At 31.6% G+C, this 72089-nt stretch overlaps 4 protein-coding genes across 4 annotated transcripts in view; 1 reads left to right on the top strand and 3 right to left on the bottom strand.

Moving 5' to 3' along the window:
- Positions 1 to 2162, top strand: part of LOC118042560 (lysM domain receptor-like kinase 3) — a 5353-nt gene extending 3191 nt beyond the window's left edge. The window contains exons 6-11 of the mRNA XM_035050262.2: positions 37 to 142; positions 680 to 831; positions 912 to 1009; positions 1093 to 1240; positions 1481 to 1588; positions 1673 to 2162. Of these exons, the coding sequence (XP_034906153.1) occupies positions 37 to 142; positions 680 to 831; positions 912 to 1009; positions 1093 to 1240; positions 1481 to 1588; positions 1673 to 1837 (777 nt within the window). The 3' untranslated portion in view covers positions 1838 to 2162. The remainder of the gene's footprint in view (positions 1 to 36; positions 143 to 679; positions 832 to 911; positions 1010 to 1092; positions 1241 to 1480; positions 1589 to 1672) is intronic.
- A 1450-nt stretch (positions 2163 to 3612) lies between these two features.
- On the bottom strand, positions 3613 to 5068 carry LOC118042584 (clavaminate synthase-like protein At3g21360). The gene is made up of 3 exons (XM_035050297.2): positions 4575 to 5068; positions 4228 to 4481; positions 3613 to 4129 (listed from the first exon to the last, which is right to left on the bottom strand). The coding sequence occupies exons 1-3, from the start codon at positions 4941 to 4943 to the stop codon at positions 3769 to 3771; spliced, it is 984 nt and encodes a 327-aa protein (XP_034906188.1). The 5' UTR covers positions 4944 to 5068; the 3' UTR covers positions 3613 to 3768.
- Positions 5069 to 15435: 10367 nt separating this feature from the next.
- On the bottom strand, positions 15436 to 22417 carry LOC118042561 (protein PAF1 homolog). Its single transcript, XM_035050263.2, is given in 13 exon segments — positions 15436 to 15880; positions 15971 to 16114; positions 16206 to 16277; positions 16362 to 16430; positions 16561 to 16647; positions 17126 to 17231; positions 17998 to 18117; positions 18222 to 18298; positions 18389 to 18566; positions 18659 to 18766; positions 19906 to 19974; positions 21072 to 21719; positions 21721 to 22417. Coding segments are annotated over 13 exon segments (2019 nt in total). The 5' UTR covers positions 21921 to 22417; the 3' UTR covers positions 15436 to 15739.
- Positions 22418 to 44165: 21748 nt separating this feature from the next.
- LOC118042585 (histidine-containing phosphotransfer protein 4) lies at positions 44166 to 45853 on the bottom strand. Its single transcript, XM_035050298.2, has 6 exons — positions 45751 to 45853; positions 45280 to 45410; positions 45068 to 45136; positions 44830 to 44901; positions 44541 to 44613; positions 44166 to 44424 (listed from the first exon to the last, which is right to left on the bottom strand). The coding sequence occupies exons 1-6, from the start codon at positions 45808 to 45810 to the stop codon at positions 44377 to 44379; spliced, it is 453 nt and encodes a 150-aa protein (XP_034906189.1). The 5' UTR covers positions 45811 to 45853; the 3' UTR covers positions 44166 to 44376.
- Positions 45854 to 72089: the final 26236 nt, after the last annotated feature.

Raw genomic sequence — 72089 nt, 5'->3', positions numbered from 1 at the left:
AAGCTCTGACTCTTATTTTGGTTTAACATTGTCAAGGTAGAATTGATTGGCTACGCAGCTAGTGATGCAGAGCTCTTCCTGATCTATGAATATGCGCAGAAGGGTTCACTTAGAAGTCATTTACATGATCCCCAAAATAAGGGTAAGAAGTTGCAACCTTACAACTTCTGGATGGTTTTAATTTCTTAAGTTTGTAAATTAATTTTCCTGAAAAAGTGTTGAACATTCAAGGAAGTTTGCTAGTAATTACTTCTGACATAGATACATGTAAGGCATCTGCAAGGAACATGCATTTTTTTTTTCCTGTTCTTTTGATATTAAATGTTTTTATTACATATAAACCTCAAGACTACATCTGGAAAAGGAGTGTCCCTATAACTATAGTTTGTGTAAGAGATCTCTGCTATATCTATATAGTCATTTTTATGCCTTGTTTTGTTGTTCATTTGGTTCCCATAAGTTACCTCAATTCAATAACAAGCTCGTAATACTTCATTAAGCATGAATCTAGATCGTTCTTGCTTTGTGCAACTACCTAAAAGGACAAAAAATTCAACTTATATTAAGCTGTCATGTTCATTTCATTCATATTACAGTTAATGGGAGCAATTTGAGTGAGGCATGTTGGTAGGACCCGTTTTATTAGAACTGAAAATTGAAAATTTTGATTGACTTGAAGGTCATACACCACTTTCATGGATCATGCGGGTCCAGATTGCACTTGATGCAGCTAGAGGCCTGGAGTACATCCATGAGCACACTAAAACACACTATGTCCACCGGGATATCAAGACAAGCAACATCTTACTTGATAGTTCCTTCAGGGCCAAGGTTTCAACATATCAGACTTTATTGATTTTATCTCCATCTCAATGAACGTCACTGCATCTCACAAGGTAGTGTGCCTATAGATTTCAGATTTTGGATTGGCAAAACTGGTTGGCAAAACAGGCGAGGGAGAAGCTACAGCAACAAAAGTTGTTGGTACATATGGTTATCTAGCACCAGAGTGAGTAAATACACTATTAGACAACCGCTGTGATCTATTATTATTCCTTCAACTAGTCTAACCTTTCACCATTGGCCTTGCAGATACTTGAGTGATGGCCTTGCCACAACCAAGAGTGATGTTTATGCATTTGGAGTCGTTCTTTTTGAGATCATATCCGGGAAGGAAGCCATAATAAGAACTGAAGGTGCGGTTACAAAAAATCCTGAAAGACGTTCACTGGCATCTACTGTAAGTTTTGCTTCTATCCATCTAATGAAGCATAACTTGATCAATACATGGTACCTGAGCAAAGCAGTGATCTGGATGATTTAAATGTCATTGTTCATTATTGTACCTTTTCTGGCTTTGACATTATTTTTCAATTATTTTGCAATTGTGCATGTATCCTTTTGTGCGGTTGCATCTGCATCACTCGGTAAGCATCCATGTTTGTTGCTATATTTTAAAGCATTCCCGTGAATATTGCAGATGCTAGCAGCTCTTAGGAACTCACCTGACTCCATGAGCATGTCAAGCTTGAAAGACCTCATTGATCCTAATATGATGGATTTGTATCCCCATGATTGTGTATTCAAGGTAAATGCTTTACATCAGATGCTCACCTGTTTATGTTGCTGTGACTTACCTTTCTAACTTCTGTTTCTGTGTTTCAATGCATAGTTGGCCATGCTAGCAAAGCAATGTGTGGATGAGGATCCCATCCTACGGCCTGACATGAAGCAAGTTGTGATTTCCCTGTCACAAATTGTTTTATCCTCCATTGAGTGGGAAGCAACTCTTGCTGGGAACAGCCAAGTTTTCAGTGGTCTTGTCCAAGGAAGGTAGTAACGGAGGAGTCTTCCATCCGACCAGTTCCACATCTTTTTTGGCTGCCTTGAAGCCCCCCTTCCGTCTTTTTTTTGTCTTTATAGTAGCGTGTGCACGACAGCCTCACATTCTACCAAAGCAGTAATATAGTGGTATTAAACTTGCATATCTTTTCATTCTCATTGCCTTCTCTCCTTTACTTATTATTGCTCTTGTATAAATTTTTTACATTTGTGTGCAAATTTTTGATTTAATGTAAAATTTGATGATGCTGTGAGGAAAGGTTTGACTGTTTTGCATGACAAGGAACTAGTTGCGTATATAATAGCATTTCTTTTTTCTCGTTCTCAATTGTCGTAGGTTGGTTTATGATCTCATCTAGCTTCCAATATATTGCGTCCAATAATCATGAAATTTTTATAGTCTACCCGATGATGCTAATAAGATCGTTTTGATTAGATTGTTGAGCTGGAAGCAGTTATGCTCAAGTTTATGAGACTTCTGAAGTAGAATAGGATAAGAATGTTTTTGGCCACAAGAGATGGTGGTCGGTCGTATATATTAATGCAACATTGACTAGAATAGATTTTTTTTTTTTTTTTGTGAAAGCTTTTGTGCTGTGGTTTTAAAAAAAATTATTTTATAAAAAATATTTTTTAATTGAGGTTGATTTAATATTTATATATGTTTGGTTAAAACTGTGGTAGAAATTGAGATTGAATAAAAAATAGTTTAATGTTTTGGTATTTTTCATATAAAATAATTTTAAAAAATATATATTAATATTAATTTAAATATTATAGATTTAATTATTGCTATTATATCATGAAATAAATAATATTTTATATAAAATATTTTTTATTGTTCTATTAAATTATCTATAATTTGATATTGCGATCAAATTTTGTAAATGTTACGTATTCAAGTATTTTTCGTTTAATTTATGTAGTGTTATTAAATAATATTAAACACTAGTTTTTTGAATTAAACAATTAAAAAATAAAAAATAATTTTTTATTTTACTGGTCTGATCTAATTCAATGTATTTTGAGCTTTGAACCAAACTTGATTAAGCTGGAATAGTGGAGCTGTAGCATGGTTTAACGTTTTCATCCACATAAGCAGCAACAAGGAGTTGCTTTCCTTCCCCTACATTCCAAATGTAAAAGCTGGTGGAATTTATAAACAGTAAACTATGTTTTTTTTTTATTATCAAACATGTTATATCTGTATTTTGTTTAAAACACAGGTGCAACTTTTTAAATAAACACTATCTTAATTAACTTGCCAAGAATTGGGATGTTTCCATTTCAATCAATTGAGATTCAACATTTTTTGATGTTGAATTTAAACAGTTCTAATGCCACTTAACTTAAAAAATACATCAGTTAATTCTTGTAAATTTGCAAGTTTTGTTTCTGCTAAACCAAAATTATATTGAACAAGGAATGGAATTCTAGCTCTGATCAGCATGCCTAAACTCAAAAGTGCCCTCCCGAAAACACAGACATGGAATTAGATCAGTGTCATGGCAGCCCTTCATGCAAAATGGCTCACTTAAGGGATTTTTCAGTTCTGCAAGCCATTGAAGCTAGAATATTGCTTGCTATTGAGGTTCCACTCCTTGGGCAATGGGAATTCCAAATGGCTTCTAGGGGGACCGCATACAGGAGCAAGGAGAGGGAGAACCTACAACATGGCTAGAATGTGACAAACTAACCTTGCCAGAGAGTGTTTCCGATAATTGGATTGGACTGGACACTTGTTCTGGTGGTAAAAAAACCTTTTCTAAATACAGTAAACAGTGACATTTATTATTCGAAAAACTAAGCATCGGATTTCAGCAAAATCATTGTGCTGCAAATCATTATTTACTTGTGTTACTTAGAACTGTCTAGCTATTACTTTTCTTTACTTTACTGTAAGCAGGTCAGATAACAGACATTATACTACTTGCAAAGTGAAGCTAGGACTCGACGAGGTGGATTGAATGATCTTCGAGCATGAAGAACAGCCCAATTATCTAGCAATAGAACATCACCTTTCTGCCAAGGAATGGCAAGACTTTCCTCTTCAAGGATTTTCAAACAGTCATGGATGATATCACCTGGCAATGGCTGGCCATCACCAAATGTGACTGCTTTTACAGGATCATTTCGCGCATCTTTCCACCCTGTGTATGCTGCCACCATGCTATTAAACCAGATTTTACGATTTCTTGACTTGTCATATTTGATAGCTGGGATTGGACCCATTATTGTTTTCACTCCATCTTCAAACCATTCCAACGTCATTCCTAGCTTAGCAGCCCTGTCGTTCAAAGTTTAGATCATCTGAATTTAATTTCCATTTCCAAAGTATCAATCAATCAACAGCCTTACGCAAAGTTTTAAAAAACACACACAAACCTTTGCTCTGCCACGCTCTTATCATTAGTCAGAAATGTTGACTTCCATCCACGGCCAATTGGAGAGGAAGGATCATCTTCTTCACCCAAAACTCGAGTATAAATCAAGCCATGCTCCTCTATTTTTTCAACAAAATCTGGGTACCTCTCTTTCATTCTTTCGTACACAACATGGCTAAGAACTATAGGAGTCTCTCCCCCACTTCCTGGCTCCACTTCACAAAAGAAGAACAGCTTCGATGGAAATTCAGGAACCTGAAAAACAAAAAAAGCAAACAAATCAAATACCAACTAATTTGTTGATTAAGGAAAGATTAAAGCTAGATAAAATTGGTGTTTAGGAAGAACCTGAGCCATTTCATGGTGAAAGGGTATCTTTTGGTCAGGTGGGGACTCATTAGCAGTGAAGACACGACCAACAACGTTGGTCCTAGGAGCTGCCCCGCCAACGTAAGGCAATTCCTCGAACCCAAACGCTTCTACGACGTCATTGAAGTCCTTCGCAGTGTTTACATCAAACCCTCTAAAGAGAATGGCTCCAGTTTTCAGAAGCAAAGAGTCCAAGAAGGGTTTTTGGGCTCTAATAGAATCGGTGAAGAAGGAAAGAGTAGAGGAAGAGAAGGGGTTGGGAGATAGAACGGAAGGGAAAAGAAAGGAAGTGATGTTGCTGTAGTGTTTTTGGTGTTGAATTTGGATTTCCTTGAAAGAACTTGACATCGTTACTGTATCGTACGTGTGATGGTGTCTGCAGATCTGGTTCGGTTTCTTGTATGAGGATTGAGGAGGAGGATGGAGTGTGTTTCGACAAGCTAGCCTGCCGTGTCGACTGTCGTCAAGCTTTTGGGAGTTTTGTCAGGATTATTTTCACTTGGACGAAATTGAGTCCAGGTTCATTGTGGCTCTATTATCACTTTTATGCTTTCCTTCCATTGTTAAAGTGAAGCTTTAATGCATTTGTTACTAATATTATATATTTTTTAGAAAATTAAAGTTCAAAAAACAAAAATTAGAACTTTCTATTCAAATATAATATTTCTTCATTCAAAAAGTTCAAAAAATAAAAAAGAAGAAGCTAGTTTTCTAGTTTTTATCTTCTTTTTATTTATACTATGTTTAAAACATACTTTTTAGATGTCTTTTTACAATTTTTTTCTTACAAGTTTTCCACAGTTTTTTCAAATGAAAAAACATAAACATAAATAATATTTTTTTTAGCAATATGAAAAAAATTACTTTTTTCAATTTTTTTCATAATTAGTTAGTATCATAGATTTAATTTTTATTATAAATGTAATATAAAGAATTTTTTGAGGTAATAATATAATTTTTCCTGATAATTTTTAATTTAAATAAAATAAAATAATTATTATACAATTAAATTATCAAAAATACGATGACTATTATAAAATATTCTTTTCATTTTAAAAAAATAGTTGTAATCTTGGAATGTTTCTTATTTGTATTGGTAGAAAAGTTTATCTTTGTTTTTAACAAATAAATATATTTTTTTATTTTTTATTGAAAAATAGAAACTAGAAAAAAAAAAAAAAAAAACCCTCTCATTTAAATCTCAAGCTTGCTATAACCTTACATAAAAATTGATTTTTAATGTGATTTAAAATGTTTGGAATTATTTGGATTCTAAAATTTTGAATTGAGATTTTAATAACGATATTCCTATGCTGGTTTGTTTTTAAAGTTGAAGTGTTAATGTAATTTATTAATATTCAAATTTGGTTTTTTTTTATTGTTGGATATTTAAAAAAAAAAATAAAGTGTAGTTCTCATTTTCCTTTATTTGACATCTGGCATAGAAGGACATAATCACAAAAAGTTTAAAAGAACTGATAGCGGGATGGTAGAAGAATAGAATCCATAAACAAATTTGTACAAGGATGAACTGTATAGAAAATTAAGAGTTCAGGGACGACCATCAAAGCATTTTAATTACAGAAACACTCCGTCCCTCCTATAGTTTTGAAACCCGACCCGGTCATCGACTCGGTTCAGTTATCGGGTCACGGGTCAGATGGGTTGACCTGGGTCAACAAAAAAAAAACACCTATATAAAACACCTAACTAGTTACAATGCAACCAAATTTAAATTTTAAACCAACAATATAAATTTAATTTAATATCCAAAACACAAACCAAATTTAAATTCTAAAATATTTAAAACAAAACATCCAACAACATAAATTTTAAAATATTTAAAATAAGAGAATTGATACATTACCAAAAAAAAAAAAAAAACAAGGCCCAATCAATAACTGCAAATCAATAACAACTTTATGATTTTTTTTTAAAAAAAATAATTATCAAGTTTTTTTTTTTTTAATTTTAGAAACACCCATTTTAGGATGCAAATTTAATAATTTCTTTTAAATACTAACTTTAATATTAAAATAAAAATTAAAAAAGGACAAATCTCTTTAATTACAAAACTTATCTTTGAGTTAAAAATGATTGTGAGTAGGAGAAAATATTTAATACTGGCCACTGGGAGAAGGAGAGAGAAGCCGCTTATATAAAAGAAATAGACGGCTGGAGGCAATTTGCAGTTTAGAGGCAGGAATAAAAGGAGAAATAACAAAGCCATGGAGGGAAAATGGCATTCATCTTCGTCGTTTGACCTCTAAACATATATATATATAAAGAAAAGATCGGGCCTCAGCCAGGTTTACACGGGTTAGCCGGGTCCCGGGTTGACCCACCGGATCGATCAGGTTTCGCTGAGCCAACTCCCAAGCGGGTTTTTGCTTAGACCCTGACCGGTCTCATGTTCGAGTCGGCCGGGTCCCAGGTCAACCTGCTAAGCTGATCCGAGTTTCAAAACTATGGTCCCTCCTTCCAGACCCATCCTAAGCACAATTTTTTTTTTTAATGGATCATTATGATGCTTTTATTTTATAAGAAAAGTTTTTTTGGTTGCTTTTCTTTCAATGTCTATTTTTTTTTATTATATTGTTAAATAAAATAAATTTTTTTAAAAAATAAAACTATTTAACTGGGTTGAGTTCATGATTTGAGTAATTTTTTTGTCAGGTTAACTTGAATTGATCTAAAATATTGTCGTTTCAATATTAAAAAAAAAAAAACAATTTCATCTTGAATTTCTTTGAAGTTAAATCAGGTTTTTATTGGTCATTCGAGTTACCTTTAGACTTGTTAAGTCTCCTGGGTTATATTAAGTCAACCCTATTAAATTTAATTTGAAATTCAAACTGATAAGTAGTCAAGTTGGAAAGTTTCAAGGTTGACTCATTAGGTTGGGTTTAATAAAACTGTCAAAGAGTTCTATGCGACAACACAATAACGTAACAATCACATCAAGCTTATTAGAATGTTATTTTTTTTTAATTAAAACTTGTTTTTGGAATAATAATAGAATTTTTTCTATTATTATTATCAATATTTTCTAAAAAAATGAACAATCATGTAAAAGATTCCCAAAAACAATTAGCAAGTTAATGATAAGAAAAAGAGATTTTATTCAGAAGCAAATCTTTTTTATCCTTATTTTAAATCATTTAGATTTTTTCTTTGGATATGTCTTATGTTTTTTTTTTAAAAAAAAATTCATTGAATAAATAACATACAACAAAATGTTATTTTTTTTATTGAATAATCAATGAAATTTAAATTATTAGACTTCTTATTGCATATGATTAAGTGAAATATATTAAAGGGTTACCCATTATACAAGATAAAATATTTTAATTTGATATTTATTTAGCTTTAAGATTTAGTTTATTTAAGGTGCATATCAAATATTGAATTTACAATTAATATTCTTATTGCTACTTGAAAACAATATTTGTATGTGTGTGTGTATATAAAACAAAGAAGATTTTTATTGTGACCATATTGAGGTTTATGAGAATCAAATATAAATAAAGTGAACCTACACCAAAAGATAAGAGTAGATCTCCCATGATTGATTCCTTTATGTTCTTATTGCTCCCACCTGTTGATTTTAAAACTAATATATGCTTGCTATTTTGTAAGATAAATAACTTTTTAATAAGAAAATTCATCAATTATCTAAGCCTAACTAGAAATATGGTCACAACAAAATATGTATAAAAACATAAACAAAAGAATTAATTGCTCCAGAAATGTCGTGCAAAAGGACAAAAATAGCCAAGAATGTATTGAAGACGATCAAAATGATAATGCATTATGGTTAATGAGGCCATTGATTAATTCTTTCACAATTAATTAAAGCTTTTTATTCATGAGAATTTAACGGATTTCACATGTCAGTTGTAATATTATTATTGTATAGGCAGTTGTCTGATTAATAAAAAATAGTTGTAAATAGTTAGAGATTGTAATTAAAGTATTCGGACTATTTTGACATGATATTAAACTGAAATCCCAAATTTCATGCTTAATTCTCTAGGCTTATGTTTTTTTTTTTTTTTTTTTTTTGAGGTTTGGGATTTCTTTTGGATTTCTCTCTTCAGACTCCTTGGTTTGGTTTGGGACTATTGACAATTTATAGATGTAGAGAGTTTTTGTTCTAAACGGACATTGCAACGACACATTTGTGTATTTTGAGAGTTTTCATTCTTGGTAGTTTGAAGTCCTTTCAACATCAGCATCTAATTTTTTACACTACTTCAGTTCTTTTCTTTTATTATTTATATTATCGAGAGAACTTTTTTTTTTTTTATTTAATGGAAAGAATTACCCCATTTGAGAGTTTCAATTCCAAATGTTTGTGAAGGGAAAATAATTATAAGGTTACTTAAATGAATTATCTAAGGCTCCTACTGATCCCAAAGAGATTGATTATTGGAAGATAAATGATGCTCACATTATCTTTTGGTTATTGGGTTTAATAATAAAGTTTGATTAGAGGGTTCAGGAGTTGCCGTCTAATAATATATTCACTAGAAAACCTAATAGTCTTCGAAACTCTGGGTAAGAGAACTAGTATTATGCCTCATGTCTTTTGATTTGTTCAATTAAGTTCTCAATTTAATTTTGATTCTAAGAATCAATTCAATTCCACCCCTGCCAAGTTTTAAAAAGATGCCCTAAGTTTAGCATTTTTTTCAACTTGATCCTTGATTTTGTGTATTTTCAATTTCATCCCATGTTGACCTTTAGACTTCTGATTTCTTCAATCTTACCCCTGTTTTCAATGGAATTAGGTTCCTGGATTCACGCGCCTTTTGCGAAAAGGTCATTGGTTTCAAGTTTCTACAATTTGGCTCTTATTTAACACCCAAGCCTTGATTTTCTTGTAATTTTGTCTCTGATTTCACCCAATTGAGTTTAGAAAAATTAAATTCGGTCTTCTAAAATTCCAATCTTATTAAATAATCTAAAATTAAGCTTTTAAACCTAATTTTTCACAAATAAAGTCCCTAATAAAATTAATTTGACCCATTGAAAGTATAATTTTTCACAAATTGAGTCCCTGAATGCCAAGTGAGAGTTAATAGACAATAATGTCCAAATTAGTAACCCATTAATGAAAATACTTTATTTAGGTGTTTAAGGACTCAATTGGGATTTTGAAAGGTTTAATCACAATAGAAATCTACTTTTAGGAGTCAATTGAAACAAATAAAGTTTAGGAATTGAAATTGAATTTTAAAAAGTTTAATTGGTCAAATCAAGAGCTTAATTGCATAAAATTCAAAGTTTAATGAGCAAATAGGGACATAATTGAACAATTTATGAACCAAGGACCAACTGGCAAAACACGTGCGACTTTAGGAATTGGAATTAGGTGAAATCAGGGGTCAAATCAAAGAAAATTAAAAGTTTGATGGTCATCTAGGGGTCTAATTGAACAAATCAGAGACCAAAGATCAACTTGTAAAAGGCACTAAAAAATGAGGTTGAGAATTGAATTTGGTAGGGACACAATTGCATGAAATTAGGAAGTTAAGGGGAAACTACAGGTAAAATCAAACAAAATTGAAAGAATAGGGATTGAATTATAAATCTCCATATCCCAAATTTAAAAACCTTAATATATAGGAATTAGCCAAAATGGCGCCGTTCAAAGTATTGTGCATCTTCTTCTTCAGTTTTTAGTTGATCAAGTAAGTACTTTCAGGCGAATGAACGTAATGTTTCCAACCACTCTAAAGGTTGCAACAACCATTACTCAACTAAGAAACACCCCCTCTACAACCTCATGTCTTTAAAATCAATTGCTTATATCCCATATTCTTCATTGATCTCCACAACATCTTATTCTTGGTAAGCCAACACTACAGTTTCAGTCATCATGTTGTTTAAGTGGGCACTTTCAAACGTTTGAATGTGGAACTACAATACTCCAAATCAAGCAAGGATGGATTTAAGTGGTCTTAGACAACATTGTTGTCGGAGTTGCTCTAGCAAAGCCACAAAAATGACCAACCCATGGACACCTATTTACAGAAAACCACCTAACATTTTCATATGCTCCCACTTAGAAACCCTTAGAAGCTTCTAAGGTTCTTAACAAGGTTTTAAAACATTTCTCTTTAGATCTAAAGGCAGGAAACACCTTACCTTGGTCTCTAAGTTTCCTATAAAACCATATAAACCCAAACCATTGGTTCTATGAGAAAACCAAGTAGGTTTTAGTTTATTCAAACCCTAACAAACCCATTTAAAAGACCTAAATTCACCTATCTTCAGACCTAAAGCAGAAAAGAAGGAGAAAAAAGAAGGGGGAAAGGGAGCATAAAAGAGAAGAAAAGAGAAACTTTGGCTAAGGGGCAAGTAATTCGATCCAGAAGAACTTGAAAGCTACAACTCTGTTTGGGGAGGTTTGAAGATAAAGAAGGAGAGCAATATCAAAAAAATAAATTTAGATTTGGAAATTTTTAAGCTAAAAGGTATATACTTTCAAACCTTGAAGATGGATTCCATAAGGCCTGCTCGATTGATCTCTTGTGTTCAATGCAAGTTTTGAATTTTTGGACATGTTATTGATTGGTTTTACATATTGCATTATATGTTTGTTTCGATTTAATTAATGTCAAAAATGGCAGCAAAGAGGATGTTTATTTTTTGTTAATAGAGAGTTAGTTCTGATTTTCTAGGTTGCTTGTTAAGTCTTTAAGGATGACAAAGTTGGATTTTGAAGGTCAAATTGTTCAAGCATGCCTTTTGCTTTGAGTTGTCAGTTTTTAGATTTAAAAATCAATGTATTTTTTAGTTTCTTTTATGTTCTTCTTGTTTTTTTGGTCACAAATATATTCATCATTGATAATGTGGTATGTAGGAATAAGAAAAGCATACTTTAGAAGCTCAAAATGGTTCTGGGTTTGCTTTAGTTTTCTGGGTTTTTTCTGGTTTGTTGGGTTTTTTTTTTTGTTAATTTGTCTGATGAATATTGCCTTAAGCACTAGTTTTAGATCTAATTTTGATTAAATTCTAGTTTACACAAGTTCGTCTATCACTATTAGTAAGTAATGTAGAAGTTTTTTGTACTAATAACAAGTTTTAATGGATTTTAATCTTAGAATTTCAGTTTTGAATTGAAATCTATTTTGGAAAAATCGTGGTGATAAGTTAACCATTGAAGCAAATGAACCCCATATTCTTGTTCTATGTATAATTGTGAACAAAACAATGCCCCTTTTTTGTTCGAAATTTGGTCTGGAGTGAGAGTTGTGTTTTATGAAATGGAGATGAATGTTCTTTATTTTTTTTTTATCTTTTATGCATTTGATCTGTTTTGATTGAAAGATTTTCAAGTTTTTCTGATTTTGTAAAGTTTGATCTATTTTAGTTTTGGTTTCTTTTTTGGTTTGTTTCTGAGTTATCTTAGTCGGGTCAACTACTTTTTGGTCCACCCAGGCAAGTCAATCCACCCAAATCGACTCCGCTAGGTAAAAAAATATATATCTTTAGGCTTTGTTTGGATTTTTTTTTTTTGGGTTTGAGGACGTGTTTGGCAATACCTCTTTAAATTTGTGGAGTATTTTTTTTTGTTATTTTTAAGAAGTCTACAAAATATACAATTTTTTTTAATGTGTTGCATATGGTCAATTCTATCAAAAATATAAAAAATCATATCATTTAGTATCTGTATACACAAATTTCATATTTGCGTTTATTTTGGGATTTAATAACTGGTTTATTGAATCCATAAGAATTTGGTCAATATTTCAATAACCGATAAAATTCTAATTCATGAGAATTAATAATCAATATTATGGTATAAATGTTGGACCTCCAAGGGAGGTTGGTATTTAAATATAAGAAGTTGACCAGAAAATTCTTAAAGTTATTCTAAATAGTCACCAATTTTAATTGAGAGTATTTTCACTGTAATTTACAAATTATGAAAACCTTTTTCATAAGAATTTATTTGGGTATACGAGCTCATAATAAATTCTTGACACAAGATTTATTCACACAAATAAATCGCAATCCTAAGACATAGTTAGACCACCGATCAGAAAACTATCAAAACCTCTAAACTACATCAAACCATATAAAACAACTTACTTTAGATATGATGTGCTAGAAGTGCTAATATATTACCTAGCCACAACTAATCCTATACCCTTGAATCTCTAATAGAACCAGTATACACAGGTTTCTTAGCAATCTTGAACCAAACAATTAAGTGACGACTCCAACAAAACCCCATGACATGCGTCTATGTGCAATAGAGGATGTGGACATGTTTGACTTTGAAGAAGACAACTATACATCTTTCAATGTGTCTAATTGTGGCAACGAAGTGAAAAGAAAACCACTCACCATGGTGTATTAGAGGGAGATAACTTTTCTTTTCTTAGTTGAATAATGCTAATTTTATCATATGATTCTTTCCAAAATCACTTCCTAGATAAATTTCAATCATTAAGCTTATAGGAAATACATATGGATCGATCAATGCATGAGATTTTATTTTCAGGAGGACATTCTGTTATGTTAGGGTTCCTCTGTTAGCTACTTCATATTTTTCTTGTTCTGGGAGAAATCAGGCAGTATATTGTTCCACTATTGGGTTAAGTCATTACTATTAGAAGAAATTAAATCATATTAATGTTGTTTAGATCCATCTGGATTGGTTAAATGCCATAAATATACATTTTTAGGCAATCAATTTGAAGTGGAAAACACGGGACAACAATTTAGTAGTGTATGACGGCAATTGACACTAATTGTTTGAGACTTGGAATCAATTGAGATTTAATTTCTTTTAAGAAAGAGTCCACTACATACAATTGGATTTATTAAGCAATTTCAAGGATTATGTGTTGCTCTTGAAGATAGTTTTCCAGCTATCACATATTAATTAAGTATTACTCTAGAAGGCATGGGTTTTTCACTGTGCAAGGCTCCATTTCTTTCAAGATCTTTCTTTTAGTAAAAGGATTTTAAATGTCGTGAGATCATGCAATTTGAAAAGGACAAGAAAGGTTCTTTACACGAATAATTCATGGCCAAACTTTATTTTTATTGACTTGGGATACTGTGGGGTACAACCCTTATCCTTAATTAGTTTTTTTCTTCTTCTTTTCTCTTTGCTCTATAAAAAATTATAGTTTTGCCCTCTTAGTTATCGGTATTTCAACTTTAGTCCTTAATGGTTCATCATCTCACACATTACTGTGAATGGGTTATACAAAATTTATATATTTTTTTAATTTGGTCTTCAAACTTCTTTTTCTGCTGTAGTTTAGTCTTAATTAAAAACCAATTGATTTTTATTTCTTATGGAAAGGTGAGATTGAAAGAAGAGGGGCCAAAATGAAAACGATGTCAACAATGGGTGGCATGCCATAAGTTTCAGAAAAAGATGCACTTTGGTACTTGAACTTTAAAAATCACGTAAATTATACAATTTTAATACCTCAATATTTTTTTCAATTCAATTTTGATATAAAAAAGTTTATTTTTGTTATTTTTTTGTTCTTGGTTGAGAGAAGAGATAGAGAAACGTCATCAAATTTCAGTAGCAGAGAGAGAAAAGTATCGTTGATACTGATTTAGGCAATTAAAACGAACTATATTTATATCAAATGACTCCATTTGATGAGGAGAGTTCATATTAAGTTTTTTTGTACTTTTAAAATTTGTAAAAAAAAAATAAATTTGAGCTCAGGTTGATTTTTAGGATTCAGGTTGATTTCAATTTTGAGGGCGGCTTTTTTGGGGTTTTGTAGGCCATAAATAAGTTTATAACGATTCCTACAGTGTTTTAAAAGTGTTTTGGGTAAAAAATGAGTTGAAAAATAGGGTTTTAGATTTTAAAAAAAAAAAACTGAAAGTTCTAATTTTTCGATCATCATTGTGATCAAAATCTAGGCAAATCAAACGAGAAGTCGTCTGATTTTTTTTCCTGCAAAAACTTTGGGGTGGTTAATTGCAAAAAAAAAAAAAAATCAAGGGCCTAATTGCATGGGCTTACCAAGGCAGACCTATGTGTGGGCCCTGACAAAATTGGCTAGCACGAGTGGCCTGACAAATCCCAATAACACTTGATTTTTGCTTCTTCTTCTTCTTTTTTTTTTTTTTTTTTTTCTAATTTTTTAAATTAATAATTATTTTTATGGTTTTTTCTCTAAATTTATTTTGAATTTATATTTAAATTAATACCTATTTTTTCTCTTTTAGAGAACGTCTTTTAAATAATAATATATATTTTTTAATTATATATTTAAATTTGAAAAGGTTTTCTGATTTATATATAATTTTTTTTTATCTTTTAGATAGATAAACTTTATTTTTAAAAATAAAAAAATTTATTTTTAGTCTTGCATGATTTCCACCCCTTTATTTTATTTGATCAATTTAATTTATTTCTGTCTATCATTCACTTAAATAACAATATTATTTTAATAAACAAATTTTACAAAATACAAATAGATAAATATTCGATTTTTTAAAATTAAATATTTTAATTTAAACATTTTTTTTTCAAAATTTATTTTTAGATATTTTTAATGATTTTTTATTTATTTATTCACATACATAGTTCAAATTTATTTGATATCTCTCTCTCTCTCTCATATATATATATATATATATATATATATATATATATATATATATATATAATATATATATATATATCCTGCGAAAGGTAAAAGCTTGAATCACTTATGTTGGGAGAAGAACAGTAGAAATACACAAACTAAAATAAAGAATAATGACGGATATAATTATTTTCCATTCCTAGCAACATCTAACCAATCAAAATAGCTTAAAGAATTATTTTTAACAAGGAGGCTAAAGGAAACGAAAATATTTTAATGTTTTGAACACATTACATGAAATGAAACAGGATTTCTATAATGTCCAACCTTTTTTTCATAGCTTCTTTTCTCTAGCCCTCGTGTTATTAGAAAATCTATATCAACTAGAACAAACTACAATCTGAGGGGCAAAAAGTATATTTTGAGTGTTGGCAAGGATTGCGGGAAATATTATCGTTTCTCATCATGAGCATCTGAATACATAAATAATCTCCATCCAGTCACTTGCCAACCCAAATAGGCAAATGCAGAAGTTTCTGTGACATTTGAATCAAAGAATCATTCAGACATCTCATCTTCTGCCTCACTAGACTGTCCAAGGTCCTCATCTTGAGCGACCCTCTGTAGTCTTCCAAGGCCATCATCATCCTCAAACCTTCCTCCCATCCTTGAATCATTACCCCTTGAACTTGAAGCAGCCTGAAAGCATAATTTAATTCAAGTCATCGAGGCATAATATCCAACGCATACTAAAAATGAATATTCATATGGATGGTTCTGTGTCCTTACCCCCAAATCCCTCTGTTCAATTGTAGCAGCAACGGCTCTTTTCCTCACGGTTACTCTTGAGGGTACAGAAAAATGTTCAATCTCGTCACCTGATCTTCCCTCTCTGGCTCTCCTCTTTGTTAAATTAATCTTTGTGGGAAGAGGCTGTGTGATAAAAAATGAAATGTAAAAGTCCAGAGTAACCAACACAAAATGTGTACACTGAGAAAAAATGTGGGAGAGAGAATATTGATACCAAGTAGCGAGCTTCAGCCTCGTCAAATGAAACAAGGAACGTTGTAGGGTCATTCGCATCGTCCCCCCGTATCTGATTGAGGTGTTATGAAGAAAAATTTGTTCAGTGGTCACACAGAAGCTTGCTAAGTAAACATAACCAACTAGAGGTACTTACATCCCAATGATACTCCCGAATCCAAGAATATGAGATATCCTCACTCTCATCATGCATATCCTTTGACATCTGTTACCATAACATAACAGAAAAATAATTACAGCAGTGTAGCATGAAAAAAATCTTTCATTGGAATATTAGCAACAAGGAGAAATCTAAAACTGAAGTGCTGATATGCATGTATAAAGTACAATCTTACCTCATCAGGCAAAGGTACCATGTATGCCAAAAATTTTTCTGGGTTAGTTGGATCTGAACCAGTTGCCACACAAGCTTTCATAATAGCCTGTAATTAAACATTAAGAACCACTCAACTAAATGCATCATTAAGCGTTCACTTTTTAGGACAGGTCATGCCAGATTCTATGGGTTAATGACAGGTTAGAATAAAATTTCTGATTTGTTTCAAGGCATCTACTGTACATTAACCCAAAAAATTTAGTGTCTTGTGTTCACCATATTCTACCATTCACTTTTGATTAGTACTTCAACTTCCTATTTCTCAAATGAAAATTTTATCTGGTCCTTATTTCTCAATTGTTGGTCCTAGTTATTAAATTATAAATAAAAATAAATGTTGCACCTATATTATTTTGCTGCTTCTGGCTATACATTCACTTAACTAAAGTATCTGAATAGGCATCATAAAAACATTCTAATTTACGTAAACACTTAACTAAAGTATCTTAATGGGCATAAAAAACATTCTAAATTAACTCTCATTTGCCTGCTCCAATGCAACACATCCACTTAAACAAATATACCCGTGATTCATAGGCTTCACGGTCAGATGGATTGAACTTGTTGTAATTTTCTGCATCAGCTGTAGGAGCACCATCAAATGTTGCCGTGACAAATTTATCTTCATACCTAGTACAAATAAAGCTGTAAAGTTAAAGATTTAAAAGTGATGTCGAGCCAAGAACAAGATCACCAAATCAAGAGAGATACAGACCTTGAGGTAAAAAAGCAAGAGAGAGACACTCAATCTTGGAGAAAACTCACAGCTTTTAATTTCAATAAATAATATGTTAAAGCTGAACATCTGCCTAGGGTGTTAGTAGTCCAAAAAATCTACGGTGCAGGTTGCATCAAAAAGTGAAAAATGCAATATGATCATCCACTATTTTACAAGTTCCAAAGTTTGGTCAGCCATCAGCAAATTCTAATTCTTCATTTCATAGATGATACCTCCTACATCCCAGAGAGTGTCATTGTTACTATATTGATAGTTCAAAATGTATATATAGTAAAAAAATTAATTCATTAATGTTACTAAGCCCTTTCTTAATAAATAATTTTCGAACATAATTGTTAATTAAATAGCTAACAGTTATGGAATGGAGAGTGTAACATAATATTTGAAGCAAAAGAAAGCAATCTATGCAAAAATATCATTTCAGTGCATATATGTCTTCATGTGAACAACAAATGTTTCTTGAAAAAGAAGCATTGCGTGCCTTTTTTTTCCTACCTGAGAATGAGAAGAAAGGAATCTAACATCTGAACTAGCTAGCATTAAAGACCTTTACTTCACTGCTACATGATAAATTAGATAGGAAGAGAGAGGCAGCAGGGAGCGATTCTATTTTCATTCTATGCAGCACAATATAAAAAGCAATAAATAACACCATACCGCTCAAAATCAGGTAGCAGAGGCAGAACCTCGATTGGATGTAAGTTTTTATTAGTTGCGTGCACAGGAGGTAACTTGTTTGCCTCAAACGATGCTTGAATTTCCTTGATCTGTCTCTCCCTGAAAACATTACTAATTCTTTAATAATGTAAAATAAAGGGTCATATAATTTCTACTTGTCTTCCAACATTTTCTTCACATAGGCAAGGTAGAAAAATATAAACCTGTTATTGAGATTGTCCAAAAGATTCCGACCTGACTTCATTTCTCTCAGTTCTTTAGCTTGGTTTTTGTTCAGAGACTGCAAATTCAAATGTAATTGATTATGAAACGACTTTCAGCATTTTGTGAAGTAAATAACATGCAATGAAGTGCATGAAAAGAATCCCACTTTGGTTGACTCCATGCTCAGAGGAGATATATACTGTGTCTTAACCAGCCAAGAAACACCTTTATCTGTTGGCCGTTCTTTTCTTCTTATGCCATCTCTTTTTACAGGGGCGACTGTCTCATCATCACGCAACAATTCCTCATCTTCAGGAGCAAGAGGTGGTCTAACACTAGGAGGGCTAACAAAACCAGTAGAGAAAAGGGTGATCAGGACTGTCATGTTGTACAGATTACTAAGACCCCAAAAAATTAGGCTTTTGAGAGATTATACTTGTATACACTGAGATCAAGCAGGTCCAGAGGTATTCCAAGATCTGGCTCAACGTATAGTTGAGGTTTATACATTTTCTCCAAAGATGTGATTGTGTATTTTGTAAATCTGCAAATAAGAATACTGATATAAACTACAATAGTTCCATAGTAGAAGTATAGCATGATATCCAAGCATATCAACAGAAATTAGGCAACTAGAAATTCTGGAGAATTTTTTACCCTTAGCTTGAAATTGTTCTGTATAAAAAATCTACAGAGAGCTTCATAAAAATCAATCAATGCCAGTGTAAGATGGGATAGGAGATAAATTCAATCCTAATAAAATCTATCTGCTAAACACCATGAGATCACTGGAGTTGCCACTTACAAAAATGACAGCAACGGGCATGGCCGTGCTCATTAATCACCAGTTTGTCCATCCATGCAATTATAAACTCTATTAGCAACTCGTTGCTTTCTTCACAACATCATATAGCCATATAAAATGCTATAAGAGACCAGCATTGTTTCAAGTCTTCCATATGTTAATTATATGTATATTGCCTGCCTTACTAGAGCTTTATACAACTTAAAAAAATTATTATTTATGCTATCCATCTCACTAATTTACCAGTCATTTTCCAACATAATTGTATCCCATTGCACTCTTTAAGCTTCTTCATGTTCGTACCACCAGCTTGCAGGATAAACAGGATCACAACATTTTAGAATCATGCAAGCACTGAAGAAATGCAACAGTTATTATATCCTAGCTCAAATACCAATAAACTAAATTCAACGCTTCCTACTGACACAGTGACATCTCTTTAACCAAGATTCTTCCTTTCAAATAACTGTGTTGAATACCAATAAACTAATGCAACACTTCCTACTGACACAGTGACACCTCTTTAACCAAGATTCTTCCTTTCAAATAACTGTGACGATATATTTTGAAAAATATAATAAAGCTAGGAACCTAGGTAAACTCCCAAAATTAGATAGTAACCTAGGAATATTTGTTGCATGTGTGTTGGGGGAGGGCAGATTATGAGAACAGCAGATTGATCACAATCTAAGTTTGGTACAAGCTTCTTCCCATGTAAATAAACTTATACAAGTGTATTCTCAACACTCTACTTGAGGTCAAACAGATATTTATCATGTCCATTTTTTGGGAAAGATTGTAGGCACGCCTCAAATTAAATTTTTAAGTTATATTACTTAAATGCAGATATATAAAACTCATATGCTACATGCACATACCGATCTTTATCTCTCTTTAAAGGCATCAGCTTTGGTTGGGCACTCGGATCAGGAAGTTCATTCCGGAATCTTCAAAAAGCAAGCAAGTCAAAATAGCATCAGTACTGGAAGTAGGCAAATAAAAATTTATGTAAAAAAGAAGAAGAAGAAGAAGCAAAAACTAAAATGTACAACAAATGTTACTTGCCTGTCAACTGGATGACATATCTAGAGTATTAAACTATACTCATACTAAAAATCATCACAAAGGATCCATAAAATCAAAAGTGCATAACAAACCTAATAAGATAAATGGGTTTGAAGGCGTAGTAAAATAAGAAAAATAGGCATAGGAGAAACTTCTTCAAATTTCATATACAGAACCCACCTAATCCACACAACTAAGTTACCAACAGATTCAAAGCAAAGCATTTGGTAAGTCTTATCTACATTCCCATAGAAAATAGAAGTGGTTTTCAGATGAGACACACAGGTAATTTTCCTTATTGAATAACCTAAGAATTCAATGTCCTTACCTATTTACTGGAACATCCATACAATACATGAAGATCTTAGACATGCAACATGCACAAGAAATTACCACATGCATAACAGAAAACCTATCATTAGTTAATAAAAAAGAAAGCTGAAGCGTATACTGAAGAACCAAAACAGTTGATTGTTAAGGTTTCATATCAACATTGCTGCTAAGTTCCAAAGAGTAGAAACATTAAGAAAGACAACAACATCAAGTCAATATCATAGAAGTAGGGCTTGATGTTGATAAATTGCTGTAATATATCATGCATTACTGCAAGTCCGGTAACACCTAATTTTAAGAAAATAACAAACAATTTCCAAAAATCCATGCATTCAAACCCGAGGCCCCTAAAACACCATATCAAACTAACATAGTTAATCTACCAGAGTTAATAATAGTATTAAAAGTGGTCACTGGAGTGCTAAAGGACCAGCTAGTTAAAGTTCAATTTCCATAAGAAGCCTAAGTGTTTCAGTCAAATTCTGTTAAAACAACAATAGCAGGCTACAGACTTCACTGATGAAAGCAGGCTGAGACAAATTGGATTGACTACAACTTCTGCTGTTATTCTGGTTATAGGACAAGAAACATCATTCATGATTAAGAGCTCCGGATATGAAATTGAGATTCAGTACAACAAACTCACTTCAACTTGCACAAGAAGGTCGTTGGCTTCTTCAACCTATTCTCAGTCCTCTCCCCACCCAACAATGGAGTGGCCCTCCTATCCCCCAATCGCGAACCAACAATGGAACCATGCCCTTTCTGAGAAGACATCGTCTGGTTCTTCGGCAGAGCTGGGTTCTGTGACTCTTTCAACAGCTGTCTATGCTTCTCCTCCTGCCTTTGCTTGTCAAACTCTCTCTTCTTCCTCAACCTCCTCTCCTGATCTGTCTCCACCCTCCCAGAGTGCCCATTCACCTTCTTTCCCACTGGTGGAAGCTGTGGCTTTTGTTGTTGATGATGATGTTTCCCATGATTGGAATTATCATATTCCCTACTCTCCCGATATACCCCTTTATCTCTTTCAACAGCAAGTGGGGCTGGGGGTGGGGAGCTGGGAGGTGGTGGGGGTGGAGCTGAAGAACTAGGTGGAGGAGATGAAGGGGGAGGGGGTGGAGGTGGAGGTGGATGCTGCATTGGTTGATGACCGTAATGTGAAGGCGGGTAGTACAAATTAGGTGGTGGTGGCCGTTGCTGTTGTGGTGCTGTTGGAGGAGGAGGTGGGTATGAGGATTCAGGAGGAGGGGGTGGCTGATAAGGGTATTGTTGGTGAGGCAATGGAGGGGCGGGCGGGGCGGGGCGGCTGAGGGTAATGTTGCGAGAAATTCTGATAGTTTTGTGGTGGTGGTGGTGGGGCCAATTGAGGATTGTAATTTTGAGGATACTGATTTGGTCTTTGCAGTTGTTGTGGTGGTGGCGGTGGTTGTGGTTGTGGTGGTTGTTGTGGTGGCGGTGGTGGTGGTGGTGCAGGGAATGGCCTGTAGGAGGCCATTGTTGCTATTGCTTATTTTTCTAAATTCAATTATTGAGAATCAAATCCAAGTTCTACAACTATGTCAGTATGAAGTGTTAAAAATCTGAAATTCTCTTCAGGCAAGAAAAACCCTAGTTACCATCGACAGTGAAACAAAAACTGGAAAGAATTGAACTCACCGGCAAATCTTAAAACCCTAATTGAAATGAATCTCAACTCAACTGTTATTGGCAGAGCCCAAGTAGATCCTTGAGAGAGAAAGAGAGAGCTTTCTTAATGCCTTGTTCAGACCCTCCTTTCCCAGGTCGCACACAGCAAGAAATACTCTGCCTTTCTTTTTTGCTACTTATCGCCAAATTTCGGCCTTGACATCATTATAGTCCGGATTTCGGCAACTCTAGTATTTGTATTCCTTGTTCATCTCCTTCGCAGGAGTATCTAGATGACGCTCAACACTAAAGCTTAATATTTTTCTTACCCGTGGAAGTAGATATACTTTAACCTAAGAGAGTGCCATTTACTTTCCATGTATTACTTCTTTTATATATATATATCCACTAAGCTACGCATTGGGTATGGATAATTTTTATTATTATTATTAATGTTTGGATTATTTTTTATATAATTCGTTTTAATTTTACATACTTTAAAATTAATTATTATGTAAATTTTTAATTATTTTAAAATTTATAAAACTCAAACTAGTAATTTTTAAAAAAACAATCTTATAACCTGACTAATTAAACTATATTTTTAAAATTAATGAATAAATTATTCTTAATGCTAATAACATGGATTGGTAAGTGTCTACATTTAAAACTTCAACTATTATTAATTTCAATTTGTTGACTGAGGTTTATATGTTATTTTAATTTCATCTAAAATCTTTTGTTTTTCTTTACAAATTTCATAATTTCAGATTTGTTTTAAATAAGCACACTTTTAAGTACAACATGATAATTAGTAAATGAATTCTATGTCAATTTCATATTGTGATAATTGTGGAAAATTGAAAGATAATTAGTGATATTTATATTAAATTGAAAGTATCCGAATGATTTGTTTAAAATACTTTAATATTCTATGCTCCACTGCATATACTTGAATGTACATTTACATCTTTTTTTGTTTTGAAGAATGAACTCGGTGTCAACTTATGCTCTATCAAAATTAATGTTATTTATCAAATGACATTTTTATTATGATATTATGTTTGAGACTTTTTTGTTGTCATTTTATAATAAAGTCGAGACTAATGCACGTTCATGCATGCATATACATGTGTGTGTGTCTTGTGAATTTTAAAAGTTCATGAGCTTATATTATATTCATGTTTTATGCAGATTTACCGTGCTTTGATTTTTATTTTTAAATACTTTTTCAAAATCATAAAAAAAATATTTTTTGAGTTTTAAAAGAGCTGAAAAAATATAACCAAACAAACTCTTATTTGGTAATTAAGGTTAGTTGCATAGAATTAAATATTATTATTATTTTTACAAGTTATCTTAATTTTTTAAAAAAGTAAAATTAATTTTTAATATTTGCATTATTTCAGCCTCATATGTCTTCAATCATGCTATGTAATTTACAAGATATATAAACATTATATATAAAGCTTTAATTAAGTAAACTAAAAAAGATAGAGCATGAGAATTGAACACTTGCTTGTACCATTACCAAGGAGTAGTTTCTATGAATTGAAATGTGGTATTTTAAATTGAGATTTATTATGAATTTGACAAATAAAAAGTTAGATCTATAATTTAATTTATTAAGATTTGATAATCTTATTGTTTATAGATTTTAAATTTTATCATAGATTTAAAAACAAAAACAAAAGAAAGAAAGAAAAACTTACACGAAAAAGCGATTCTTGTCTAGGTTTGAATCCATCGGCGTGATGAACATGAAAAATACTTGAGAGCAACAAATTGATATTATAAGCCTCCTTCTATTATCCCTGGATTTTTTCTTACTTCTGTCAAATTTAAAAGGTAAATTACGTGCTACCTAGTGGTCATTGTGATGTTATAAAATAAGTAAAATCTGCTAAGTATGGTAAACTTTTAAGTCTAAAAGAATCTTTGTTCTAATGGCAGTATGCATGTCGTTTACGTGGCAATGTCTTATAAATGACATTTACTGATAATTGCTTGCCAATAGGAACTGATACGTAAAAGTCAGAATATTATCTTTTAATTCTAACTTGTTAATCATCGTCACCTCTATCCTTGTCGCAAAAATCCATGTATATCCATGCATGACGCGTCTTTGCTTAGAGATATCTTAATTATACGATTGAATGTATAAAATCCAGATTTTAAACTTTTTAACATCCCATTTTCACTCTCACACCTAAGGAAAATGAAAGAAAAGGCTTTGAGTCACTTATAATGAAGTTTTTTCACTTATTATTTTGAGCCAAGGAGTGTTAAAGAATGATGCATAGGTTCCATAGATTTTTTTAGTCAAAATATGGTTGATTGAAAGATAATTCAATATTTATTTCAATCCAAGGACACATGATGAGATGTTTTGTTTCTTGTTTTCATCAATGAAAGCAAATGGTGAGGGAATTAGCTAGGATGGAATGGCTCTGGAGCCTTTGCATCATTCTTTAATACTCATAGACCAAACTTTTATACAATATTAGTTCAAAAATTGAAAATCTTTTTCATTTATTTTTCAGGTTGAGGATCTAACTTAATTTTTTTATGGATTTAATAACAAACTCAATTCTTTTACAAGCTCAAGATCAAACCTAACACAATTTTCTTTTTAGGTTCAAGATTAAACTCAATCTTTTTGCAGGCTAAAGATTAAATTTATCACCTAATTTTTTTATGGACTCAAGATTAGAAAACCTTGCACAATATTTTTTAAAGACTCAAGATTGTAAGCCTCTCTTTGACTCTTTATCAAAGAATATACCCAATTAATTAGTTCAAATGTTACTTACACTTTCACAATATGTTTATCTTATATAAAGAAAAATAAATCCTTAGAAAATAAGATTACAAAGATTAAGCTTAATTCTTTATAAAATATAATTTAACTCACAAAGATGAAAAATTAATTTGATGCCATATGAGATTCAAAGCTTTTCAAAAGAATACAAAGATAAATAAAAGCTTTTTAGAAAAAAAAAAGAAAAAAAAAAGAAAAAAGATTCAAAGCATCAATTATGTAAGATTATAAAAAGTAGGGGAGTGATAGAGTTCTTAGATTAAATCAATTGAGTATTTATAGAAAGAACCTAAAACTAGTCGTTACATACATGGAAGAAAAATAAATAAGAAATTTTGCTCTTCTAAGTATTTCTCTTGAATGTGAGAAATGGCTAGCAGAAGAATTTTTTAGAGAAAAGAGTTCTTGCAAGAGCAAGTTGAGTATTAAGCACATTTCTCTCAAAATTATTAGTTTACTATTTTAGCTAATAATTAATAAAAAATATAAAACCCATGTGATAAGATTTTAGCTACAAGTGGGCATTAAGATATTTTAAAGTGCAATAGCATGCAATAAAATTCATGCTATTCATTTTAAGTAAAATACCAAAATATGTGATGAAATAATATTTAATGAGGTATTTTTCACTATGTAATATTTTATGCACTTAAGAGTATTTTTGGATGGAAATTTGTTAATAAAATATTTATTGAGTAAAATTCATTTTATAATACCATAGTAAATCCTACAAAGACTTGATTATATAAAAATATACAAACTTGAGAACCTTCAAGTCAAGTTTACATCCAAAGAGTCTATAACTTCAATTTAATGTAGAATAATTTTTACAACAATAATACTTTGACATACAAATTAGAAGCAATAATATATTATTATCATCAAAACAAATAGTTCATGGTAATTAAAGACCTTTAGGGTAACACCTAACTCTATACAAATACAAACTGCTGATAACATACTAAAAATAAATATTTATTAGAAGCTCATAACATGACTCCTAATACAATTCATATATCTATTAACACTTCTTCTTAATTTTTGGTGGTCATATGATTCTTAACTAACTTGAAATTCTTAACCTTTTAAATAGTGACCTAAGTTATAAAATTAAAAGTATTATACATGAAAAAATTATGAAGGTTAAAATCACAAAAAAAAAAAAAAAAAACACAAAAATGAAAAAAAAACAATAAAAATAATGATTGTTAAAATTGCAATAAAAAAAATCAAAAGGCAACAAAAAATTTTAAGTTTGAGAGTTAAATTGAAAAAGAATAAAAATATGAATAAAAAGACAAAAAAAAAAGAATGAAGACAAAAAAAAAAAAAAAACATAATACACTATAAACTTGGATTGAAGGGTGAAACTAAAAACAATGAAACTTTCATAAAATATCCAAGGAAAAATAATAATAAGAATAAGCATCAAATCTTAAACATTAAAACATGATTAATAAAAAATGAGAATACATAATTGTTCAACTTGTTTTCTTACACTAAAAAAAACTTTTAGATATAAATCAAAAAACGTATGCACTCATCTAATTAAACAAATCAATAACCATTGTATAAAGCAATAAAAAAAATTCATTAACAATAAAAAAATAAAATTGAGAAAACTAAGAAAAACATGAAGATCAAAATATTAAACATTGCAATATGAGTAATTTACTTGATTATATCGAATGAATTCCTATATCAAAATAAATATGTAATAGAAAAACATATAAAAATTATTATAGAAACCGATACATAAATAAAATTTATTGAATACTAATTTTAAAAAATAACATAAGGCTGCAAATATAAAAAATCTTATAAAAAAATTAATATTAAAAAAAAAATTTAATGTATATAAAATTAAGAAAAAATCACAAATGAATCATACCTCCCTTTTTAAAAATTAAACATACCCAATATTATTTAAAAATAATCACAATATAATAAAATATAAAATCAAAATTTATTTGAAAAAATACATATAAATAATGCATTATTTTTTAAAAAACTGAAAACTTAAAAAAAAATAATAAAAAAGAATTAGGCCAAGCCTAGTAACTAGCCCAATAAAGTAAGGCCTGTATGTGGGCCTTTATTTTTAAAATAGTTTAAAAATAAAAATGACATGTTGCCGGCACAATCTAGAATCTGCCCATTATGGTGGCCAGATAAACAATGTCATTTGTTGTTTGCATTTGCAAACCCATTTTCAACCAATTTTGACCTAAAACACGTAGAAAACACCATAAAAACCTTATTAAACCAATCTATGGCCGCAAAAAACCCAAAAAATACCCCAAAACCCGAAATCCACTAGAAACAAATTTTTTTTCTCAAGATCAGATTTTTAGATGTTTTTAAGGTAAAAAAAACCCTAAATGTAACCCCCCTCATCATATGGAACCTTTAACATAAAACACAACCGTTTTGGTGGCTATAATCTTCCCCAACAACCACTTTCTATGTCTAAACCAGAATACGACGACTCCCTCTCTCCCCTCCCAACAAAAAAAGACTAAAAATAGAGGAAAATAAAGTTAAGTACCAAAATGTATTTGTCTTAAAATTCAAGGGGCTAGCCTCCTAATATCTAAAAACTATGGGGATTAAAATGAATGTTTTAACAAAACTTTCAACCCGCCCCCATGTTACCTAAGATTTTTATTTCAGTCCCTTATCTTTTAATTCGACCATCCCTCCTAAAAAAAATGCAATTAGGGGCAAATTTGGACTTAAAAGGTCCAAATCACATAAAATAAAAGTTCGAGAACTAAAGTGAAAATTAAAAAAAATCACAATTATTCTAAAAACTGCTTATCAATAATAGAGAAGGGTAAAATCAACATTTTACTATGAATTTAAACAGTAAAATGCTTATGTCTTTTAGTATAGAGTGATGATAACTTATTTTTAGTATAGCCAATACCCCTATATTCTTTTATTTTATATGCTAAATAAATCAAATCAATCAACTATAAAAGATGTGGCAAGTAAGCATCATTACCTAAAAATGTCAACCATGCCTTTTTGTCTATCATATCACCTAATTAAATCATTTTGAACAAGTGTGCCTTGGCTATTTAGGAATGATGTTTAGAATGTTATCATTATTGTTACAATTCTCCAATTATAACCAAATCCTTACATAAATTCCCCTATTTTTCCTTAGAAAACTTAATTATTTTTAGAAAAGAAAAAGAATCAAGAATCCTATATTTACAACTTCTAAAGCATAAAAATTGCATACTCAAGCTTTGCTCCGTAAAGATCTTCGCTAATAATTTGATTTCAAAATTATACGTATTGCATTATGCATGTTAATTGGTCCCTAATATGCAATACGCTAGAAAAAATGATGAGAGAGTGCCTTGACTTATTTTCACAACAAACAACCAATTCTCCCAGAGCATAGCCACTATAAAGAAAGTTGTGAGAACACGAATTCAACCTCACCAAATATCCATAAATGAACTTAGCTACTTTTAATCCAACAATAGCCACTAGGCTAGCGTCCCTTCATGACAAGAAGTAAGTGGACGCACCGAGAGAAAAGGCTCAGTTGCCGGAGAAAGAAGGAATAAATGAATCTCGTGCACCAAAATGATTGAAATACAAGATAAGAAAGAAAAATTGAACTCGAAAAATTGTATAAATCCACAGTAAAAACACTATTGACCCATAATGTTTTTATTTTTAAATCGTGTTTTGTTATTAATATGTATTAAATAAAAAACATAATCTAGTATTGAAAACAAAGTGTTTAATTCAACTAAATGACTCGCTGTTAGATCAATGGGCCTTTGAACTAGTGATACTAATAATCACTATTTGCACAATGGAGGATGTTTTAATTTCAAATCCTTCCTTCAAATAATTTTAATTTAGTTTTTACTTTTCATAATTTACTGACAAATAAAAATTTCATTGATTAAAAGAATGAAGATCAATAAAAAAAACATCAAAGTAGTCAATAGTAATTAACTATTAAACACAAACACAAATAATGAAAAATAAATATCACTAATATGATACATTATATAATAAAAAAAATAACATAATATTTGATGAATAATTCAAAACTAGTGGGAGAAATTAGTTGGAAAAAAAAAAAAAAAAAAACAAGACAAGGCATATGTAAGATCAACATATGATTTTGTTAAATGAAAAAAAAAAAAAAAAGCAACAAAGTAAAATGTGATATTCACTTAAGCTTATAGAAATTCTAATGAAAAAAAAATATAATTTTTGGTTTTAGAATATTTATTTTGATATGTCAATAACAAGATTAGGAAAAAAAAAAAAAAAAAGTGAGAGGAAAATTAAAGTCTTTTCAAAGGCATTATGATATGTTAATAACAAGCAATCAAGGACGTTTAAGTCTTTTTCACAAGGCTTGTTTGATTCACGATTGAAATATCTTTGAAAGAAAGAAAAAAATATAGCATTAAGGGGTATTCTTGTATTTTTCCAATGAATTTTTTGTTATTACAATTTAAACTATAGGGAAATTTTGTATTTTATAAAATAAAAAAAATAATAAACAATTAAATGCACAATGAAACTATGCAAATAAATTTAAAAGAAAAAGAAAAAATCTAAACTTGGAGTGAAGGGGATTTTTCATATTTTTACAAAGATTTTAGCGTAATCAATAAAAGTTAGCTTAGAGGCAATTTGTCATTTTCATCAATAAAAAAAATAAAAAGGATAAATGAGTGTTGCACCTCTTGATGTACAAAAATGCCTTTATACCATATTGTTGGAAGCATTGTTGTGTTATTTTTTTGTTGGTGTGGCACGTGTGTTTGGTGTTGATCCGATTTGTCACCGATGTGCCTTTATTTTTTTTCCTTTCTATCCTCTCTCCTTCCTTGGAAATTACAATTTGACCTTCTTAGTTATTGATATTTCAACTTCAATCCTTTTTTTTTTTATTTCTAATTTTTATCTTGGCTGTTTTGTAGAAGTTTTATTTGTTTTTTATTCCATCCTTTAATCCCAATTTATCAAATATGATGTTTTCTAAGTTGGTCTTTATTTTTTGAATTTCTATTTTTTTTCCTTGATTATTTTGTAAAAGTTTTATTAGTTTTTAATTTTATCATTCAATTCAAATTAATGATATTATGTTTTCTAATTTGATCCTCATTGTTTTGATTCCTAATTTTTTTCTTGGGTTTTTTTTTTTTTTTTTTGTAAAAGTTATTATTCTTTTCAATTTTATCATTTAATCGAAACATTGTTTTAATTTTTATGTCAATTTTGATCCTCATTCTTTTGATTTTTTTTGTCCTTTTACTAAATTGATTCTTCTTTTTAATTTTACCCTTCAATCAAATATACAATTTATTTATTTTTCAAATTTGATTCTCATTTTTTTTAATTTCTATTTTTTGAATTCTTTTTTTATAATTGAATTTTTTTTTTTTCCAATTTCATCCATCAATAATTGATTGATTGAGAATTGGCCTTCATGTTTTTTTTTTTAGATTCACAAAATTGATCGGATATAGTGACCAAAATTATAAGTTTGAAAAGTTAACATATATATTTTTTATTTTTAAAAAGAGCATTATAATCCTCTTTATTTTTTTATGAGGTTATTCTAAACTCATGATCCGACCCGTGAGTGAGATATTTCAGGTTGGCTCGACCCTAATTAATATGGTTACCTGTTTGTAATGCTATGTAACAGTCCTAAATACTGGGACAAAACATGTTCTTATTAAAACACGAGATTTTTTTTTTTTTTATAATCTACTAAAATTTCGGTAAAGTCTTCTTTATAAAAGGAGATCCCAAGTTATCATCAATAATATGTTACACTTCTAATTCACATTTTGCATTCATAATCCAATCATCCTTGATTTTAATCACATCAATGATACTCATTATTTCACTCAAATCCTTAAGAAACTTATTCGTAAATAATTATCCATTTTAGGGAAAATAGAAATCAAACACAAACATAAAATCATGAAAATATCTTAGTAATAAAATTTGTATGTGTTCATGCATCAAAAGTAAAGGTTTAACATGGCTATTACACAATTAAGTAACATTACAAACAATCCCAAAATGATACACGTTACTTCTAATCTACGATAACAAAAGTAGAATAAGATGTGGTTACTATTGACGTGAATAAGATGACCCTGAAAGTGCAACATAACTTTACAATAAATGAAGCAACCATAAACAATAATAAATATATTAAAATGATATTGATATAACAATTCCTTTAATTACAACTCAATATTGAAAACATTAGTCTTTAATAATAATTTTCTTATTTTATACATTTCTCCCTAACTTCCATACCAATCTTAATCCTTTAGAGTCAAATTAGAGCTTTGTCATTCGACAAGTAAACCCTCCTATCCATTGCCACTAACCCATCACAAGTAAACTTTTCCTTAACTTTTACTATTTTCTTATCCATCTGTTGAGCCTCTAGTATTTTATCCCATAGTATCGATCAAATCTTAATCTGAGCTATTAAGAATCTCTTCGGTCCTATACTCAATTGCAAGTTCATCCTTTTTAGTTATGTTAAAACCCTTCACTTTTGAACCTTCACACCACATACCATTGCCCTTCTTTTTTGACTTAAAACATCAACAATTACATTAGCCTTTCTTGGATGATATAGTTAATCACACAATCTTAGTCTTTTACCAATTCCATCCACCTCATTTGTTGTATATTTAGCTCTTTTTTTGACATTAAATACTTCAAGCTCTTGTGATCCATGAAAATTTGCACTTGAGATCCATACAAGTAATGTCTCCATACCCAAAGAGAAAACATCACTTCTGCAAGTTCCAAATCATGCACGAGGTAATTTACTTTATAAGGCTTCAATTTTCTTGACCCATAAGCAATTACTCTTCCATGTTACATCAACACACACCTCAAACCTCTTTTTAAAGCATCACTGAACACTACAAACCCTTTAGTCCCATATGACATAGTCAACACCGGAGCATAAATGAGCCTTCCTTTCGATTATTGAAAACTCCCCTCACATTCCTTAACCAAATGAATTTGACCTCTTTACATGTTAATCAAGTCAAAAGATATGCAATAGTTGAAAAATCCCTTAATAAAGTTTCGATAATATCAAGCAAGACTTAAGAAACTATGGATTTCCATCACATTGGTATGTTTCTCCCACTTTAAAACAACCTCTACCTTTATTGGACAACAAATATTCCTTCTATAGATATAACATGTCCCCAAAACGCCATTTCTTTAAGCCCAAACTCACACTTATCTAGTTTTGCATACAATTTATTTTCTATTAGTATTTATAATACTTTCCTTAAATACTACTCATGTTTCAAATAAGAGCCAAAATACACTAATATATCATTGATGAACACTACAACACATTTATCCAAGTATGGCTGAAAAACCTGATTTATCAAATCCATAAATATTGTTGAGGTATTTGTCAACCCAAAAGACATTACTAGAAACTGTTTTTTGCATATCCTATTTTATAATCCTTAACTAGTGGTACCCAAACCTCAAATATAATATGAAAAATACCTTAGCACCCTTTAATTGATCAAACATATTGTCTATCTGTGGAAGCAGATACTTATTCTTCATGTTCATTTTATTTAAGTGTCGATAATTGATGCTCAGTTTAAGTATACCATCTTTATTTTTGACAAATAGTACAGGATCTCCCTACACAATCATGCTTATTAAAATGTGGGATATATATGATCTCAAGATATATGACTTCTAATTCATGATTAGTACTTAAAAGTGCATTTTTATCAAGGTTTTATATATCATTTTGCACTTGAAGTATCAATAACTACTTAACTAAAACATGTTTTATAATAACATACCTAATAATATAAAATACATTTAATTTATGGTAAATGTTCATCTTAAATGTAGGTATGTCACATAAATAAAAAGATTGATTAATGAGTTTAAGTATTGAAATTGAAAGGACAAAGAGAGGGCCAAACTTAGAAAAGAGATGTTGGTGCAGTCAAAATTGAAATACTGTTCGGTAATTGGGTCATATCTCGAGTTCTAGATGTCCAAATGACCTTAATTTTTTGGACAGATTCGGTAAAGACATAGGCCTAAAAATTTCATGTGGAGTTCAAGATTTAAAAATGCCGTTTTCAAGTCCAAATTATAGCAACAACGGAAAAGTCCGAATTTGTCCTACAACCTAGACACTATTCAGTGTTCAACCTATATCTCGAGTTCTAGAAGTCCAAATGACCTCAATTTGTTTTCTTGAAAAGATAAGACAATTTCCTATAACTTTCATGAATACAGTTGGTTCTAGTTCTGATGTTAACAATGATGTTTTATTTAAACAAGAAGATAAGGATTTTCACCAAGTCCAAAGTTGGCCACCCACTAAACAATTAGTCATCAAATCAATAGTTCTAAATTTTGGCCTATAAAAGGAGGCATTTGCTATGCATTTAGGCATCTTGGTTGTTCAGATCAAGATCATGCTCTTTATTTCTTTCTTTATATTTTTTGTAATTCTTAAGTTTTGCTTTCATTAATATCTTGTTTATGCTTTTCATTTCCTTTCCTTTACTTAGTTAACTTGTATCTTACTTATGTTCTTATTTTGTTTATTTATGTTTCTCTTCTTCATTATTTTTAGCTAAGTTTATTATGTTAAGGTGAAAAGATTACACTAATGGTGTAAGAATAAGTATAGTGCAAACTCAACATGAACCTTAATGTTTAATATTAACATGTCTTATCTTTTTATCTTACTAATTCTTAATACCTTGCTTGTTAAATGGTTAATCTAGATTTGTGTTGTATAACACTTGGTACATCAAATGCTTGGCACTCTCATAGCCCAACCGTATGGTATTATCTACACCTGTGCTATGAAAGGAACTTGATTTGTTGTTAACATAAGTTAGCATCATGAATTCTTGACAATATTTAAAAGTTTGGTGTTACTTAAATAAGATAATTAATATGATCATGTTAACAATTTATAATGAGCTATTAATGACAAATCATCTGATTGGAACCTTCTTTGTGTGTGGTTTTCAGTTGAATAGTAAGAGTTTATAATATACTTGTTTGAAATACCATTAATGGATCCTCTAAACTTGACATTTGTTTTTATCATTGTTTAATCCTTACATTAATCTTCCATCTCAAAATTCTCATCAACTTCTTTATTATTATTATTATTATTATTATATACTACTACTACTACTACTATTATCATTGATATTAGTATTATAATTACTACTACTACTACTACCACCACCACTACCACTACTACCACTATTATTACTACTACTATTAATAATATTATTACTATTACTATTATTGTTATTATTGTTGTTGTTGTTGTTGTTGTTGTATTATTTTTATTTATAATTTATACAATTAACCTCCCTATGGTTCGACCCCGGTCTTACCGGGTTATTTAGTACTTTGACACTCTTACACTTGGGATAAGACATCAATCTTTTAGTTGTGTCAAGTTTTTGGCGCCGATGCTGGGGAGGTAAATTTCTGTACAAATTATAAAGTTTGCTATATTTTTCTCCTTTCACTTTTATTTTATCTAACTTTTGTTTCTTGTGTTTTGTCTCATTTTCTTTTTCTTTTTCCTTTTTCTTTTTTTCTTTTTATTCTTTTCCTACACGTGCATGAGAGTGTGGTCACGTATATTAAATGATACACTTTGTAGGGTATCCTCATGTTCTTTAGAAAACATGGCTGAAGAAGATAATTAATCACTTTATAATGGGAATAATGAGAATAATCGGATTAGAATACTTAGAGACTACATGAATCCAACAAGAACAATTGTGTGATCATGTATTTTTTTTTCCCTCCTGATGCATCTCATTTTAATTTTAAGCTAGGCATTATTCAACTTTTACCTTCTTTTCATGACTTAGATTTAGAAAATCCATATTTGCATTTGAGAGAATTTGAAGAAGTTTGTAACACTTATAATGACTCAAATTGTAGCATGAACACCATCATATTAAAGCTGTTTCCTTTTTCTTTAAAAGATAAAGCTAAAACACGGCTATTAAATTTGAGACCAGAATCCATTTGTGCTTGGGATAAAATGCAACAACAATTTTTAAAAAAGTTTTTTCCATCTCAAAGAACAAACTCTTTCATTTTACAAATCATCATTTTTCACTCAAAAACCAGGAGAAACATTTTACCAATGTTGGGATAGGTATCAAGACTTGCTTAATACTTGCCCTCATCATGGTTTTGAAATATGAAGATTGGTTTCATATTTTTATAAAGGATTAACACCTAAAGATATGCAAATGGTAGAATTGATGTGCAATGGAACTTTTGAAAATAAAGACCCTGATGAAGCAATGGAGTACTTAGACTTGCTAGCTAAAAATGCTCAAAATTAGGACACTACGGGCACTGATGAGGCACTGGGTAAAACTCAACCTCATACATCTAGTGGAGGTATGTACAACCTTAGGGAAGATCATGACCTCCAAGCCAAATTTGCATCTTTAGCTAGAAAAGTCGAGGCACTTAAATGTAAAAAGAGTGGTCAATTAAAATCTGTTCAAGACACTATGTGTCATATCTGTAAAACAAATAAACATGCAACCAATGATTGTCCAACTTTGCCTTCTTTTAAGGAATGCCTCCATGAACATGCTTATGCTTTAAACAGTTTCCAAAGTCCCAATCATAACCCATACTCGCAAACATATAACCCTGGTTGGAGAAATCATCTAAATTTTAGTTGGAGTAGTGATAACAATAATGCACAAACTTCACAGCCACCGTTTAAAGCACATCATATTTCCAAAATTCTCATGGATATGCACCTCATTATGCTTCACATCCTAGAAGAAATCTTGAGGAAACATTGCATGCATTCATTGAAAAGTAAAAGACAATCAACACTTAACTTGTTTAAAGCATGACAGGTTTTAAAGATGCTCTTGCAGAATTCACATCTGCTCTTAGTTTTCAAGAGAACGGTAAGTTTCCATATCAACCATAACAAAATCTAAAGGGATAATACAATGCAAACATAAGTAGTTCCAGAAGCCAACATATGGATCAAGTCAAATCAGTCATCACTCTTAACAATGGTAAGGTTATTAAAAAACCCACTCTTGAACCTTGTGAGAAAGATGATGAGTCAATCTCTAAGGGTAAGGAAGGGGCTGAGTCTGAACATTGCAAAGAAAAGACTGCTTCCCCATCAGTACTTCCATTTCCTCATGTCATGACTAAACAAGAAGCAATCGAGGATGAAAAAGGCACCGAAAATGTTATCACGGATCATTTGTCAAAATTGACAATGATTTTGACATCCGACATCACACCAATCGATGATTACTTTCCTTATGAATCTTTACTTTCTCTTAGTTCAATGCCTTGGTTTGCTAAAAATAACAATTTTCTTACTTCAAGATTTTTGCCAGCTCATTTAGATAACCAAGATAAAAGAAAGTTTTTGAATGTCATCCAAAACCTTTATTGGGATGACCCTTACTTATTCAAATATTGTCCTGATCAAATATTTCAAAGATGCATTCCCGATAATGAGGTAAGTAGTGTCATTAAATTGTTATTCTAAAACATGTGAAGATCATTTATCGTTAAAGAAGACGACTGCAAAAATCTTACAAAGTAGATTTTATTGGCCCACCATGTTCAAGGACTCATATGCATTCTACAAAACCTGTGAAAATTGTCAAAAGGTGGAATTTATTTCAAAACATAGAGAGTCTTTATATAATCTTCTAATGACTCTTAAGTCTCATCATGGTGGAGATGTGCATCATGCAATTCATGATTTATGGCCCCATTTTCATAAAGAATATGCTTATCATGGTCTTGGGAATTTGACTAAAAAAAAAAGACCATGTTTGCCAGTTTTAAAAAAAACTGGATGGGAAGCCTATCCCCGACCCATAGAGGGCGTTTAAGCCATTTTTGGATGTGAAACCAAGGAAAGATGTGAGCCACAATCACAATTACATGTATATACACACATGCTTGTTAAAAAAAAAAAGAACAAAAAAAAAAAGGAATAAAGAGAGAGACTTCAACTTGTTTCCATATAGATGATATGATTGCATTTTCTTTTTTCTCATCTATAAAACCTTCTTCTTTTTCCCTTCATTTCTACTCAACCCATACAAACATAGACAAGTCTTGAAATGGCAAGATCCTCAGCTCTTAAAATAAAAACTATTTGTGTTTTTTGTGGATCTAGTCCTGGGAAAGAAAAAGAGTTTATAGAATCCGAAAATCATCTTGGGCAGATACTAGCTGAGAGAAAGACTCATTTAGTATATGGGGGAGGCAACCTTGGGTTAATGGGGGAGTGTGTCAACAACTGTATTCTTAGGAGGTAGTCAAGTTTTGGGGTCGTCCCCGAATCTTTAGCAAAAGGGGACATCATTGGAAAAACAATTAGAGAGGAACTACAGGTATCCACAATGTCTAATCAAATAAATATAATGTTTAACCATAGTGACACCTTCATTGCCTTACCAAGTGGTCTAGGCACATTGGAAGAGATATTTCATATTTCCTCTTGGGTCCAACTGCACATTCACCATAAACTTATAGATTTGTTAAATGTTAATGGTTTTTATGATAATTTGTTATTTTTTCTTGATCAAGCTGTGGAACAACAATTTCTAACATCTTCGGCATGATAAATCATAATCTCTGCTGCTACTGCTGAACAACTGATTGACCAACTACAATCTTTCATTCCTGTAATTGATCCCTTCATGAGTCGCATAAATTGGTCAACTACAAAAAGCTGCAAAAAGCTTAAATTGGATTTGAGCCTTTATTTGTGAAACCTTGTGTCTTTTGGTTATGTTAATAGCATATTATTTTGTTTTGTTATTTCATATATTTGTTTAAGTGTGTTTTAGGTTTGTCAGTGTTCGTTGTTTCAGGTGATGTTTTCTATACTCCATCTTTCTACCTTAGGACATCGAGGACAATGTCTCGTTTTGGTTGGGGGGAAGAGGGTAGTAGCTGACATTAAAAAAAAAATTACTAACTATTTTTGCTATTATTAAAACCATTTGACAAAACTGTTATTACTAGGATGGCAGAGTAAGGGAGAATTTTATTGACTCTTGAGACGCATCTTAGTAAACATTTTCCAATGGTTATTTGCAATATTTATAACAAGGTCTATCACATACTTCTCTTGAAATATTCAGGTTTACAAACTCTCATATTATTATCAATTGATTCTGCTCATATACTCATTTAACAAGTATTCTTAAATCTTTATTTTCATACACATACTTTAACATATGATTGTGGGTTGCACATTGGATTCTTACATTATTTATGTTCTTTTTGTTAAAGGTAACTACTAAGGGAAATGGATAGTATATAATTTGAAGAAAAAAAATAGAAAACAAAAACAGAAAAAAATGATAATAAATGTAATTAAATAAATAAATAAAAACATAGATAAGTTTGGTTTGGTAACCTCCCTAACCTAAGCAATTAAGCCCGAAGGGGTGTTTTAACACCTAATACCCTAAAGTCAACTGACTTGGGAGCTATTGGCCCAATGCTTGTTACATGAGTTTAAGAAAAAAGCTTAAGGGAATCAAATATTGCACTATCTACGTATCAGTATCTGCAACCCGAGTTACTAAGCTCGCAGGGGTGTCTCAACACCTAATGCCCTAAGACCAACTAGTCTGGGAGTCATTAGCCAAAAGCTCGTTATATGGGTTAAAGATGCATTGTGTTTTAAGTTATATGTATATGTATAAAAAAAAAAAAAAAAGAAGAAGATAATAATCCAAACCCAATGAAGTTAACCTTAAACATTATAACAAAATATTGTTTTCTTCTAGTAAAAGCCTCATTATCTATGTTTTTAAACATTGAGCACATAAAAATGAAGGATTATTAATATATTGTTTAAGAGGTATTGAGCAGATATATAAAGTTAATGAGAGTTTGTTTATCTAGATAAATTAATGAAAGTTGAATGATGAATGCCTTGCTTTGTGGAATTTGCAAATTATTTTTCTATTTTAACGCTTTGATTACTAGGGACTAGTAATAAGCTGGTTTGGGGGGGTGTGTGATTAGTAGTTAAAAGTGTATTTTTATCAAGGTTTTATATCATTATTTTGCACTTGAAGTATCAATAACTCCTTAACTAAAACATATTTTATAATAATATACCTAATAATATAAGATACCTTTAATTTATGGTAAATGTTCATCTTAAATGCAGACCTGTCACATAAATGAAAGGATTGATTGATGAGTTTAAGTATTGAAATTGAAAGGACAAAGAGAGGGCCAAACTTAGAAAAGAAATGTTGGTGTAGTCCAAACTGAAACACTATTCAGTAATTGAGTCATATCTCGAGTTTTAGATGTCCAAATGACCTTAATTTTTTGGACAGATTTGGTAAGACATAGGCCTACAACTTTCATGTGGAGTTCAAGATTTAAAAAGGCCATTTTCAAGTCCAAATTATAGCAACAACGGAGAAGTCTGAATCTGTCCTGCAACCTAGACACTATTCAGTGTTCAGCCCATATCTCGAGTTATAGAAGTCCAAATGACCTCAATTTTTTTTTAGACAATTTTTTTTTCATAAATAAACTTAGCAATGACGTTTTATTCATACAAGAAGATAAGCATTTTCACCAGGTCAAGAGTTGGCCACCTACTCAACAATTAGTCATCAAATCAATAGTTCTAAATTTTGGCTTATAAAAGGAGGCATTTGCCATGAATTTAGGCATCTTGGTTGTTCAGATCAAGATCATGCTCTTTATTTCTTTCTTTATATTTTTTGTAATTCTTAAGTTTTGCTTTCATAAATATCTTGTTTATGCTTTTCATTTCCTTTCCTTTACTTAGTTAACTTGTATCTTATTTATGTTCTTATTTTGTTTATTTATGTTTCTCTTCTTCATTATTTTTAGCTAAGGTTATTATGTCAAAGTGAAAAGGTTACACTAATGGTGTAAGAATAAGTATAGTGCAAACTCAACATGAACCTTAATGTTTAATATTAACATGTCTTATCTTTTTATCTTACTAATTCTTAATATCTTGCTTGTTAAATGGTTAATCTAGATTTGTGTTGTATAACACTTGGTACAACAAATGCTTGACACTCTCATAATCTAACCGTATGGTATTATCTACACCTATGCTATGAAAGGAACTTGATTTGTTGTTAACATAAGTTAGCATCTTGAATTCTTAACAATATTTAAAAGTTTGGTGTTACTTAAATAAGATAATTAATATGATTATGTTAATAATTTATAATGAGCTATTAATGATAAATTATCTGATTGGAACCTCCTCTGTGTGTGGTTTCCAGTTGAATAGTAAGAGTTTATACTATACCTATTTGAAATACCATTAGTGGATCCTCTAACATTGACATTTGTTTTTATCATTGTTTAATTCCTTACATTAATCTTCCATCTCAAAATTCTAATCAACTTCTTTATTTTCATTATTATTATTATTACTATTACTATTACTACTACTACTACTATTAGTATTACCATTGATATTAGTATTATTATTACTATTACAATTACTATCAATACTACTACTACTACTACTACTACTACTACTACTAGTATTATTATTATTATTATTATTATTATTATTATTATTATTATTAGTACTACTTACTACTACTACTACTACTACTACTACTACTACTACTACTACTATTATTATTATTACTATTATTGTTATTATTGTTGTTATTATTGTTATTGTTCTATGATTGTTATTTATAATTTATACAATTAACCTCTCTATGATTCGACCCCGGTCTTATCGGATTATTTATTACTTCGACACTTCTACATTTGAAATAAAACATCAGTCTTTTGGTCGTGTCAATTCACATTTTCCATTCATGATGCAATCATCCTCGATCTTAACCACATCAATGATACTCATTATTTCACCCAAATCCTTAATAAAAATATTTGTAAATAATTATGCATTTTAGGGAAAATAGAAATCAAACAAGAACATAAAATCATGAAAATATCTTAATAGTAGAATTTGTATATGTTTGTGCATCAACATTAAAGGTTTAACATAGTTATTATATAATTAAGTAACATTACAAACGATCCCAAAATGATACATGTTACTTGTCGCACTCGACATCGTGACGACCTTTAAAAATTTCTGAGAAAAAGAAAAGATATTTGGCATTTTGTTCTTATAGGGGAAGGTCTAGTTTAAGGAGTTGTCAGATAGTATTATGATTACTAGAAATTCTATCTGGTCAATAAAGATTATATAGTACGAGACTGGTTACACGAAAAGAAAGATACTATCATCCCTTTAGCGTCCTACTTGGGATAGGCTGCTTTGCTTGTTTTGTCTTAAATTGCTAAGGGGTTATTTTATTCTGTTTTTAATGGTCCACTTATAACATTTCTAACTTTAGTGCCAGTGAATATACAACTACGTATATTTCCAACTCTAGTGTTGATAAATGTTATGTAACCTAAAAAGTATGGTATTTCGGACTCTGATGTCAATGAATAAATCAGTAAAATTTGAATTGAAAGTAAAAACCTATATTTTTTATTTTTTTAGAAATAAAAAAGATAAGAAAAAACATATATGTATTGCATACCATTTTTGTATTTCACAATAAAAATCTACAACCCAAATACATAATAAGATTAACAAAAAAAAGGTATAAGGGATCAACAAATAAATAAAAAAGGATCCCTAATTTTTTTTTTTCTAGAATTTTCTGATATCTAAAAAACCTTGTTTGGCTAGTTATCAAAATAAAGAAATGTGAGATTAAAGGGAAAGGGCTTAAAGGTGTGTTTTACCAAACACACCCTAAGCCCAAAGAAAATTGGGGCGGCTGGGCCTCTCAACTCAACAGTTCCTATTTTTTTTTTTGGGCTGGATCTAGCCTAACTATATTGGCTAGGCTAGATCCAGCCGACCTAGCTTGGTCACTTGCTCGGCCTAGTGACCAAGTCAGCCATTATCAATAGACATGCGTGAATTATTTATGCATGCTTGCTACAAGAACAAGGTAATTAAAATGAAAATAGGGGGAAAAAAGGCTTACCAGGTGTAACTGGAGGTGAGACTAAGGGCGATGCTCTTTCTGGCTAATCGGGTGGCGCTAGGGATTGGTGTGGATGAACAAGACTTCCCTGCCTGATCTTCTGTCTCTCTTGATTTATTCTTTTTTTTTTTCTCTTTGGTTTTTGTTCTCTGGATTTTTGTTACCTCTATTTTTATTTTTTTATGTGTTTTGTTGGTTTATCACTCTATTGTGAGGAAAGGCTAGTATTTTGTTGCTGGAGTTAGAAAAGAAAGCTCAATAGTCCCTTTGTTTTTTTTTTTTTTTGTCTATTTCCTCTGACTCTCTCATGTGCTTTTTTTTTTGCTTTGGGTTTTTTTTTTTTTTTTTTTTGTCATTGTCTCTCTGTTTTTTTTTTTATCACTCTGTTGTGAGGGAAGGCTAGTAAAATAACTAGGTCATGGGTCTAGTGAATCAACCCGAATCAAAAACCAAGTCGCACATTATAGTTGCTTGAAAAACACTATCATCTTGCCAAACTCCACCAAAAAGGATTCATACTTGGTTGAAAGGATTTAGCTGGAATCAGGGTAGCAACCACTAGAAGGGTATTTCGAGCATTGCTTGGAGTGTCTTTAACAATCTTGAAATTTTTTTGGTGGGTTTTCTGGTATGGAGCAATGATCATTGGGCTCTTTTTTCTTCTCTCCTTAACAACTAACAGTGTAATATGCCTGATTCCTTGAAGGATTAACTATATTGTGTGTGTCATCGAGTGGTTATCTTTCTGCTTCCAAGGCATCATATAGATATATCTGAAGTAAGGTTGTTAAAATCACGTTTTGACTCTTAAAATCATTTGATTTTACTAGTCAAAACATACTTTGTATGCTGAATTGTTTGAAAAAATTGAAATCGGGTGAAATCGAGTTGAAATCGAGTGAAATTGTGAAAAATCACGATTTTAGGAACGATTTCACGATTTTAACAAAATACACTGAAGCAAAATGTTTCTCTCATGCTCCAGCTGTCCAGTGCCTATTGGTTGTGCAAATGCACAGTTACGTGGTCTTCCCTCACTTTTATAGGATTTTGTCTGCATCCTATAAAGAAGTGAAGGTCAGAAATCAAGAGCTGCAGAGATTAAAGAAATCGAGGGCTGCAGAGATTAAAGTTAAGGTAATAATATTAAATTCCAATTTAATTCAAAATTTTCCCTATATCTTTTACTTTTCTTTGTTATGTTATTTTGGCTATTCATTCACCTTAAATTACTTATGTTTTTTAATGGTATGATAGCAAGTAGAAGAGATTTTATAAATATAAATTTAGATATAAAAATAGTAATGGGATAATTAAAAAAAATTATATTTGTTATGATGGGTTGATTCACGAAACTCATGATTAGAAGCTTAATTCGTGTCAGATTTTAATTTATACAAATAAAAACACTGATTTTAATAAATTTGATTACTTTGACTATATTTTTAACTATTTATTTAATCCGATCAAATTTAATCAAAACTCAATTAAGTTAAATCAAATAAAAATTATTTTGTTTTAATCAAATAATTAAAAAATCATAACACCAGCTCCTAAATTATACTCAAGCAACATAAATCATTGACTTACACAATTAAATAAATATTTTTCCATCTTATAAGCTGCTTGAACTATGTATGAATTTTTATTTGAAACATGTATTTCCAAGTCCTTGAATTATGTATGAATTTTTATTTGAAGCATGAATTTTTTGTTAATGTATTTTAAAATTCCTTACAATTTATGATTTTACAATCTATTTTTACGATCTGAGTTTATATTATATTTTTTATGTCGTGTCAAAATCATGATTTTAACAACCTTGATCTGGAGTATTAATTTCTTATTATTGATTGAGAGATATTCCACTGGAAACCAGAGTAGATTGGATGTATAGCTCCGGTAGGACCAGCACTCCATTCCCACCGAATATAGGCTTTCTTCTAGATATAGGCCGGCGTTAGGCTTTCTGCGATCCCTGCTGAGTGCTGGGACTTGAGAACAAAACTGAGCCTGGACTAGAGTCCAGCTTGGAAATAAACCATACCCATATTTGACACAACTGGATACATTGAGCAAAACTGTAGAGGGGAGTCCGAACTATTGTTCGTTGTGATGGAAGAAAAGAAAGTAGTCAACAAAAGTGCAAAACTTCAGTACTCCATTCATTCGTTTCATGTATACAAGGGAACCCAAAATCTATTAAATTAGCCACGCCCATGCATTTTCGGTTAGTTTAAACACATATAATATAATTAAGATGGCTTATAAACAAGCCCAAAACCCCACAAACCCCCTCGACGTTTTGGAGATGTGGTGCTCAAAGCATACTAGAATCACCAGTCAAACGTTTCACTTCATCTGCCTGGCATTCCTTACTTGGGCCTACATGCAGTGTCAGCAGGCCCGGCTTGCCTTGCTAACTGAATAGCAAGTAGAAAAAAACAAAGAAAAAACTTAATTAGTCCCTGCATTTTCCTTTTCTTTTAAAACTCATAGATTGTAAAAGTTTCTTGAGTTGAACAAGATGGAGAAGCACCTGAAAATAAGTCTCAAGCTTCCTTTTCAGCGTTGCATATTCTTTCTTGGTTTGTTGGAATGTCCTCATGCATCTGCAGCTTGTATATATCCATGCAAAACCATTAAAACCTTGAACGGATGTATATATGAGGTAGCTAGGATTACTAGGAACATAACTAGAGGCCGCTACTATATTATCGTTGTACTAAATAATTACATCATAAGGAATTATAGAAGTGGGCCGAAATCAATCTCGTCCGTTTGATTGGAGGTGATTCAAAGAAATAAAGTGGAAGATGGGTCATTACCCTTCTCCATTTCCTGCCTTGCAATATTCCCTAAAGAGAGTGCACTCAGCTTTCACCTTTTTGGCCCCAATGCTGCACCCAATAGAAAGGAATAGAAATGAAGGGATTGTTGTGCTAAAAGCTAACATAGAATATACCTCATGATACCTTTAATAAATATAGTCTTAATTGATTTTGTAATCCTTATTTCTATAATCATTCTCAATGTTAATTTTATCCTTAATTACAACTTTATTACCTTGAGCTGCTTCCCTTGAATTGATGCATATAGCCATCCAACTTATTAAAGTCAAGAGGATTGTTCTCCCTGAATATATATAAAGACACAAGAGAAATACTGTTACTAGCTAGTAGCTATATATTACGATCTGTACTAGGGTCACCAGTAGTACTTTTGTACAAGAAAATAAATTGAGAAGAGAAGGAAAGGTGAGAAAATTTTAAACTGACAATGCTTTCTCTATGTTACTGATCAGTCTAGCTGAATCCCTGTAGTGCAATGAGACTACTTCCTCCACAAAGTTAGGGTTTGCATCATCTTGGAGTTCCTCAAGCTGGATAAATTGTTCATCAAGAAATCCCTGAAATATATTGTTCCACAATTCCAATTTTCGTTACAATACCACCAAAGTAAAATTGACCATCATATATAAGTGTACACCGAGTCTTAATTAAAAAGAAAAAAGAAAGAAAATTAAGAAAAACAGTAAATAGTTGCTGATCGTGTATAACACAGCTTACACAAGCATGCATGCATATAGCTTCTAGCATACATCTATTTTCTGGTTGCATAAATGTTATCTTTATGAATGCAATCGTTAGCATGGAGAAGATAAAAGGTTTCCTAATCTTGGAATTGCGATGAAAGGTACATGCATGTTAAGTCATTGACAAGTATTAGTTGAAGAAATAATTAAGAACCTGATCAAAAAGAGACTGCCTTGTGAGAGCAACCTGCCTACGCAATTGGTTTCTGTCCATTTCAGAAAAGAATGTTGGAAAACGCAAGAAAAAGGGAGGGTGGGGGGGGGGGGGGGGGGGGGCGAGAGAGAGAGAGAGAGAGAGAGAGAGAGAAGGGGTAGGGGAAGAGAGTCTGAATACACTTGGAAGGCTATAGCTTCAGTGATAATATTGCAATGTGTGGGCAAGAACTATATATAGTGGTGAAAAGAGATGTATGCGTGACAAATTTCTCCCAAATATTTCTATAAAAAACAAAAGTGCGAATTGAAGTGAGAACTACGAAGAGGAGGGGTTCACAAAAGATGCACGTAAAAAAGTTAAAAGTAAAGAGGAGAAAAGGGAGAGTTCAGTATCTAAGAAATATGGGTAGTTGGGTATCATAGAATGTGTGTGTGTATAGAAATTATTGTAAAATTATTTCAATGTTGTAGTTTCTATACTTATTGTTGTGTATTGCCTTAGACATGTAAATATAAAAGCTTGGCTAAAAAATAAGTCTAAGTAATTTTATTATTCTCAATTTGATATCAGAGCCCTTAATAACTTATAACACTTTCTCTCCCTCTCTAATGGACTCTTCCTCTTAGCCAACTGTTGTCTCCTCCTTTGCAACACCGTCGATGCCGGTTTCCTCCTTTACCACACCACTAGTTTCTTCCAGTGTTTATGTCTTGTCATGGCCACTACCAACATATGTTGGCGAAGCTCTTGTCAACCCGAACAACACTCCTCTATTGCAGCCTTCCTCAGTTGTTTCCGTTGCCATTGTTTTCCTCTCCATCACTCACCAAGTCATCTCTCTCAAATTAACAAACACCAATTATCTTTATTGACGAATGTAGATGAAGCCATATCTCTTAGGCCAAAGAGTTTTTGGGTTTGTTGATGGCTTAAATTCTTGTCCTCCTTTACATGTATTTGATGTTGATGGTACTTCTCTTCAAGTAAATTATTCTTTTCTTCATTGGAAACAACATGACCAACTAATTCTAAGTGCCCTACTGTCTTTGTTATCTATGGATGTTCTCTATCTTGTTGTTGACTGCCAAACTTTGAGCTCTGTTTGGTGCCCACTTGAGCAAGCTCTAGTTTCCTTGTTCAATTCTCATATTATGCAACTTCATGGCTCCTTTCAAGAGATCTACTGCCATTAATGGCCATCTACTGCCCATGCCACCTTCAACTCTTGTTGCTCAATGTCAGCCTTTTAGATATTGGCAACGAAATAAGGGTAGATTTCATGCCAACTACAACAACAATAAAGGGAACAAGTTTATTGCTTCTAGGTTAGATTTTCACAGCTTTAATGGACCTTCTAGCAATGATGGGAGGTAGGGCAACTGGCAGCGAAATAAAAGGTACTCACAATGGACTAATACATGTTGCCAATTATGCCAAGCTTTCGATCATACCGCCCCTCACTGTCCTCAGCTTAAGATCCTTGGATATGGACAACAACCTAGTGCGAATCTGGCATTGAGTAATGCTTCCTCAAGAGGTACTGCTAATTGGTTTCTGGACACTAGTGCTAATCAACACGTCATACCTGGTCTTGCAAATCTGACAGGGTTCGAACCATATCTCGGTAATGATCATTTGCATATTAGTAATGGTAAGGGACTTCTCATATCTAATATCAGGCATACTAAAATATATATATATCATACTTTCACTGTTTAATGTTATTCATATCCTATATATTATGAAACCTCTACTTTCTATTCATAAATTTTATCTTGATAACAATGTTTATTTTGAATTTCACTTATTTGCTTTTTATGTAAGGATCTCAACACCAAGGCAGTACTCCTTTTCAATCAAAGTAAAGATGGTCTCTATGCTTTGACCATGTTTTCTGTCATGTCAGTTCCTCAAGCTTATTGGTCTCCTTGTATATCTCCTTCTACTAATCTATGGCATCGTTGACTGGGTCATCCTACTTCTTGTATTTTCAAATTTCTAGTTTTGTAAAATAAGATTACTTGTAATAACAAATATCTTAATTTCCAATGTCAAACTTGTCCATTAGAAAGTCGTCGCGTTTGTCTTTAGGACCTATATGTCACAAAACTTCTACTCCACTTGAATTAATTTTTAGTGATGTTTGGGGTCTTGCTCCCCTTTTTTCATTTGATGGTTTTCATTATTTTGTTATCTTTGTTGATACATACACAAAATATATATGGTATTACCCTCTCGTTGCCAAGTTTGATGTTTACTTTGTTTTTCATCAATTTCAGACTCTTGTTGAACGTCAATTTTCACTTAAAATTAAATCGGTTTAAACTGATTGGGGTGATGAATACAACAAATTATCCACTTTCTTTCATACCATTCATATTCATCATCGTTTGATTTGTCCTCACACTTATGAATAAAATGACGCAATAAAATGTCGTCATAGGCATATTGTGGAAACCATACTTACTCTTCTAGGACAGTGTAAAACACCATTAAGGTTTTGGAATTATGCTTTTGAAACTTTAGTTTATCTTATCAATGACATGACTACTTTTGTCCTGAAAAAGATATCTCTTTTTGATTGTCTGTTTCAATGGTCTCTGGATTATCATTTTTTGTGTACTTTTAGATATCTTTGCTTTTCATTTTTGCACCCCTATCTTAATCATAAATTAGATTTTTATTCCTCTCCATGTGTGTTTTTTTTAGTATAGCTCATCTTACCTAGGTTATCGTTGTTTTGACATTGCATCCCAACATATTAATATCTCTTGTCATATCTGTTTTCATGAACATGTGTTTTCTTTTGACATATTTGAACAAACCTCAAACCAATCTGCTACTTTCCTTCTACCAAATCTGTTACATTCCCTATCATTTCACACCATTATTCATTCCATCAACCACCTATGTGCCCCTGCCTCTCATCGCTCACTTTCTGCTCATCCCAACAGCCCCACATATTACCTCTCTCATCACTACATGCATGTTTATCTAACTATCTTGCTGCAGATACAAATAGAAGTTCGACTCCCTCTAGTTTGCAACATGAAACTCTGCTGCTACTTGGTCACCCCGTTGCCCTCCCTCTGATTCCTTTTTGTCTGCCAGTGATACCTTTACTGCTAGTTCTACCAATGCTGTAAATCCTTTAACTACAACAGATTCTTCCACTACTTTTCTGGCTAGACTGAATCTGGTGGTTGATTTCTCATCCTATCTGTTGCAGTAGGACACCACTCTGTCATCCTCTTTTCCTACCTCGCCACCTATAATCAGCAGACATCCTATGCTCCTTCGTTCATGGCAGCCAAAGACAACAAATCTGGGTGTTTTTGTTGCCACTGTTGTATTGCATCTCAGGTAATGTCCTCTTCTACCTCTGAATCCATTGCCTTCTATGATATTGACAAGTTACGCGTGATGAAATTCAGGCTTTGTGCTCTAACCACACCTAGTCTTTAGTTTCCCTTTATCCTTTGATGAATGTTGTTGGTAGTCAATGAGTGTACAAGATTAAGTGTCTTGTTGATGGCAACATTGAGCTTTATAAGGTGTGCCTGGTTGCTAAAGGTTTTAATCAACAAGAAGGCATTGATTACTTTAAAACGTTCAGCCTAGTTATTAAGCAGACCATCATCATATTAGTCTTTTTTATTACAATTTTGTTTAATTGAAAGATCCATCAACTTGATATTCATAATGTTTTTCTCAATGGTGTTTTTACCAAAGAGGTTTACATGAAACATAACTCTGGGTTTCGTATTGTTTAAAATATAAATTGATGGCATGGTACACTCGTCTAAGTGATTTTCTGCTCTCTATCAACTTTCATGCCTCTAAGGTTGACACCTCCTTATTTATCTTGTTTGTTGGTACTAATATTTTTTATCTTCTAATTTATGTTGATGATTTTCTGCTTACGGGCAGTAACTCTCCTATGATACGCCGCCTAATACAATTATTAAGCTCAAAGTTCAAGCTTTGTGACTTAGGTTAGCTCATTTTCTTATGGGTATTGAAGTTCAGGTCACCGATTTGGGTTTAATGCTACGACAACACAAGTATATTGTTGACATCCTTACTCGGGCTGTTATGACTTCCTGCAAACCTGTTGATACTTTAGTCTTGACTTTGAAGGTTACCATACTACTAAATGCTAGTTTTCTGATCCCATAAGATTTCGTCAAATCATGGGTTATTTGTTTTATTGTTAACATAGTCTGTCAGTTTATGAATGCTCCTATAGATTCTCATGGGGCTGCCATTAAATGTATTATGCGCTATCTTAAAGGTACAGTATCCTAAGGCTTCCATATCACTCGTACTTCCTCCTGAGCTCTATATGGTTTTATAGATGCAGATTGGGCAAGTAGTATTGATAATCGAAAATCTATTTTAGAAACACACTATAGAATATAAGAGGAAACACCGTGGATTGTAGTAATTTTTTTTTTTCATTGAAGTACTTTTCTATTCATTACTAGAAAATTAAAAAATATAAACAAAAACACCGGCAGACTTTTTCTATCGATATATTGCGGTGACATATATCGACCAAATTTCTTATCGCTAAATTTGTCGATAAACACTAACAAGAATATTTACATGGTATATATATTGAGGGAATCACAATGAGAAAAGAAGGAATATTCCAGTCACTGAATTATTTTTTTTCGAATTCATTTTCTACATTGCACTTGCTGATAATTGAACTTGAAAATTTATTTTAATTGGATTGCTATGGATTCTTGCGGTGTCAAAAAATATATCAACATTAAGTTGGTGTTTGATATGGTAAAATAGAATTTGACGTCAAAATAAATAGAATCATTGACTATTTCTCATTTTATAGATTAAAATATAATAACCTTTTCTTGTAATTTCTTGGATTTTTGTTTTGTAAAATTAGCATAGTAAATTAAAAAAATTGGTGAATTGACAAAGGTTTAAAAAGATTTAGTGAAATAATACAGTTTGATCATATCGTGCTTCTAAAGTGCGACATAGTCAAACTCCAATCTTCTACCCAAACCGATTGACCGGTTGGATTCAGTTGTATTAATCGGTCAATCGTTTCATATAAAAATCATAATTTTATGATTTTTTTTTAAATATGTTTTATACATCATTTATTTTTATGTTTTTTAAAAAATTACAACAGTGCATAGACAAACTATTTTGTCTTGTAATCATGTTTCATTATTTTATTTTCTTAAACAAATTACTGTGGCATTGAATTTGAGGATTTTGTTTTTTTCATGATGTATTGCTTCCGTACAATGTTTGAATCTTCAAGCTACCGCACTTAGATTGGTTGATACTTGATGGTGATGACTAAAAGGAGACAGAGAAATGGAGGGTTTTTTTTTTTTTTTTTTTTTTTTTTATGAAAAGATTAGGTACGGACATTCTTTACTACGTCTAATCAACGGAATACAAATCCTTTTTTCTTTTAACCGTATCCATCATCTTTCTTCGAAAAACAAAATATGACACACGATTTAACGCATTATAAAATTAATAAAATGTGCTAATTGAATTAAAATAATCAATTTACGTGAATCTACCTCGTTATCCCGTCCCATTTAAGATTATGTTACTCAAAACAATTTAAACCATATTGTTTGTGATACGAAAGTAATTTTTAAAATAATTTTTTATTTAAAAATATATTAAAATATTTTTTAATATTTTTTAATTTTTAATATTAATCCATTAAAATTAACAAAAAATATTAATTTAATTGTGGTTCAACTTGAAAATCCCCAAATCCAGCCACTTGCATTGATCGAGTTTAAAATTGACTCAAATAAAAGCTAACATGATATAACCTAATCGATTTGATAGGTTTAAATATGATCCCGTTAAAATCTAGTTTGATTTTCTTAAAAACAATTACAAGACAATTTCACAGTACCCCTATTTAAATATATTAAGAGGATGATGTTTTGGATTGATCTAGGTTGACAATCCAAATTATAATCCAGGTTGGATTCAATACTTTATTTTTTTAAAATTTATTTTTTATTCAATTATATGACAATAAAAATTAATATGCACAAAAAATCCACAAAATCGCATTTTAAAAAAATTCATTATAAATAATTATATAAAAAAGAGAATTTACTAATATTATAAAATTTCTTTTAATAATTTGATTTGAAAACAATTTAGAAATCATAAGTGTGTGATCAAATAAAATTCAAAAAATCAAATTAAATTATCTTATTAAATTATAAGTAAAATGGGTCAAGCACGCGACTATAAATGACCAATTAGCTTGATCTGTTAAAAGAAAAGCTAGGCTTATATTTTTTATCACATCTTTTTTTTTTCTTTCTTATAATGGATGTAGAATGTGTCATCACCTTAATGGTTCTTTAAAAAAAAAAACAAAAAAACAAAACAAAAGAGCAGGTGATGCATCCTTTGCAACTATAGATTATGCATAATCTATATAGATACAACTTTAGGCACATAAGGCGGTCATAAATTCAGGCTTTGCCCTCTTGGTCCTAAAAAACTTGTTTCCTACCATTTTTTCACCTACAAAAAACACTCCATAAATTTTGAGAAATCCATATTTAATGTCACAACCCACATAAATAGTTATTTAAAAGAGTTGATCGGTCTCTCTTCAAGTAAATATTTTTTAAAAATTCTGGTAGAGACTCCTTTGTTTTTTCAATACCAAGTTATCGATTCAGAAATCATCAAAACCTGTCAAAAATAACCACAAACTCATCCCAATATAAGTAGAATCACAACTCTACTAAAAACATCAATTTCCATGTACCCTTTAGTTTTTTGTTAATAATTATTATTGTTTGATTTCATATACAAAATTTCAAACTAATTTATTCACAATAAAAATTAATTTCTTAGGACGCAAATACATTCAAATATAAATACAACAAAACTATATTACTAGTTAAAGTAAGAGTGTTGTCCTTAATTAGATACTTGAAAAAAGAATAATTTAAACATTTTAAAATTTCTTAACATACAAGCAATATAATAACATAATATCAATACTTTCAATACAAAAATTAACTTGAACAAAGATTTTCATCTATGCATATATTTTTTAGCTTGAGGGTGTGAGGTACCTAACAACATATTTATATAACATGTAAATATTGGGTAAAAACTAGAAAATTTACACTTATTAATAATATGCAATTAAAATAAGGATTATTTGAAGCATACACAATAATATATGCACTAACTCATGAAGTACTTATCGTCAATACATTAATTTAATTTAAATTTTATTTTTGTTAATCCTTAACCATATATATTTTTCATTAATCAGGATATAACTTTCTCAAGTTATCCATTTACTTAGTAAATTAATTTTTAAATTCAGGTAAAAAGGAAAAGAAAAAGTTCAACTAATGTGCCCATTTCAACAGGGTATTATTTTCATTAACAAGAAAATAATCTTTTAACATGTCCATTTAACATGACATTATTTTCATTAACCAGTAAATAATAGTTTGGCACACCTATTTATTTAACATGACATTATTTTCATTAACCAGGAAAACACTCATTTATTTAAAAAGGCATTATTTCCATTCTTTTTATTTCATAATTTATACACTAAAATTACACGAAAAGGAAATTCTTATAAAATACTAAATTAAACAATTAATTTGTTATATGGTATCTAACACCTACCTAGTGTTTTATGGGAGTGAAGTGATCCTCTGTTGTTGATTAGGTTCCGTAACCTCATCTACACCATCACAAAAATCAACATGTCATTTATTATTTATAACCAAATGATAAAAATCTCATTTTATTTTAAATTAAGAAGAATAAAATTCTCCTTTTTAACCCTTCATCAAAATTAACTTCCTAATTCTCCAACAATCCATTCGATTCGTCTAAAATCACTCTTTTATATTAACAAAATCCAAGTTGAAATCCTTTTTCTCTTGTTTATATGTCATGGCCTAAATCCTTTCAAGGAAAAAGAGTGAAATTTTTTTCTCTTTTTCATTTTTTTTGTAAAATCCATCTCCATTCCATTTATTACCATTTATAAGCTCATAAATTCCCATAATTCATAAACAATTGCATTAAATTCTTCAATCTCTCAAATCTTCTTCTTTCGCCAAGGTTTGTTTCTTCCATTTCTAAATTAAACACTTCACAATAATAATTTATGCTTTCTAATATAGTTCAATTATAAATTGCATCATTTCAATAATTAACACCATAAATCCCTAAATTCATATAATCATAGCAATTTAATTTCTTTATCAAAACACAAAATTATAACAATTAATCATTTAAATATATTCTTCAACTTACTTGGATAAAGATTCAAGGAATGGATGCAAGAAAGATTCAAGTTTCCCTCTTCTCCCTTTTTAAACCCAAGCTTTAGATTTCTTTCTTCAAAATAACTTCCAAACACTAAATCACCCCTCTTAATTCTTTATCTAAGTTCTAATTACTCTAATTACACTTCTCCTATTTATGTTTTTATATAATTAGCAAGAAAACAACTAGAAAATCATACAAATCCTCTCTTTCTCTTATGGTTTCTAGCCATCGGCCAAAAGAAGAAAAGATAGGCATTTATATAGTTCCATCTTTTAAATTTGCACATTGACCCCTTTTTGTTTAGCCTTTTCCAAATTTGCCCCCCTCCTTTCTTTCTTAATAAATTAATGCCTTATATTTTTTTTTTGTTTAATTTTCCCCTCTCAATACTTGCTTACTTAATTTATTTATCTATTTATTATTATTATTATTCTTATTGTTTTATTTTATTTTGGTCGGGTTAGAATATAATCGGCTTTTTTACATTTTCCCCTTAAAAAAAAAAAAATTTTGTCCTCAAAAATTCAAACCTCATACCTGAATTTATAAACAATTTGGGGTATTTCTTTCTCATTTCAAATTCTTTTTCCCAGGTTACCTTTTCAACTTGAGAGTTCCTCCATAACACTTTGATCATCATGATTCTTTTACTCCTCTGTTCTCTTTCACTATAATCTAACACCTTTACTGGTTTTATTTCCAATGTTAAATCTTCATCAATCTCTAAAGCAACTTGAGGTAAGATTCGAGATTAATCTACTTTAGTTTTTCTTAATAGGGAAACATGAAATATGTTGTGGATTTTGACTAGAGATGGAGGCAAGGCCAATTTATAAGCCACAGGTCCAATTCTCTTACTCACTTCAAAAGACCCAATATATCTTGGTACTAATTTCCCCTTCATACCAAACCTTAACATTTGTTTTCATGGGACAACCTTCAAAAATACTTTTTTCCCCAATACCAAACTCTAGAGGTCTCCTTCTATTATTTGCTTAACTCTTCTGCCTATTTTAGGCTGTTTTCATTCTGTCTTTTACAATCATTATCTTTTCTGTGGTAATTTGAACCAACTCCAATCCAATCAATTGCCTACCCCCCACCTCTTCTCAATATAATGGTGTTCGACACTTTCTACCATATAAAGCTTCGTAGGGAGCCATTTCTATTATAGCTTGGTAGCTGTTATTATAAGTAAACTCTACTAACGACTAATGATCTTCTCAACTTCCTTCAAATTCCAATATACATGCTTTTAATAAATGTTCTAATATCTAAATGGTTCTCTTAGATTGACCATTTGTTTATGGATGAAAAGTTGTGCTCAAATTCAACTTTATTCCCAAAGCCTTTTGTACACAGCCACAATCAGGAGGTCAACCTGGGGTATCGGTCTTAAACTATCAACATTGGCACTTTGTGTAATCTCACAACTTCATTCACATATAATCTTGCCAACAAACTAAATGGAACTCATCTCGTCAAAAACACCTAATCTCATTTTAATGAAGATAATTAATTAAAAAATATATTAAAGAATATAAACAAACTAAAAATTACCATTGATTCTTATATATGTATAAAAGAATGACTATTGTTATTTTTTTTTTTATAAAAACCCTTCTAATAGATCAAATGGTCATGTATTTTACGTAGAAAAATGAATTAGTCTATTTAGTTAATTATATATTCCTTATTCATATATAATAATTTTACGGTTTCTTTATAACAATATAGTATACCGATAATAAGTAAAAAGATTATTTTTTTGGTTATTTCCAACATAAAAAGTATAATGAATTTATGATTAAGAAAAACACATAAATGAAAATTTATTTTGGCATCCTTTTGAAAAATTTGCCTAGCTTCGCTGACACCATTGATACACTACCAAACAAAGTTGAAACCTTTCTTATTTTTGGTCTTCTTCATATACACTTTTTCACCTATATATTACATGTATTTTTTGTCATTTTGTTTTAGTTGATGCTAGTGGTTATATCACTCTAATATTTAACCAAATACTTTTAATTTTGTTTATTTCTTCCTTTCTATTTTTTTAACCTTTCGACCATTCGATTTACAACCAAACAAAGTAAATTAAAATCTAATTTATTTTAAAGAAAGTTCTTACACTCTTTTGTCCAAATGCCTTTGCTATGACACATCTCCATATAATTAGTGATAAATAATTAGATTTAACCGATTCTTGGTGTGTATTTGGAAATGCTTCTGCTTCTATTTTTTGATATTTTTCATAAGTATTTTTGGCTTAAAAAAACATCAAGTTAATTCTTAAAGATTACAGAGAAGTTGTAAATCTTTGCAAATACTGCAAATTAATCCTACAGATATTGCAAAGTCACGTTGCAGATCAGGAAGCAATATTCAAGATCTTGTAGAGATTATATTACCTAAGATAAGCTATTTTTATTACCTAGTTTAGATGATCCTGTAATTATTAGTTATTTCTTTCATAATCAAGGACATAATCAAATCACTAGTTGTTATGTTAGGAATCGATTCTAGTCCATATATACTTGTAATACTGTCATTAGTAATGTTATGAAAAAAAGATTATACTTCTCAAAATTTCTTCATGGTATGAGAGCCTATAGACATCTGAATCTACATTAGTTTCTTCCCTATGTTATGGAAGAATTTTATAAAACAATTATAGAAGAAAGTTCAAAAGTAACACCTCTTTGAAGTAATAATGTTGACGACACCAATACTGCTCAAAGGTTGAGTTCAATACTACTAAATGAATTCAATTATCTTCCTTGATCAAGAGCTATCACTATTGCTCTTGGTAGATCAAAGTTGGGATTCATAAATAGTTCAATATCTTACCCGGATGTGGATGTTCCAGAATATGAAATATGGCTATCCAAAGATCAATTGGTAATGTCTTGGATTCTTAATTCTATAGAGCATAACCTGACTGAAATTTTTAGCTATTCTAAATCCGCAACTGATCTTTGGAATGCCATTCGTGACATGTATGGCAACCAAAACAACACAACACAAATATTTCTGATTCACCATGAAATTGCAAATCTTCATCAAGATAACAGAGCATTTGTTCAAAGATTGGGAAATCTGAAAAGCTTGTGGAATGAACTAGTGATGTTTTGACCATACACTTGTGATATTGCTGTTCTATGAAAAAGAACAGAGGAAGAAAAAAATTTTCTTTTCCTGGTAAGCCTTAGTCTTGACTTTGAAGACCTGTGGAGTCATATCCTAATGAATTCAGAACTACCATCCTTGAAATTTGTATGTGCAACAATCCAGCGTGAAGAAATTTATAAGAAGGTGATGAATTGTGATACTTATTCTGGAATAGCTGCAACTCATGTTTACCATGTCAAGACAATGCCTTGTAATGAGAACTTAAGTTTTAGCACGTCTAAGCATATTCTTTATCAAAATAAGCAACTGATGATAGGTCATTCAAAGGAAAACGTTTAGAGTTGAAGTGCAACTGTTGTTACAACATTGGACACCTGATAGACCGTTGTTTGCAGCTGCATCCAAAAATAAAACTCAAATTTGAAAATGAACAAAGATGATACCAAAGGAGAACTATAAATCACACTTAGAAAATCTGTCAACTGAAAATTTCATTGCAAACCCTATTGACTTGATATTTGATTTTGCTAATTATCTGCAGGACAAACATAACCATAGGAAGATGAAATCTGGATCCACTAAAACTATTTTATAAGAACAAAATCAACCAATAGCACTTATCAATCATCTTTAGATTGTTGATTCTAGAGCCATAGATCATGTCTAACAAATTGATTAACTTTTCTAATCTTGAAAAATTTACTTTCCTCACCTTTGTTTCGGTAACAAATGGGAAGGGATCTCTTGTGAAGGGTAAGGGAAAAATCAAGATAGTTTTTGAAATCATGTCTGATATCCTATATGTTCCCTCATTTCCTTTTCAATTACTCTAAGTTAGTAAGTTAACCTCCACATTCAATTGTGTTGTAATTTTCACTCATCATAGTGTTATATTTCAGGATCGATTAACCAAGAAGATGATTGGTGAAGGTTTTTTCTTGTATGGTCTTTACTACTTCTTTCAGGAAAATTAAGTTTCCAAAGGCTTTAAGACTAGCTTCAAAACATTGTATGAGTTATTTTTATGGCATTGTCATCTAGAAAATCCTCCAGATTCTGTCTTTAGCAAAATAAATTTGATATCCATCTTGAAACCTCTTGAATGTGAGATCTGTCATTTTTCAAATCATCCAAACTTCTGTTTAATTCCTTTGATTCACATGTAACTCATGCGTTTGAACTTATATACTCAAATGTATGGGGACCATTTTATATGTCACTTGATGGTTATAAATACTTTGTAACCTTTATTTATGATTTTTCTAGAGTCATATGGGTGTATTTGTTGAAAGCTCATAGTGAAGTATTTTCCTGTTTTAAAGGTTTTTATACATTAATTAGTAATCAATTCTTTATTTGTCTTAAGACTTTTTGATCAAATAATGGAACATAATAAATGTCTAAAGACATGACACATTATTTATGTTCTAATGGCATATTACAAATTCATGTTCCAAAGGGTTTTTAGTCATATAGTGTTCTTATGGTTGCATATCTTATAAATCACTTATCTAATCGCGTGTTGGATTTTAAATCTCCTCTTGAAGTTTTGCAGGCTACAAGTCCTAATTTGGCACATGGTTCAATGCATCAAGGTGTTTGGATGCTCCTGTTTTGTGCACTTACCATTATCACAACGTGACAAGCTTAATTCCAGAGCTACCAAATGCATTTTCTTAGGGTACTCTTAAATATAAAAAGGATACAAGTGTTATAATCCTTCACTAAAGAAAATGCATATAGTAAGAGATGTTAGATTCATTAAAGATACTCTTTATTATTCTACCACAAGTCAATGAGAGGATAATTTTGAATTGTTCCCACTGCCTAGTTCCAGTTATTATTGTCGTACCCTTGCGAGCGAAGCGCGACATCGCCTCAATTAGTTTTAAGGTATGTTTGTTTTGTGACTAAAGGAGTCGCCACCTAGTATTATGGTCATTAGGAAACCTAACTGGTCTTTTAGAGATTCTAAGGCAAGGGACTGGTTGCGTAAAGGGAAGGTATTAACACTCCTAGTACGCCCTACCTAAGGTAAGCTGCTTGGTGTTTGGTTTCCTTTATAATTGCTATGGTGTTAGTGTTTTCTAATCCCATCAGTTTTTCTAGGTTTGATTCAAACTAAATTTGTTAAGATAGAAATCCAAGAAGATTCCATGTGCTTCGAAAGCTCATTTTTCTTTTAGTATTTCAAGAGTTTGCGACTCGTAAATCGCAAGGAGGAGAAAAAAAAATTTAGAAATCTAGGGTGCTTTAAAAAAAACCTATTTTTTGCCTTAGTGTTTTATACTTTCACGGCTCGTAAACCGTGGAGTAAAAAATTGAAATGTCCTCGATTATAATCAAGGCTTCTTTCAAGGATGTGTGCGGATTTATTATTCCTAAAAAAATATTTTGGATATTTACCACTCAAGGTTTCTTTATCCAAATATTAACAGTGAATAATAACAAATTTCTTTAACCACTCAGGGTTTTCATGTGCTTCGAAAGCTCATTTTTCCCTTAGTATTTCAAGAGTTTGCGACTCGTAAATCACAAGGAGGAGGAAAAAAAAATTTAGAAATCTAGGGCGCTTTAAAAAAACCTATTTTTTGCCTTAGTGTTTTATACTCTCATGGCTCGTAAACCGTGGAGTAAAAAAATAAAATATCCTCGATTATAATCAAGGCTTCTTTCAAGGATGTGTGCGGATTTATTATTCCTACAAAATTATTTTGGATATTTACCACTCATGGTTTTTTTATCCAAATATTAACAGTGAATAATAAAAAATTATTCTCAATAATATTTTGGATATTCGTCCTTTAAGGATTTCATTATCCAAACATTAGTGGTGAATAACAGATGAATTCCCCCAAAAATAAGATTTTTATATTTTTTGGAATATTGTCCAATACCCTTTGGAGTTTTACAAACATGTTGTAAAATCCAGAAATGTAAGAAAATAATTTTTTTGTTGTGTTTAAGAAATCCACGAGAAAACACATTTTTTGAAAGTTCAAATATTTGTTTTTTTTTTTTAAGACATTAAAAAAACATGTTAGGGTATTGGCCGTATGCAACACACAAAAACATTTTTTATATTTTTTTGTCAAAAAAACAAAAGCATCACAGTTAATCGCAATTAAAGACAACAAACCATGCATATATATTCTCAAAGTTTGCAAGAAAAGTGAACAGTCCAAAAAAAAAAACAAGGATGGCTCTTTAAACCCAACTCGGTTACTGGCCCAAACCAGTAACCAGTTCTGCCACTGTTGCCTACATATGCATGCTACAGTGGCTAAGTAATTAAATTTGTAAATGTGACAAGAGTGCAGGGCGCTTACCTGATGGCTGACAGGCAAAGATGATGATGCTGTAATTTCTTGCGCACAACCGGTCATCACTGATTCTGAAGACAATGACAAACACTTATAACTGGTGTTGGTCTCTGTCTTTCTCTTTTTCCTGACGCTTTTTCTGGAGACGGCGAAGATGATGAAGGTGTGATATGCTGGCGAAATGGATGTTCTTCCCTCTGTGCTTTCTTGCTCCTTTTCTGTTTTCTTGTGAGTTGTTGCTTTGGCTATTGCATATCAAAGAAAAGGTTGCATCGCTGAAGGAGAAGAAAACTGGAGATGGAAACGAAGGGACGAAGGCGATGGCAAGGGCGTGTTGGTTGGTCCCTCTATATTTTCTTCTATTTATATTCTTTCCTTTGCTTGTCCCTGTTGTGCTCTTCTTTGTCCGTTTGTTTTTCTAATTTTTTTTCCCGTGCTTCCCCTATTTCTCCCTCTGTATTTTATGTTCATCCTTCCTCTCACTCGCGTCCATCTTGTCTCTGCTGAGAAGAGATGGTTATTACTGCTATGGCTAGCATGCTCACGGTAAGAAAAGGGGAGTGAGGGCTGGTGCTTACGGGGGAGATGGTGTTCATGGTTTAGGGAAGATAGTGTGGGTGTACATGGGTTGCTGGTTTGAGTAACAAATAGGGCTGTTGAGGGAGGCTGGGATGGTTGGAGATGACGGGTCTGGTTACAGGGAGAAGAAACCGATGGTTCAAAATTCTAAAACAGGGTTTCTCCTCTTTTTTTTTTTTAAAGAGGGAGGCAGCTGCAGACAAAATGGTTTTTTAGGTTTAAGTTTTTCTTTTTTGTTCCCCTTAGTAAATTTTTCTTCCCCTTTTTATTATGGTTGTAGGTTCACTTATATAGAAAATCCCTACACGTGCTATTCAAGGAAATATTACAATAATTATTGCAGAGATTCTCTTTTATAACTAGCACCAACAAATTCTATATATATGGTATTTTATATTACAGAGATTGTATTCCATAACCAGCACGAATCAAATCATATATCTATGGTATGTTATATTGCAGTAATTATATATGATTCAATCATTATCTCCTTAACGTATTGCTTCCTTAATATTAACCCTGATGCTTTATGTTATCGCCTTTATTTTTTTATTTACTTTTTTTTTTTTGGTTTTTTTTTTTGAAAATTTATCAAAACATGGGTAAAAAATTGGGTAGTAACAATTATGATCATAGTTCATGCTCTCTACCACAATAGGTTCTTGAAGTTAGATCCAAGTTTAGTTTTGATCAATCTTCCACTAATTCGAACACTATTGATGATATTTAGGGTGTATGTCCAGTAATTGATAAACTTTAGTCAACTAAAACTCCTGGAATACTGGTTAATTCTGAATAAGTGTTAGAATCAAGTATGATGGAAGCATTTATTATTCAAAGTGATCAAGCAAAATTATGAAGAACATCCCATAGAAACAGTCAACCTCCTCCCAGATTACAAAAGTATATAACTTATAATGTCAAGCATCTAATCTTTAAAGTTCTGTTATATGATAAATTGTCCTTATATTACATAGCATTCCTCACTTCCATATCTGAAGATCATGAACCCAAGACATTTCAGGAAGTTCAATCACAAGTTGTGTGGCAGTAGGCTATGAAGGAAGAACTTATTACACATGCTAATAATCATACATGGAGCATCATTCATCTTCCTGCAGGTAAACATGTAATGAGTTGTCTCTGGATTTTCAAAACAAAATTCAACTCAAATGGAACAATTGAACGACATAAAGTTTGGTTAATAGCTCTAGATTACAAGGAAATTTTTGCTCCAGTTGCAAAAATGACTACTGTTCAAGTCTTGTTATCCGTTGTAGTTAATTAGGGTTGATCATTATATCAAATAGATATAAGAAATGCATTCTTATATGGAGAACTTTAATATGAAGTGTTCATGAAACTACCCTTAGGACATTCATAAAGTAGCTCTTCCAATCTAGTTTGAAAACTTCATAAATCCATTTATGGATTGAAATAGAGTCCACAAGCATGGCATGCCAAGTTAAGTATTGTTGTAAAAACACTTGGTTTCATAAGAAGCAATGCTAATTGTTCCCTATTTGTTCAACAGAAGTCTGTAGACAAGCTTATTGTGCTTGTATATATAAATGATTTAATCATCACCAGGAATAATGAAGAGTTTATTGCAAAATTGAAGAATGATCTGCATCAACAATTCTGAAGTAAAGATCTTGGAAAAGTAAAGTATTTCTTGGGGATAAAAATTGTAACTTCTAGCAAAGGTCTCTTTTTAAATCAATGGAAGTATATTCTAAAGCTATAAGATGTTGAGTTGTTGCATACCAAGTTGACCATTACACCTTTAGATAGTAAGCTTAAACTTGATTCATCAAGCAAACCCTCAAGTCATTCACCACCTATCAAAGGATTGTTGGCAAGTTAATTTACTTGACAATCGCTAGACCAAACATTACATTTGATGTTAGTCTTTTAAGCCAATACATGCATGCTCCCACAGCTCAACATCTTGACATATTTGAAAGGGATTATTGGTCGCGACATTATTATGACACGCAATGGACACACATATATTACATGTTACATAGATTCTGATTGGGCAAGAAATGTATTAGATAGACACTCTACCACTGGATATTGCATGTTTGTTGGAGGTAATTTAGTGTCTTCGAAAAGCAAAAAACAACATATGATTGCGCCCTCAAGTGTTGAAGCTGAATATCGTGCAATGACATCTACTTCATGTGAATTAATTTGGCTCAAGAATTTACTTACAGATCTCAGTTTTAACATTCATACACCTATGACTTTATTTTGTGACAATCAAGTTGCTGTGCATATTGCAACTAATCCAGTGTTTTATGAGCACACAAAGCACCTCAAAATGGATTATCATTATATTCGTTAACAAGTTCAAGCTAAACTTATTTAGACTTTTTACATACGTGCTCTGATCAAGTAGCTGATTTGTTCACCAAAATCATGCCTTTTGGTCAGTTTTATTGGTTGTTAAGCACACTTGGATCAATTAATCCACTTAGCCTAACTCCGACCGTAGATTTGGAATCTAAGAATAGGATCATATTGGGGTCCCATTCAATTCTGTCATCAACATGATGAAGGGTCGGGATCTCAGCTGTGAGATGACTTGTCACATCATCAACTCCTTCATGCATTGCAGTTAATTGTTCTTCCTCACAAGTCAACCCCTATTTCAATTTTCTTCTTTTGCACTTCTTAGTGTCGTTGCAAATATGAATGGTAATTTATTTCAAATGGTTTTGAAGTTTGAACAGCTAAAAACAGATTAATACCCAACAAATCAAATCTATGCATTACTTATTGCTAATGCAACTCTTCTTAAAGCTTAATTTTCAGTGTAGAATAGGGTCTTATTTTATGATCCACGCATCTGAAGATTCATTTTGCACTTTTCCTTGAAAATACCCTATACATATAGATTACCCCTAACTTTGGAAAAAAAATATTTTCTCCATGGGAAATTCAGCCGTTAAGATGGCGAGATTTTCGTTTGTTAGATTCAAACTCCATAGAAGATAATGGATGACGTTAGAAATGGAGGAAGACTACCTCCATGTAGCTCGAGGCTCGTTGTTTTAGGTTGAAAGAACAAAATGCTTTCGAGAAACATTAAAAATGTAATCTTAGTTTAATTGGTTATTTACGGAATCCAGTTATATATGGTCTAGAATAATTCCCATTAGATGTTTTAATTTAAAACAAATGAAATAATGTTTACCATGAAATAAATTGTTTCCAAAAATGTTCAATGGGTTATGAGCTAGTGTTAGCAAGTTAGCTCTTTATATTTGCAAGAGGTTCATAGTTCAATTTCAATCTATAGTGTAAATATGATTTTCCTGTTTCTAACTAATGCTAGCTCTCGACTACCTGACTGATTGTGGGCGAGATCCTATTTTTGAAAAGCAAATGTCTCGAATATTGTCAATGTCTATAAATAGAAACGGCTCCCGAATTGAAACGTCGCTCGTCAACTGGATGCATGGATGTTAAGCTACATGGAATCTAATATTCATCACAATTCATTTCCGTTCAATTTGTAAATTTATATATATCTATATGTTAATTGCCATCCTACTATCGTGATAATTTTTATAGTATTTATGGAGTAAATATTTATATCCTAGTAATTACTCTTTACTGTTCACTTTGATGGACAATATATATATATATATATATTCTTTTCTTTTTCCTTCTTTCCGGGGGTTATTGATTTTTTTTTCTTTTTCTTTCTCGCACATGATTTTTTTTTTTTAAAGTTGATCCCCCAAAATAACTAAAATTTTCTAGTGATAAACAAGATACAGCGAGTGGAGAATAATAAGATAGAGCACGCATCAACAACTGAAGAATCTTAAGTGATCACCAAAAGAGGAAAAACAACCAATGAATACTACTGCAAGAATAGAAAAAAAAATCCCAGCAATAATTGACATTAGACCCTTTACCTTGCAGGCATTGATCCGTGTCATGTCTTACACTATCTTTAGCTACCTGCAAATTTAGCAATATGTTAAAAGGGAAAGATGTGTTTAGGAAGAGATTCGACCCTTTATTCTTCTGCCACGGCTATGTGAAAGCAGAAGTTTCACAGTATCACAACGCAATTTCTTATGCAAATGAGTGGTCACATCAGCTCCTTTGCTAAAAGAGTTTAAAAAAAGCTGATATGCGGGTGGGTGGGTGGAGTGGGATCAGAATAAGATTTTGTGTTATTTTCTGGCATATATAAAAATTGCGATTCTCTTTTCCTATCACTGTCTTCTATGTTGATAAGAATCCACTCTGCACATTAATCTATCCCAGCTAGCAAGTACTTGGATTTTTTTTTTCTTTTTTTCTTTTTTTACTCTATCATATAAAAATGCATCAGCAAATCACTTCTGACATATAGTATTTTGGTTGCTACTTTTCCCAACCAAAAGAGTGAAACAGTAGTAGGATGTGCACATTATTCTAGCACTGATCAATGACATCTAAACTTTTTACAAGCATAAAATTTCTAGAAGACAGAAATTGGATCAGAAGTAGAAAATTATTAGGTAGTGGAGTTGAGCTGTGATGCTATCAACAACAACTATGTCAACGTGGTAATGCTAATGAATTACAGCTTAATTGGTATTAGTGGATTTGTTTTTATAAAAAAAAATGAGTTTGAACTTTTTTATAATAATAATAATAAAAAAGAAAAAAAAAAAAAAACTACTCTAATATTTAGACAGGCAGTGGAAGGACTGAAATCCCTTTCAACTTTAAATTTTGTCACCTCAAAGATAAAATTGTTACTCCATCAAACCCAGAATCATAAATTACCTAGTGCATGGCTCCCAAGAGAAAGGAAAAGGAACAAAAAAAAAAAAAAAAAACTGGCGTTATATTATTCTACTGGTGCTAGATATGTATCCAAACAAAGACAAAGTGGCGATTATGTTTCGGGAAGTCATGTCATTACAAAAGCTGATTCTCCTGGCTAGACGTACGTTAGATGTGTGAACAGTAGCATGTCTTCTTATACATCACATACTAGCACGATTGCCCGCCTGATGACATCGGAGATTTTTTACATTACACTGTTCTCTTAAATGTTAAATTATCAATACAGTATATGAGACCATAGAATTTATTGTATAGATATAGCTCTGGAAAGAGAGGAGAAAAAAGGCTCAGAGAATAAGGAAGATAAAGTCAGATATGACATTATAAACCTCAACTTCCACTATGTTAGAATAAGGTGTGCCAACTTCTGTATCGCAACTGTTTAGCCCCTCCTTTCCTCTATAGGCCACATATGAATTTAAGAAGATGATGCTTGCTCTACGGACAATTGAAATAATGACAGCAAAAGAGTTGGTTCCACGCAAAGGATCAATTTGACAGTATTGTTGCATTGTTCCTTTCTTTTCAAGTATCGAACCATTTCATTACTGGACTAAAAGTCATCTCAAAATGGCACACAAAAACGAACTTCAAATGGGCTAAGCAAGTTATTAAAACCAGCACATCAGGTTGACTTGGGGTCCGAAGAATCTGGGGTCTTGATCGAGTTTTAAATCATAAGAACTTGGATGACCTCTGGGTTAGCCTGAAATTCAGGTGAGACTTGATATTTTTTTATATTTTATTTTTATTTTTATAAATAAATCTAAAAAATATAAAATTAACTTTTCGATACGAGATGATAACACACCTATATTTATATATATTATTTTTTAATTTTTTAACATTGGATAACTATACTATATTTTATGCCTCATATTTTTTTATAACCTATATCCACTAGCATTGTTTCTTAATTTTTTGATGTTAAATAACTATATATAGACTACATCCACATTGATTGTTTTTTAATTTTTTGATATGAGACAATTATATTACACTTCATATTTTTTTTTATAAATATTACTTTCACATAGATTGTTTCTTATGTTTTTGATGTGAGACAAATATACTATATTTTATTTTTTTTATAGTTTACATTCACATCAATTGTTTTTTAATTTTTTAATATGAGATATATTTTATATCTCATATATTTTTACAGTCTATTTTATATGTATTGTTAGAGTATAATATAAATCATATTCTGGGACCTCACCTAACAGTTTAAGCTATTGGGTTGAGATGGTTCTTTACATGGTATCAGAGCTTTGATGACTAAGCGGTCATGAGTTCGAATCTCATCATCCCCATTTATTTGATAAAAATTAAGCACAAGATAATGTGAGCATGTGCAAGTTTCAAGTCCAAAGGGCTTTCACTTGAGGGGGTGTGTTATAGTATAATATAAATCATATTCTGGGACCTCACCTAACAATTTAAGCTATTGAGTTGAGATGGTTTTTTGACATGTATTATTTCAAAAAATTTTAATTTAAAATATTAAAATATCAAAAATACTTTTTTTTTTTTTTTTTTTTAAAAAAAAGTTTATCTAGGATTTGGAACCTGATCCTTGATTAATTAGGTCAACTCTCAGGCCGGGTATATTAAGTCCCTTGCACTTAAAAAATGAACTTGGATGTTTCATAGATACATTCGCGCGCGCATAGTTAACTATCTTTGTTTGTTATGGATTTGACACAAAGGAATTTGCTGCTCACTTTCTGGAAAAATATCGCTTTTGCTCACAAGAATGTGCGCATGAGAATGTGCGCATGAGAATAGTCCAAAACTTGTGGGCATTGATGCAATCATACAGAAGTTATCTTTAAGGTTGCTTTCTCACTAACCTTTTCATAGATACTATCCTCACAGCATCAATTCTGCTCATCTTCATAAGAATCTCATTGCTCGATCGGCAGACATTATTGAAAGCAGCAGGCCCACTATAAGCAGCTTTTGTTCACTCCTCCAGCAATTTTCAAATAAACTGAATGGGGGAGCTATCCTTGCAGCGAAGCCGATAAAAAAAATGTAAACCATATGATAATATAAAGCCACCATGTTAATTAGTAATCACAGAACAAGAAAAAAGGAAAAGTAACAATCATAAACTTTATTCCATAGAGGGAACCATGCATACCATGTTGCCAAGTGCTCTCATTTTTTTATTTAGAAATACATTAAAATAATATTTTTTTTTATTTTTAAAAATTCATTTTAATATCAACACATCAAAATAATACAAAATATCAAAAATAAATTAATTGTCAAATGAGGCGTTAATCCCATTTTCAAGTATGCACTAGAAAATGAACATGCATGCTGCAACCAATGGTACTTAGATGCATGCATAAGGAAGTTTGGGAACATAAGTTTCTCACCATTTATGGTGTTGGAGTAATTGCAATTGTTTACATCAATTGATATGATTAAGATAAATTGCATACACTTATAATGAGTAGAATAATGATAAACATATAAATACAACTAATTAAATTATATATGCATAGACATTGCATAGAATTGTATATGTTAAATTAAATGAAAACAAAAGGTTATTTGGTGTAAAGTAAAAATTTAGAACTTAAAAATTCAGAACTAAAACAGGAAAAAAAAAACATTGTAGAATTATCTTGGGTTTAACCAAACTACATACATTTATTTATGATAAAGTAAGCACCAAAAAACTTCTAATGTCCATGAATTTCAAATGAAATAATGAATTTTTTTTAAAAAAAATTATTATCAATTATTAAATTTTTATTATAGAATGTATTTATATAGGAAATATTGTACTCATACTCTTGTGTTGTAATCTCCATCATTACTATTGTATGTTCCTTTACACATATATATACAGAGAAGGTTGGTTAACCCATAGGTTAAGCCTCTCAATTATTCTCAACTTGATATCAAAGCCTTTTGTTGTCAAAACTCTTCTCTCCCTCTCCCCCTATAGCCGTCCTCCTCTCTCCCTCTCCTAAATGGACTTTGTTGTTGTTGTCGCCTTCTCCCCCCACCAAACCGGCGGTGCAACCTAGCAAGCCAACCCTTGAGAAGCTATTGCCGATGGTTCTTTCTCCCACCAGCAACAGCCCCAACCTGCAGAGCAGAACCATGGTTCCTTCTCCCATGTTTTTGTCATACCTCTTCACATCATGGGACAAGAACTCTTTCTATCATTGCGTTGTCCAACATTTATCAAGTGGTCTCATTGAAGCTTACGACCACCAAATATCTCTATTGGCGAATATGAAGCCATATTTTCTTGGTCAAGGTGTTTTCAGCTGTGTCGATGGCTTAGTGTCGTGTCCTCCATCTCATGTTTCTGACTGTTCTGATGGATCTTCTTCGGCAATCAACCCCTCTTTTCTCTGTTGGAAGCAACATGATCATCTTATTTTAAGCACGTTACTCTCCTCTCTCTTAATGGACATCCTGCATCTTGTGGTAGATTGTCAAACTACTTCTTGTGTTTGGCGCACTCTTGAGAAAGTGCTCGCTTCTTCATCCAATTCTTGTATTATGCAACTCTATGGGTCTTTTCAAGATCTTCGGCAAGGAGATGCTTCGGTTACTACTACATGCAGCACGCCAAGTCATTATTTGATGAATTGGTTACTGCTGGCCGGCCGACCCCTCTCTCTTGAAGACTTTAACATCTATATATTCCATGGTCTTCATGGTGAGTTTGAAGACTTTAACATTTCTCTTTATGAATTGGCAGTTGCTGGCCAGCCCCTCTACCCATCTTGTTGTTGGTCCGGTTTCTGCCTCTACTTGGTTCTCGGATACCGGTGCGAACCAACTCGTTACACCTGATCTTATGACTCTAACCGATTCTGCACCCTATCTTGGTAATGATCACTTACATGTTGATGACGGTAAGAGTCTATCCATATCCCATATTGGACATACCATGTTACGTTCCCCTAAACGCACCTTTACATTATCTAACATTCTTCATATTCCTTACATTACCAAATCATTACTGTTTATTTAAAAAATTTATCATGATAATAATGTTTATTTTAAATTTCACGCCTCTATGTTTTATGTAAAAGATCTCACCACCAAAATAATGCTCTTTTCTGGTCAGAGCAATGATGGTCTATATGTTCTCTCTAAGTCTTCTACAACCACCATTCTTCAAGCTTGTTGGTCTCTTTGTGTCTCTATAATTGTTGATCTATGGCATTGTCGATTGGGTCATCCTACTTCCTGTATTTTCAATTTGTTAGTTTCCAAAAATAAAATAATATGTACTTATAGGCGCTCTCTTATTCAATGTCAAGCTTATTCGCTTGGCAAATCTTCGTGTTTGTCTTTGCAACCTACAAGTCATAAAACGTCTACTCTACTTGATTTAATATTCAGTGATGTTTGGGTGCTCCTATGTTTTTCTTTAATGGTTTTTGTTACTTTGTTATCTTTATCGATGTGCATACAAAATATATATGGTATTATCCTCTTGCTGCCAAATCAGATGTGTTTTCTATATTTCAACGTTTCCAACTACTTGTTGAGCATTAGTTTTCCCACAAAATTAAATATGTTCAAACTGATTAGGGTGGTGAATATCGCAAGTTAAACAATTTCTTTCAAACTATTGGTATTCATCACAGGTTAATTTTTCCTCATACATTTGAGCAAAATGGCAATGTTGAACGTCGCCATCATTATATTGTTAAAACAGGTCTTAACCTCCTAGGACAATGTAATGCCCCATTATGATTTTGGAATTATACGTTTGAATCATCAGTATATCTCATCAATCACATGCCCACTATTGTCCTCTAAAATCAGTCTTTTTTTTAATGTTTGTTTAATCGTACTCGTGATTATGATTTTTTACGTACTTTTGGGTGTCTCTGTTTTTCTTTTTTGCGTCCATACCATGCTCATAAGTTGGATTTCCGTTAATCTCCATATGTGTTCTTTGGGTATAGTTCCTCTCATCTTGGTTATCGTTGTCTTGATTTAGCGTCTCAACATATATACATCTCCCGTCATGTTTATTTTCATGAAAACATGTTTTCATTTGCTAATTTTGAACATATAGCTCCACCGATATCCACCTCCACCCAGCCTACACACTTGCCCACCTTGATTACATCCCCTATTTTTCACCCAGCAGACCCCGCCAATCACCCCTCCTAGTGGCTCTGCTACACTTTTTGTCCCACAGACACAACCACCCCGTTCCCCACCCTTATCTACCACCATACCACTGTCCCACAGCCTTACCTTTATGTCACCATTTGCATGTTTTTATAATGATCATTATGTAGGCACATGTTCCCCTTCTTCAGAATTGCATCTTTTCATATCTGCTACTACCGCCAACACAAATTCTACAGCAGGCTCTCCTTTATCTGTAGCTGTGAACTCTGGCTCTTTGGTAGATCCCTCTGTAGATCTGCAACTCTTTGTTGATCTCTCCTCTTATCCACTTTAGTAGCTTCCCAATTCAGAGTCTTCTCCCCCTCGATCTGCTACCTGTCAGCATCTGATGGTTCTTCACCTATCTCTCGGCTAATGTTTTTTCTGATATTGACAGGTATGAGGTGTGGCATTGTGCTATGTGCAATAAAATATAGGCCCTACGCTCCAATAACACATGGTCCCTAGTTCCTTTTTATTTTTCGATGAATGTTGTTGGTAGTTGGTGGGTGTACAGGATAAAGTGTTGTGTGGATGCAGTATAAAGCGATATAAGGCACACTTGGTTGCTCCAATAAGACTTGGTCCTTGGTTCCTTTTCATTTTTTTATGAATGTTGTTGGTAGTCAGTGGGTGTATAGGATAAAGTGTTGTGTAGATGTAATATTGAGCGATATAAGGCACATTTGGTTGCTAGAAGCTGTGCTCGGCAAGATGGCATTGATTATTCTGTAACTTTCAGTCTAGTTGTTAAGCCAGCGACTGTCATATTAGTCTTCTCCATTGCGGTCTCGCGCAATTAGAAGATCCATCAACTTGATATTCATAATGCCTTTATTAATGGTGTTCTTACTAAAGAGGTCTACATGAAACAACCTCTAGGTTTTGTTGATTCTACTCTTCCCTCTCATGTATGTCTGTTGCATAAAT

This window comes from Populus alba, chromosome 1 (genome assembly GCF_005239225.2).
Source record: "Populus alba chromosome 1, ASM523922v2, whole genome shotgun sequence".
NCBI classification, from domain to species: Eukaryota; Viridiplantae; Streptophyta; class Magnoliopsida; order Malpighiales; family Salicaceae; genus Populus; species Populus alba.
Note: the sequence above shows the minus strand (reverse complement) of the source record. Positions and strands in the feature narration are given on the sequence as shown.

Bases quoted from the DNA above. Each gene is read 5' to 3' on its own strand.
- LOC118042584 (XM_035050297.2), bottom strand. From the start codon at position 4,943: ATGTCAAGTTCTTTCAAGGAAATCCAAATTCAACACCAAAAACACTAC. The intron at 4,482-4,574 runs GTTCTTCCTAAA...TTTGTTTTTCAG, and splicing joins TTCACCATGAAATGGCTCAG to GTTCCTGAATTTCCATCGAA. The intron at 4,130-4,227 runs GTTTGTGTGTGT...TTTGAACGACAG, and splicing joins AAGAGCGTGGCAGAGCAAAG to GGCTGCTAAGCTAGGAATGA.
- LOC118042585 (XM_035050298.2), bottom strand. From the start codon at position 45,810: ATGGACAGAAACCAATTGCGTAGGCAGGTTGCTCTCACAAGGCAGTCT. The intron at 44,902-45,067 runs GTAATAAAGTTG...TATTGGGTGCAG, and splicing joins TTCAAGGGAAGCAGCTCAAG to CATTGGGGCCAAAAAGGTGA. The intron at 44,425-44,540 runs GTGCTTCTCCAT...CTTGCTATTCAG, and splicing joins AGCTTGAGACTTATTTTCAG to TTAGCAAGGCAAGCCGGGCC.